This window comes from Colobus angolensis, unplaced genomic scaffold (assembly GCF_000951035.1).
Source record: "Colobus angolensis palliatus isolate OR3802 unplaced genomic scaffold, Cang.pa_1.0 Scaffold465, whole genome shotgun sequence".
In the NCBI taxonomy this organism is placed as follows: Eukaryota; Metazoa; Chordata; class Mammalia; order Primates; family Cercopithecidae; genus Colobus; species Colobus angolensis.
The window spans coordinates 415,641-481,353 of NW_012118099.1; the positions used below are offsets into that span (position 1 = coordinate 415,641).

Below are 65,713 nucleotides of genomic sequence, written 5' to 3' on the forward strand. Positions count from 1 at the left end.
CTTTTACCCATTCATTCAGTCAAGATAATTTCAGAGAATTTTAGAAACATTTTGTTAACTGTGGAACATTAGTTAGGTGATATAGCTTTATGAAAAATATCAAAAATACTTTTCATTTTTTCAGTAGGGTTTCTTTGCCTTGTGAGCAAAATAGAAATGTCTAAAGTTTATAAAACTTTTTTAAAAAGTTTATGCTTAAGGAATTAGACATATTCATGTATCTCATTAAAATATTCAATATAATTTTTATTTCAGATAGTTTAGGTTTAAAATCTAATTTCTCTGAAGTTTTAATGTTGAAGGCTCACAATTGGGTTATGTTTGAATCTCTCCTGGCAGGATTTCTGGATAAGCCTCTTGATCCTCTTGTTTTATTGTAACTCCATGTTACCTTTGCTGTGTCCTTGAAGAAATTTCCAGCTCCTTGAAAACTAGCATTATTTTACAGTGAAAGAGAAAGGGGTTTAAAGCCAATGAATTTTTGCTAAATTTTATTTTGAATTAATTTTAGGTTTGCAGAATTGCAACAGCAGTTCTCATATATAATTCACTCAATTTCTACATTACATAGCCATGGTGTATTTATCAAAGCTAATAAATCAATGTTAATACAGGACTATAAACTAAACTTCAGACTGTATTCTGATTTTGCCACCTTTCCCCACTAATGTCTCTTGTCTATCCCAGGATCCAATTCAGGACCTCCCACTGCATTTAGGTGCCACATCTTCTTAGTCTTCTCACCAAATAGAGTTTCTTGGTTTTCCCTTGTCTTTCATACAATTTTGAGGAGTCCTGACCAGGTATTTTGTAGACTGTCCCTCACTCTGTGTTTGATGTTTTCCCATGATTAAACTGAGGTTGTGCACTGAGGGAAGAAGACCATAGTGCTCTTCTCGTTGTATCATTTCAGAAAGTATGTGATATGGACATGACTCATTACATGTGATATTAACTTTAATCACTTGATTAAGGTGGTGTGTGCCCAGTTTTCTCCATTCTATAGCTACTATCTTTCTTTTTCCATATTCTATTTATTAAAGGAAAGTCACTCAATCCAATACACTCTCAAAAGAAGGAAAATTAACTCCACCTCCTGGAGAAAGCAGTATCAAAGAATTAGTGGACATTATTAAAATTTCTCAGGAGATACTTTAAGGCCGTGCAAATATCCTGTTTCTCCTTAAAACTGTGCTTTCTAACATTAGCTTCACCTGTGGATTTTGCCTACTGCAATTATTCCGATGGTGTTCTAATGGTGATTTTCTATTCCCCTCTACATTTACTAAGTAGAATTTTTCCGTAAGGAAAAATCTGTTCCTTCTTACCCATTTATGTATTATTTATTTATATAGTCAATCACTAATTTATATAAATAAGGACTCTGTGAGGTTTATTTTATCCTCTGGGTTATAATTCTGTGCCATTTTTATAGATTACATTGCTCAAGTTTTTCCAGCTTTGGCCATTCCAGCCATTTCATAATGGTTCCTGTGTCCTCTTGACATGCTCTTACCTTTCCTTTTTCGTTTTCTTTCAGCACTGCTTTACTTTCTGGCACTATAAGATGCTCCAGGATCATCTTATATTTTCCCTCTCCCAGATTAAAGTCAGCCATTTTTCTAGGGGGTCCTGGCTTCTTTTATTGGAGAATGACATAGAATCTCAGCATTTGGCGTTTTTATTGTTACCAGAGCGTGTCACTATTTTTGTTTGTTTGTTTGTTTGTTTTTGAGACGGAGTCTCGCTCTGTCGCCCAGGCTGGAGTGCAGTGGCGTGATCTCGGCTCACTGCAAGCTCCACAGAGTGCAGTGGCGCGATCTTGGCTCACTTAGAGGGTGTCACTTTTTAAGGCCCTCTTAATAAAGAGACCTAGGAAATTTATGCATGTATACTAACCCATATATACACACATATCTATGCTTATCTAGTTATATGTTAATATGCATATAACTGTATATCTGTTAAAATAAGTGAGTTCATTCCAACATCTCCAACTCTAATGCAGCACCAGAAGGTTCATTCTAGCCTTCCCCTCCACCTCTCCAGCTTGTAACTTCTGTCCCTGGCAGTGAGAAACCTGGCTCTCATTATCTACAACACAACACATTTGTTTGTTTGCTTATTCCTAGTATACAAATTAAGTAGTTTCCGAATTTCCAACACATACTACTGTAAAAAACAAATATACCAACTAGAGTACTGTGTCTGTAAGGAATTCTTTTTCTATCTTTAGCTATATAGTATCTAGTCCAAACACTATTTTCCAAAGACTTTTAGGTTGGCCCCCTTTTTCCTCTGCCCTTGCAGTGAAATTATGTCACATGTTAAAAATGCAGTTAAATTCATTTGTCACAGACTGGGTTCTCCCAAAGTATTGGTTGATTTTTTAAAAAAATCTGTAAAGTTCTCTCTTTAAGGTATACACTTCTATAGATTTTGAAAAGTGCATAGACTAATGTATCCACCACAGCAGTGCCATATGGATTAGTTCCTTCGTGCTGAAAATCCTGTGTGTGTGTGTAGCCAGACAATTCCAAATATCCTCTGATAGTACCAGCCTTGCTCTTGGACAGAGTTCTAATAGTAGCTTGAAGCTCACAAAGCTGTACAGTAGCAGACATGCTTCACAAGAGCAAGATAAACAGAAAAATGAAGAAACAAACATATTTCACAAAAATAATGGCTGGGTTTACCTGAAAATGAACTAAGATTCCACTGATAAGATTGTATTGACATGTTTCTTGTTGGCCTGTACAGTGGAGAATGCTCTAAATAGGACCTCAGGTGGTATATACACATTCAAGGAACTTCCAGAGATAACAATTTTGATCCTCAGCTTTCCAAATTAATGTATACTTGATTGAAGTCTGGGAAGCTAATTCATAAAACCTAACTTCTTAATTCTCTTTTGTTCCGCATTCTTACTGTCTAGATTCAGCTGCTTATCATGACTGGTTTCCCTCAGGCAACTGTCTCCTAACTGTAAACCCCTTCCCATATACTCTCCAAATCTATGTTTTGAAAATGCTAATCAGATTACGTTTTCCCCTAGATTAAAAACTCATGCTAGCTTACTATCAGGATGATCTGAAAGCTCCTTTACATGGCCCACATATCATCCCACGTGACCCTTCTAGTCAAATCCGTGCACCTTGCAAAGTCACTCTGACCACACATAACTCTTCCCCACTCCCCACACAATCTGCTTCTTCCTCTATGTCTTCCCCTTTTTCTTCTGTCTTTGAAAGCACTAACCCATCCTTCAAAACCCAATCAAATTCCACTTCCTTTGGAATCTTTCACCACTTCTCAAGTGAATTCATTTTTTTCCTTCTTTCTGTACATCCAGATTTTTTTAATACCATGTCACGTTGTTTGTATTTGTTTATGTTTGTCTTTTTGCAAAGTTTGAGCTCCTTGAAGGAAGGATACTGCCCTGCACCTTTAGTACTATCCCTAAGACTTAGAAAGTGCCTGGCTTATTAGCTGGTACTTGGTAGATATTTGTGGTGGAAGTGAATGGCTGTTAGGCTAGAATGTGAATTTAGACAATCATACCAATGACAAAAATAAATCGGCAGAACTGGCTGGAAGACTTTCATGGGCCTGCTAGTTCATTTTCTTCCCTTAGGTATCTTGTTAAATCAGATAAATGAGAACTGGATGATCATGGGATAGAATATTAAGGCATAAAAGTCAGCTCCATTGCAAAAGTATATCTAACAAGAAGTCCAAAAACACAGTAATACATCAGAGATGCTTTCTGTTGCATAATTCTGCAGTTTATGGTATATTACATTGAACTAGCTTACAATTACTTTTAGCATTATTTTCTTTTAATCTGAGATTAAAGGCAGAAGATATCTTAGTCTAATCAGTCACATATTAAAATCATCTATTAGAATGTGTTATTTTAGAGAAGATTTTAGCAATGGATTACCTTGTACATTTCAAGTCAGGCTAATTTAAACAAAAGATCAAATTTTCTTACCTTGTCTCAGTTAATTTAGATCTTCTAGAAAGCTGTAGTCTCTTCCTTATACATGTTTTCTTCTATTTGTGAGTTAAAGAAATGAACATTTATTAATATTAAATAAATTCAACATTAATTGAAGGTTTAAATTCTTCCTGCTAAATTTGACTTTATTTCAGTCAAGTGTTTCAGCCTACATAGATCCCTTTGGATTCCAATACTTTCATGACTCCTATTAAGGTTCCTTTCACAGCTTTGTATCACTGCATATTTGATTCCAAATATCCAATTTCTATATCTTCTTCTAAATTATTGATAAAAATTTTGAGAAGCATAGAGAAAAAACAATAAAGCCTTATGGAATATACCTAAAGATGTTTCTCAAATCATTTTGGGGCATTATTTAAACTGGTATAACTGCATAACCAGTAATGAACTCATCTGAATCAGCAATCCCCAAAGAGTAGAGAAATTGTTTTGTTTCAAGTATTGCCCATGGGTGCACACATAAGTCTCAGTGAGAAGTGGGAGCAGGTGTGAATTTTAGAACTCTGAAAGTGATTCTGATACATAACCTCTACCTTCCAATCTCCCACCAATTCAATAAGACCTTCAAGTCCATAGTAATTGTACAGAAAAATGTAAGCCCTCACACTTCAATCAGTTAAACTATGTAAATGAACAATTTTTTTAAGTTAAAAAACTTCATATTATTTCTGGGTCAATACTGCCTGAGATATACATTCCTATGGACATGGCATGCCATACTCTATAGATTTTAAATTTTAAATATATGTTCAGTCACATGTACATGCCCAACACTAACAGGTTTCTATGTTCTCTTGTGCACTGGACACATATCTTTAGAGTGCCTAGGTTTGGAGAGCAACTCAGGGACTCCAGAGAGAGGCTTCAGCTTTAAAAAAGAGGCCTATTGGGCGGCAGACTTTGCAGAGGGAGGAGTCTACTAGCACAAAAGGAAAATGAAGAATACCGTGATTCATCCTGTGATTTCAGCACAGAGAGATGATGTATTTTCCTGGCTCTAGGTCTTCTGAAATGATTTGGGACTTAGTGCAATATCACCACTGCTTCCGACAGAAACTGTTACTCAGTAAAGAAAAAAAGTTTTACATGAGAAAATGACACTATCTGAGGCTAAATTAAAACATAAATTACATGATACATTTAAAAATCAGTAAATTTTTTTTGGAAAATAAAGTTTATTTCAAAGACCTATGAATTAATACGTTATATAACAAATAACAAAAACCATACGATCATCTGAACAGACACATATGTTTTCACAAAATTAATCATCCTTCATAATGAAAACACTCAATACTGGGTGTTGAGTATTAATTAAGACAGGAAGGAAACTTTGTTAACCTGGTAAAAGGCATCCACAAAACCTCAAAGCTAGCATATTTATAGATAAATAACTGAAAGGGTTTCCCCTAGTATCAATTACAAGGCAAAGACATTCCTTCTCACTAATCCTATTCAACATCATACTCCTTCTTAAGAAAATTAGACAAGAAAAAGAAAAAAATCCAGATGAGAAAGGAAGAAGTTAAATTATCTGTTTGCAGATATCATAATCTTATTTATACAAAACATAAAGGATTTAAGAAAAAACTATTATATCTGAAAAACAAGTTCAGCAAGGATATGTAATACAGAATAAATATACAAATATCAGTTGTATTTGTATATACTAATAATGAACAATCTAAAAATTAAGAAAACAACTCCAGGTACAATAACATCATAAAGAAAAAAATGCAATAAAAACTACAAAGCATCACTCAAAAAAGCAAAAGAACACCTAAAGTATTGGAGAGGTATCTGTGTTCATGGACTAGAAAATTAAAATTATTAAGATGGAAATACTCTCCTATTGAGCTACAGATTCAATATAATCCTCATCCAAATTACCACAGCCTTTTTGCAAAAATTTACAAGCTGATCCCAGAATTTGTATGCAGATGCAAGGAACCCAGCATGACTAAAACAGTTTTAACAATAAAAGTATAAAGTTGAAGGACTAACACTGTCCAGTTTCAAAACTTACAACAGAGCTACAGTAATCAGATCAGAGTGGTAATGGAATAGGATGAACATGCTGATAAATAAAATATAATTGACAGTTCAGAAGTAAACCTTTTTTTTTTTTTTGTGGTCAGTTGATTTCAACAAGGTTGTCGAGACAATCAGTAAATATTTTTAATGCACCACCTAGAGTCTGTTTTTCAAGGTTTGGGGACATTCAGTGTGAAGCAGGACATTCACCCTGGAGCTTCTCCATCCTACTTCTGATCCTCAACACACACACTAATGGGAGAACCACATTATTTTCTCGTCCAATTCAATTTCATCAAAAACCCCTAGAATTCAGGACAAAAAGCAAATACTGCTCTTTGCTGTGGGTATCCATTATCAAAAAAGAAGATCCCCTGTGCTGGTGGGTCTTCCTGGGTGACTGTGGCCAATACCTTGGCAGTGATGTAACTTTGAGCCCCTTTCACTCAGCCTTAGCAAGAGCACAGAGTAACCCCTGTTTGTCCTGCTTCCTGTGCTATTTTTTCCTAGGAGTTATTTTTAGCCAGTTATTACTTTTGAATACTGCTATGTCAAAAAAAAGTTACTGCCTTCTGAATAGGGCCCCCCAAATTCTAAGCATCCATAAACCCATCAAACCCTCCACCACCTAATGAAAAAAATCACCAACATAACTGGTTTCTGATATCTTTTGCATTATTGCTTGTGTAATATTTAAATGTTCATGTATATTAACTTTGTCTCCAGACAAAATTGGACTAACTCTTTGGATTAGAGACCATATATTATACTCATAGCCACAACCACAATGGCACCTAGCACAGCAATATAATACTATTTCATAACTATTCTTTAGGCATGAGCCAATTAATTAATATTCCCCATTGGTTTTATTTAGTAGTTGTCTCCATATCTCCCACATCCTGAATATTCACTTTTTCCCCTGTGTATGACCTGAGACAGATAAGAGGATAAAGAGGTGGGATCTACAGAAGACTCTGGGTCTTATACATGTGACTGCAAAAATACTCACAGTACTACCTTTTATATCCTCATCCCCTCTCTAAAACATGGGCCTCTATGGGGGGTCATTGTACTCTGGTTGAGTAGCCAGTTAAACATTTACTTAAGGAAGCTATGAATAAGCCTCAAGATTAGAGAGATAGATAGTACACTCTGCCCAAATGGATCTTCGGGTCAATTTACATATTAGATAAATATTTCACTTTTTTAAAGAAAAATTTTAAAAGTTTATTGCGCATACAAAATAACAATTCATGAACCAGGAGAATTCAACCCAAGGTGGTAAGAAGCTCCACTCACAGCAATTACGACATAGTTTATAAAACATAAAGGAGGAAGTATTTGACCTTTTCTGTGGCTGGCTGTTTTTATTATTTTGTTAAGGCAACCAGAACTCTTGAAGCTGATTGTCCATAGCTGACGGTTTAATTTCACTGATCCATGCTGAAAAGGACATAAAGCTTGTGTTTATGACTTTGTGTTTTGTTTATGCTTAGAGCTAGTGTTTCCAGGAAATCAGGATGATGTAAGTTTTGGCTATGTGGTTACAGGTGTTTGGTTTTGGGGTATAGCTACACTGTGGTCTCCATTTTTGTTTTTTATGAACAATATATAGAGTGTTAAAAATTAAAACTTGGAAAATTTTAAAAGATTAATTTGTTTTACAATAATAACAAACATATTCGATTAACATAAATAGCATATTTTAAGAAAAATAACTATATTTTTCCAAACAAAAAATATCTGAGAAGAGCAGCATTGTTTTATGTTTCATAACTGTCTTTAGAGTCTAGCTTAATAGATAGTGGCCGGATTCTCATATCTGTTTCTGCATTCAATCTAGTTTTTTTTTATTTCTAACTTTTAAGTTCAGGGGTACATGTACGTGCAGGATATGCAGGTTTGTTACATAGGTAAACTTGTGCCATGGTGGTTTGCTGCACAGATCATCCCATCACCTAGGTATTAAGTCCAGAATTTATTAGCTATTCTTCCAATGCTCTTCCTTCTGTTGCCCACATACTGTCTGACAGGCCCCAGTGTGTGTTGTTCCCCTCCACGTGTCCATGTATTCTCATCATTTAGCTCCCACTTATCAGCGAGAACATTTGGTGTTTGGTTTTCTGTTCCTGTGATAGTTTTCTGAGGATAATGACCTCCAGCTCCATCCATGTCCCTGCAAAGGCCATGATCTCATTTCTTTTTTATGGCTACATTGTATTCCATGGTGTATATCCACATTCACTTTGTTCAGTCTATCAGTGATAAGTATTTAGGTTGATTCCATGTCTTTGTTATTGTGAATAGTGTTGCAATGAACATACGCATGCATGTATCTTTATAATAGAACAATTTATATTCCTTTGATTATCTACCCAGTAATAGGATTGCTGGGTAGAATAGTATTTCTGCCTCTAGGTCTCAGAGCAATCTCCACACTGTCTTCCACAATGGTTGAACTAATTTACACTACCACCAACAGTATAAAAGCATTCCCTTTTCTCCACAACCTGGCCAGCATCTATTGTTTTTTGTCTTTTTAATAACAGCCATTCTGACTGCTATGAGATGGTATCTCACTGGGGTTTTCATTTACATTTTTCTAATGATCAGTGATGTTGAGCTTTCTTTCATGTAATTGTTGGCCGCATGTATGTCTTCTTTTAAGAAGTGTCTGTTCATGTCCTTTGCCAACTTTTTAATGGGGTTGGTTTTTCCATGTGATAAATTTAAATTCCTTATAAATGCTGAATATTAGACCTTTGTCAGATGGATAGACTACGAAAATTTTCTTCCATTCTGTAGGTTGTCTGTTTACTCTGATGATAGTTTCTTTTGCTGTGTGGAAGCTCTTTTGCTTAATTGAATCCCATTTTTCAATTTTTGCTTTTGTCGCAATTACTTTTGGCATTTTTGTCATAAAATCTTTGCCATGTCTACTCTTTGAGTGGCATTGCCTAGGTTTTCTTCTAGGATTTTCATAGGTTTGCATTTTACATTTAAATCTTTAGCATATCTTGAGTTGATTTTTGTATAAGGTGTAAGGAAGTGGTCGGCTTCAATTTTCTGCATATGGATAGTCAGTTCTTTCAGCACTATTTATTAAATAGGGAATCTTTTCCCATTGCTTGTTTTTGTCAGATTTGTTGAAGATCAAATGGTTGCACATGTGTGGTCTTATTTCTGAGTTCTCTATTCTGTTCTGTTGGTCTATGTGTCTGTTCTTATACCAGTACCATGCTGTTTTGGTTACTGTAGCCCTGTAGTATAGTCTGAGGTCAGGTAGCATGATGCCTCCAGCTGAGTTAACCAAACCACAGAGATGGCAGCCTGCCCCTCCCTGCAGAGGCTTCATCCCAGAGAGAGATCAGAGCTCTGCTGAAAATGTGTAGGGCTGACTGGAGGTCCCCAGCTGGGAGGTCTCACCCAGTGAGAAGAAATGGATCGGGATCCCACTTAAAGAAGCAGTCTCACCATATCTTGCAAAGCAGCTGTGCTGTGCTGAAGGGATCTTTCCTTGTCCAGACAGTTTGGACTTTCCAAAGTCCACAGGCTGGAAAGACCGAGTTGACCAAACAGCAGAGATGTGGCCCGCCCCTTCTCCCAGGGGCTTCATCCTGTCTCAGGCAGACTCCACTCTCTTGATGGTGGCTGGCTGGAATTCCAAGCCAGTAAGTCTTATCTTGAGAGGTGCCAGTGGAAGTGGGCTGCAGAATGATGCTGCTTGACTCCCTGATTCAGCCCCCTTCCAAAGGGTATGTGCAGATTTCCTACCTTGCCTCAGTTGCAGACATGTTGGAGATCCCAGGGCCAGAATATGTAAAGCTCCTGGGTCTCTGTGCATGCCTGAGCAGCTGTTCTGCCACGACTCCACACAGCTCTGTGTGTTGGACCCAAGGCCCTGGCGGCATGGGCTTATGAGGGGATCTCCTGATCCATGGATTACAAAGATCCATGGGAGAAGTGTGGTTTCCCAGGGTCGCACCATTAGTCACCGCTTCCCTTGGCTGGGGATGGGGGTTTCCTTGGCTCCATATCACTCCTGGGTGGGTCATTGCCCCACTCTGCTTTGCTTCGTTTTCCATGGGTTGTCTTGTTTCCCTGAGCAGTTCCAATGTAAGTACTTGGATATTTCAGTTGAAGGTGCTGTATTCACTTGCCCCATTCATTCCTCTCTGTGAGTGCCTCAGACTGCAGCTGCTTTCTAATCGGCCATCTTGGCCCCATTCTCAACATTTCACTTTTAAATCTCCAACTCCTGCCCAAGAACCATTGTTTTCAAACTATTCAAAGAAGAAATCTCATATCTGATTTTCCCCTTGCTTTTCTACTCCCCTGATCACCCACCCCACTTACAGCTACTTAAAATTACCATCTAAACTGTCCATAATTAGTGTACAGGACTCCACTGAAAACCTCTAAACTTCAGAATAGTTATCCATACAATTTCTGAAAAAATGCCTTCCTTTAGGGAGATTAGTCATCTATTATTATTTTAAAATAAATTGTCATATAAGAGAAAAAATATTTTTAAACTGTAAGACATAAAAGGTCAAGCTTCTGACAAATGACACATTGTCCAACAGAAACACATAGTTTTGACACTTGGGTAATGTGTGCATCTGATTCAGGAATATTTAATACAGGAAGTACAAACACAGGAAAGTTATCGTATTCACATTGCCTCAAGAGGCTGACCTTAAAAGTGTTTCATGATAATGAAATCTTAATGAAATGAAATGCCTCTGAAATTTTGCCTTTTTATTCTCTACTGAAACTGAAGGGCACTAATCTGTTCTCTCAAACAAATTAAGGTAAGTGAACACTGCCACTTCCCCATTGTTAAGTCTACCCATCTTCATCCTATGCCATTATTAGCTGCAGTGTCCTTGGTCCTGTGGAACAACATCTAAAGAATTTGGACTTTTGCTTACGTTCTTAGTTATTTCAGTTTGAGCAAAGTCAGAAGTGACTTGAAAACCTGAGCCATGTGTGAATTATAAGGTAAAGCAACCTGCTTATAATGGGTCAGAGGAGGAACCTAGACCTCCTCAGGTCTGTGTGCTGCTGTGTGGGCTTGCTTTTCCCTTGCAGCTCCAAGAGGTGTTGCACAAATTCCTTGAAAAAATCATGTTACACTACACTTGCCATTAAGAAACTGATGACAAGTTTAGAATTTTGAGCTTCTCAGGAAAAATGCTTTGTAAGTAAATGTAAATATTCCAGACTCTGGAGAGGAATATGCATTACAAAGTATAATTTAAAAAAAAAAAGTATTCTGAAATATGCATCAGTCTTCCATGAGCTGGTTTAGCCTGATCTTCACGGGGTGCTCACATAAAGTTCATTGTACTTAAAAGGCCAAGGAGCCTGGAAGAGGAAAATTCTCCAAAGTAAGGCCACACCACTTTGGCACTGCTCTTGGTCACCTGCTGGCAGGCTTCCACAGAAGTGATGGCACTCCTGCTCTGCCTGCTTCTCCCCATTTGAAATTTCCACAAAGACTAAATGGAACAACAAGCTCCCACAGGATCTAATTCCAACATTGTGTCTTGTGAGGGCTCTCTTCCTTGCTCGTGGACAACTGTCTTCTCATTGTGTCTTCACATGATAGAATAGGTGAGGAACCTCTCTCTCATCTAGAATAGGTGAGGCGTCTTTTACAAGGGCACTAATTCCATTCATGAGAACTCCACTCTTGTGACCTAAACACCCATCAAAGGCCCCACCACCTACTGCTATCATACTGGAGGTCAGGATTGCAACATACAAATTCTGAGGGGACACTCACATTCAGTATAGCAACAAACAAGTGCTAAGTAGGCGAAGAAGTATGGAGAAAAGCATATCGGACAGAGGAACAACAAATGCAACAGCCTTATGATGGGCATTCTGCTTGACCATGCAAAGCAGAGTTAGAGAGTGAGGTAGGATAAACAAAGATTAGGTATGTAGGGGTTTTGTGGATCCTAGGGAAGATGTAGGACTGTGTCTAAGAGCAAGAAGCAGCTTCCAAAAGGTTTTAAACAGAATCTATTTATGTATTTATTTATTTAGCATTTTTTAAAGTTTTGTCTTCCAACAGTAGAGAGAATGAAATGGAAGAATGGCTGGAGAGATTGGGGAAAACAATTAGTAGATAGTTGTCCAGGAAAGAGATGATGGAGGTTTGAACTAGAGCAGTAGCAGAAGAGATAGACAAAACTGGACAATAAAAATAAGAGTCCAATTACAAAATTTCTTCCAAACAGAGAAACGGGTCACTAGTCTCAGAGAAGGATCCCTGGCAGACAAATATTTTGCCTTGCTCAAGCACAATAAAGAGAAAAAACTTACCAAAGAAATATGTTCTTGTTTAGAGGCCACTTGTCTTTCTCGGAAAGTCTAGCTAGAACTGTCCTAAGCTTCAGCCACTCCTCTTTGTAAAACATTCTTCTCAATACTGAAGTAGCCTTAAAGAACTGGTATTCTTGGTTTTGAAGAAAATAGAAATTGTAACCATGAACCAATTTCAGAATAAAAATTTTAAGTAATTATTTGTTATTGCTGTTTAATTTTTAGTAAACCTGTTTCTAGTTGGTGATTTTTCATTTCAGTTTCTTCATTTTTGCAGTTTTCTTCCTTTCTTTCAGGTCATATGAGGTAGCTTCTGAAAACTTTGATTTTCCTGGAATTAAAAAAGTCATCTTTCTATTTCTGTGGTCTTTCTAATTTTCCTGGTATTTCCAGAGGTGTTCTGGAAATATTCTGTGGAATATTTTTACATGTCTGAGTGATTCCGCCTAAAATAACAACCCAAGGGTTCTAAAAGTCTTTGTACCAGTGGTTGTCATAGAACTTGTCTAATTATCATTCTAATTTCCAGCAGGTAGTGGTGGAAACACAGACACTCACATGATAGAATAGGTGAGGAACCTCTCTCTCATCTAGAATAGGTGAGGCGTCTTTTACAAGGGCACTAATTCCGTTCATGAGAACTCCACTCTTGTGACCTAAACACCCATGAAAGGCCCCACCACCTACTGCTATCATACTGGAGGTCAGGATTATGGAAAGTATAAATATTGGTTTGTAATAAAACAGCTTAATTTCAACTCATAAGGAAGAGAAGAAATGTTCTTACCAGCGACAGGCTTTGCAAGGCTAGCAATCTCACAATGACATACTTAATATTGTCATTCTGTAGATCAGTGTTAATTCCTTTCCTTTATCAACAAATTATACTTTCAATTTTATCCTATTGTATCTCCTGGGAATGGAAAACAAACTCATTGTCAAACACATGTCTCTTAAGGGCTGTTCATTTCACTATACAAAGTTCCAGTAGAAGCTCTGAAATTTATTATTTTAAGGTCTAAAATAAATTTTTGGCTAGGAGATATCCTGCTCAGATTGTCTTTTCCTTCTTCTTTTTCTGTGAGGGAAGGGGAACATAATATCTTTCTTTCAATTACAAAATTACATTTAGGAATTAGTCAGTGGTCATGTTTTCTGTCATGCAGAGCAAGCCCATCTATAGAAGTAAAGAGTGAATGGACAGAGGAAAAGAGCCATGAGGGCATTGTAGAGCCTGGGACTAGCAGTTCTCAAGACCCATCTGTACTTCTGCCCTTTTTAAGACTGTATTATTCTCTTCCTTTTATTTCACCAAGATATCATAGTATCTCTCCAATCACTTTCCTTACTAATTAAGGTTAATTCAAATTTTCTATATGTTACTTGTAAGCAAAGGAAACCTCAGTAGAAGACAAAACTAATCAAACAAATGCATTCTGGTCTCATCCACTTGGTCGTATTTAAGAAAAGGTAAACATAATGATTTAGATAGGTGTTGTAGCATGCTAGCTCAGAATGTTAGCATGGTTGCCTCCTGTGCATTTTGCTCCCTCTTAACATTCAGTGCTATCCAAGAGCTGGTTTTCCTCCTCTTGACTATAACAAAGCAGATGGAAAGTCAAATCCAAAAGGAAGATTCTGATTTCTAGGCTTGTAGGACCAACTTTCCCATCTCGTAGACTAGAGGAGTTGGGGGAGGGTAGCACAAAAGTAGAGTATCTCCTAGAGCAAAGAGATATGGAAGAATAAAACCTGCGGTCTTTGAGGAGGGAAGAAGGAATACCAACATACAACCACAAATACCAATAAGCAGAGGGGAAGGAAAAGCAATTACCAAATGGATTGAAGAACTGGCACAACCTATGTCATCAACCTAAAGAAAACCTAGGGTTCAATAGTCTTGGGAACTTCCTAGCCCCTAAACAGGAGGAGGGGCATCTGGACACCTTGTATGAGGATGGAGGCATGCAGGAGAGCATCTTGCCCCTGACCAGTAGGGAAGAGAATAGAACCAACTGGACATATCTCTATATTGGGACATCAACTGACACACAGCTCCTGTTACAGAGGACAGTCAGTGCCCAATGCAAAAAGAACCCAAGATTTCAACCACTTATTTGTGAAACTAAAATCTTGCACAAGAGAGAACTTAGAGTTTACCCTTGAAAAACTACAACTTCCCAGAAAGAGAGATAGAAACAATTAAGAGCTGTTTTCAAAACAGAAACCTATCAATTAATAGTTGGTTTCTGCTTTTTACGTTTCTGTTTTCCTGATTATCTTCACTACCCACTGCCCTGGAAGAGTTAACTATAATATCAATTATTCAGGCATTGACAGTCTAATTTCCTTCCTTCATCCTACCTTTCTTGGGATTTCCCAAGGCCTCTTACCTACTTGTCATGTTAAATTAACACAAACAGAGTTTTGTGAGATCATTCAAAGCATGGCTTCCTCTTCATACCACCAAGGGCAATGAAACTACATGGAATGTCCCCATGTGACAAATTTGTACTTTGCTGTGACTTATATAATTTGTATACACAGTAAACAGGAGCTATCACAGCAAAGGTCAACCTTGCTGATACTACTGAAAGGTCTGTGTCTCAGCATCTTAATTTATTAGTGGCAAGTTCCTTGGAGCTGTAGATTTTATGCTGGACAACTCCTCCTTCTTTTCCAAAAAAAGACATCTGAACTCTTTTGTTTACCTCTCTTTTCTTGCCAAATATTTTTCTCTACCACCTTTCTTTTTAACTTAGATCCCTGGAGCCTATCACCCAAGATCAGCAGCCTAAAGACCATTAGTCTCTGTCCTGAGGTATTTGGGTGGTGGCCAGAAGAGTGTCAAGAATGGTTTAGGTGAGCTGATTCTATGTATGGGAAAGTAATAGGAAAGACGGTAGCATGTTGTTAGAGCAGGTAGTCAGACAGACATGAACAGGGCAGGAGAGGGACCACCACAACCAGGAATGTCAGACAACCATCAGGGGATGGTCAAGAGGTTGTTAAACTGTCTCTCTAAAATAATAATTGGTTGCAGCCAGTGTCAGGGAAAGGAAGTCTTCCAAAAAAATAAAATAGAAAACCGAAGCTTGTAATCAGTAGCTTCCAGTTAAGATCTCAGGAGTTTGGTGAGCAGGCTCAATAATGAGCACTAAGAGGCAAAATTGCAGAGTTTAACTGGTCTATAACCCTCTAGGAACACGTGACTGGTAAGGGAAAAACACCTCAAATGAGCAAAAGCACAACTTCAGTAAACACACTCTGCATGTGGCCCCACCCCAGTGCTGCCAGGCCACTGTGCATATGGACAGCCTGCCCAAAGGAAAAGTCAAGGGAGGAGAGACACAAATCCAAGAACCATGCCAGTGTATAAAACCCCAAGTCACGTGTCAAACAGGGAACTTGGATTTCTTTTCTTTTTTCTTTTTTCTTTTTTATTATACTTTAAGTTCTAGGGTACATGTGCACAACATGCAGGTTTATTACATATGTATACATGTGCCATGTTGGTGTGCTGCACCCATTAACTCGTCATTTACATTAGGTATATCTCCTAATGCTATTCCTCCCTCCTCCCTCATCCCCACAATAGGCCCCGGTGTGTGATGTTCCCCTTCCTGTGTCAAAGTGACCTCATTGTTCAATTCCTACCTATGAGTGAGAATATGTGGTGTCTGGTTTTCTGTTCTTGCAATAGTTTGCTGAGAATGATGGTTTCCAGCTACATCCATGTCCCTACAAAGGACATGAACTCATCCTTTTTTATGGCTGCCTAGTATTCCATGGTGTATATGTGCCACATTTTCTTAATCCAGTCTGTCACTGATGGACATTTGGGTTGATTCCAAGTCTTTGCTATTGTGAATAGTGCTGCAATAAACATACATGTGCATGTGTCTTTATAGCAGCGTGATTTATAATCCTTTGGGTATATACCCAGTAATGGGACGGCTGGGTCAAATGGTATTTCTAGTTCTAGATCCTTGAGGAATCACCACACTGTCTTCCACAATGGTTGAACTAGGAACTTGGATTTCTAAAGTTGCCTGCTTGGCCCTTTTCCAAGTGTACTTTACTTCCTTTCATTTCTGCTCTAAAAATTTTTTTTGATGTCTAACCAAGTAACTGTTATGTATTTATTTGTATGCAATAAAAGGGTCATGAAAATTCTGTGTTGGGGATCACATCCAGGTTGCTTTCACACATAAAGAAGTATTATTTTGAACAGGAGAATATTATGTCCTGATTAATGCAATACATACTTTCTTTGGCAGGTATTTCCTCTGCTTTAATAGACAATTTCAGAAAGACATGCATGTGAAGGAGGGAAAAATCACACAATACTAAGGATCTGAGGGTCATAAACATCACATATGTTGAGTTTGCTTTTAGTTTTGTTTCCAACAGCTCTTAAACCAATGTCCCTGGCTGTAATCTAGGTGCTAGATGCATTGCAAATCCTCGAAAGTGTTTAGGTTGAAAGAGCAATACACTTAAGATCTTCAAAAGTTCACATTAACAGAATAAGCATTAGCTCCTTTTAACACACATAACTAAATTAAAAAATAAATGTGTCTACTTTTATATATGCCCATAAAGCAGACAGAGTTAACATTGAAATTTACTATTTTAGATTTTCACTACTTTAAGAGCTATCAATATAGACACAAAAGATAGTTCACATTTGAAAAATTATCTACCTGAAGAATAGAATCCTTAAGAGGAAAAAGAACAAGTCATTTTACAAACTGCATCTGAAATAGGGGAGAGAAAAAAAAAAAAACAAAACTTAGATCAATGCGGCAACAAGCTTCCTGCCAAAACTTTTATTGGTGACATTTGAAAAACAATTTTCTTAAAATACTATTAATGCACAGTATGTTGTGTTTCTCTATTTTTACTAATAGTTACACTACAAACTAATGTTCAGCTCAAATAAATATGTAAGATATGAAACTTATTCTGCAGGATAAACCTCCTCTATACCAGTCCCAGGATTACAGTTTTTCTTCTGTTTAAAACTAGGATGTTCAGTAGAAATGCGGTTTCTATTTGCAGTATTATTACAAACCAGTTTCCTCTCACAAATAGCTAATATCTAAGACCATGACTCAAACTATCAAATAGGAATAGAAAGAGAACACTCAGTTTTGAATGCAAATAGAAAAAGCTCCTAAGAATCTTCTTTATAGGCCACTGCTTGCTTTCAGTAAAAATAACATTTTCTTAAAACTTTTCAATCTAATTTTTAATAGCGTGTACTTTTTAGCTATTGACAAAGCTTTTTTATTCCTCCTTAATCATTTGCTCAAGTGTTAAACTAGCTTAGTTTACCAAAGTAACAACTTTTTGTCTGTGGTATACTTCAAAAATTAGTCGGCCTACAATGTAGTGTCTTCAAATTAAACAGATGTATACAGTTAAAATAATTAGTGTAGTCTCTATAAACAATTTCTGTTCTGGGATTTATATGTAGAGCTAATGTTTACTTCAGAATAAAACATTGACAAACAGGGAAGGCAGAGAATCAGAACTTTCACAGAGCTGTGCTTGACCATATCTTATAGACAAAGCAGAATTATAATGCATGTAACAAAAATGTTAAAAGTTTTTTTTTAAGTTGATAGTTACAAATATGGTACGTAACAATTTTCTACTTTATTTCAGTACAATTTTCAACATACAGTCTACTATTTCTCAAGATATTTGAAGACTTAAAACAAAATTTCTATAGACTACTTGCAAACAGTAAAATTTAAGTAAAATGCTTACATTCTTATTCAAAAACAAAAATCAGGTAAAAAAAAAATGGTTGGTGCAAGTACTGCTCTGTTGTAATCTTACTTCATATCTGTTATTCCTTTTCTTCCTTGCACCTGTCCTTCTTTTCTTCATTATTTTCCACAGTCTCTTCTTTATCGCCAACAATCCCATCCCTTTGGTATCTGTCATGAGTCCATTTAGGACGGCTACCTGATTTTTTGAAGTTAAAGCGCCCTCTGCCACATTGAAAAGTACCACGACCTTTTCTTCTTTTGGCCCAATAATCTACACCATCATCTCTGTCATCATGCAAGAAGTACTTTTTGCTCTTTGGGGTATATTCTGGATCCCATTCCTCTTCCTTCAGTCTCTTTTGAATGGTAGTATTTGAGTTGTTTGGACCAGTATTTGTGCCAGCAAAAACTCCTCTGGCTCTTCCTCTGCCTCTAATTCGAAAAAAAGGTTCTTCATGGTCAGCTAATTCCGCCAAAACCTGAGAATTCTTCCATTTCATGGTGAGTTTTACATTTTTCTTCTCCTTCCTTCTTACTCTCCTTTTCTTCTCTAGAACTGGGAGAAGAAGGCGATGCTGAAGAGGATGAAGATCGAGAATGATCTTGCTCTCTACTTTTATGTTTACTCTCATCTTTGTAAGATTTGTATTCCTTGTAATCTTTTGGAGTTTTTTCCTGCTTTCTTGATCCACTGGATTCCCTGGAGCCCTTGGAATCTCCCTGTTCTTTACTTCTTTCTTTTCTATGGTGATCAATGTCATGCCAAAAGTCAACAGAGTCACACCTTAATTTTTTATCTCCCTTTTGATTTTTTTCTTTAAAAACTCTCTCTTCCCCTGCTAAATGGGTATGCTTCTTCAGGGTACTTGGTGAGATGTCAATTCTTCTGTGTATTTCAGGGCTCTTTTGCCGAGTACTAAGTTCTTCAGTGGCTTCTGATGCGAAGTGAACCGCTCATTTAGAGTCATTGCAGCTATCTTGAAGTATTGCTCTTCAACATGATGAACCAAGGACACAATGTGTTGAATAAATGACTCTGAAGTGCTGTTGCTGGCCTGTGGCAACTTAATGGGGTCAAAGATGGATCAGAATTCTTGCTCCTTCTTGACAGAATGGACAAGTGTACTAGCAAGCAGCCTGTCTTTAGTCAAGGAAGCAGGTCTGTTAGAATCATCAAGAGGAACGCATGCCATTTTGAGTCTGAATTCAGGATGATGACAAGCACTCGCTATCATTTTGATCCTAAGTGGGTTTTCCTCTCTGAAAGCAGACTTTTCTCATGCATCCAGATTCTTGTGTAGAGGGGTCTGTAATCAAAGTGGTCTTGGAGCTTTTCAGACTTTACCTGCTCAGGTGACTGAGTTTCTTTCTTTACTGTTATTCTTTCAGAATTTTTGTCTTCTTTGTGCTTATCTTTTGTAGTGGTAGGTCTTTCTGCTACATATCCAGTCTGTTTAAGTTTACAATTTTTTTCTTCTCTAAATGCATCACTTTCTCTATTGCCTTTCAGCGAAACTTTGGACTTGTACTTGAGTCCTTCCTCCTCAGTATTCCAGTGAGATGCAGTAGCAAAACTTTTACCCTAATCTGTGAGTACTGACTTCCTGAACTGTCTGTAATCCTCTGTCTGTTCTATGTCATCCCCTTCTGAATCATTAAACTTTTGTTTTCCAGACTCTTCATCAGTGAAGTAATCTAGAGCTTCCTGATCTTCCCATTCTCCCTCTGCCCTCCTTTTCTCTGATCCTGTCTCTTTTGAAGCCTCTTTATCGCTGGTATTACCCCTATTAAGCAGGAATACTATAGACTCTTCATCTGTGAACCTTTTTAAGAACTTCCCAGTCTTTGAGTTTCCTGATCTCCACCATCAGGATAAAATGAGGAATGGCCCCAGACTCATCTCTTGGAACATTCTGTGGTGCAATTATCTTTGCAGGACTTCTTCGTGAAGGGATGTGATATATTGGACTATTCTGAGAAGGACTATATCGACTATAACCATTTCCAACAGAACCAGAACCAGACCTTTCAGGACTATGCTGAATGGAATGTGAATGCTGAGAAGGAATATTTTTTGCAGAGTGAACTGTACTGAGCATGGGAGGATCAGAGCAAGATGAACTCTGACTAGGTGGTGTAGCAATAGGTGAAGGACTATGGGGTGATCTGGGACTATTATCATAAGCTGAAAGGCCAGGCCAAATATCATCAGATGTGACTGATGACTTATTAAATTCATCGATAAATTCAGGTGGGTCATGTTCAAATGTATCTTTCGGTTCCTCCTGTGATTTACTTTTCAACGGACTCTCTTCTTGGGGTTCCCCTTCAGCTTTTTTGGTTTGTTTTTCCTGAGACTCTTGTCTTGTCTTTTAGAAACAGGAGATTTGCTATATGGAGATGAAGAATGAGAAGAGGATGATCTTGGAGACCTAGAAGATCTATATGACCAGCGAGATCTGCTTCTGGATCTTTGAGAAGAAACAGATCTTCTTTCTGGACTCCTGGAACGTGAACGACCTCATGTAGGACTCCTAGAGTGCCTTCTATTCCAGACAGGTCTATAACCACCTCGATGATATCTACCTCCTCCTCCTTGATAATACCCTATACCCCTTCCTCTGTACCCATAAGATCATCTCATTCCTCTATTATTTCTGTAATTGTGACGATAATCTCTAGAATACATATGATCTCTACTACGAGACCTTGAATATGTTCTGGAACGAGACCTAGAACTGTATCACTTCTTTTTAGAATGAGATCTTGATCTTGGTCAAGAACTAGACTGTGATCCAGACTCTGACCTTGAAGAATGTGATCTAGAATTGGAGCAAACCATTTCTTTTTTCCTTGGGTTTATGCAGGATCAAGAAGTCAAGTGAAGTCTTTGAGATACTGTAAAAATACTTCCTGGAGAGAATGCTCTGAGAATTTAAACTCTAAATTCAAATTCCTGACACGCCAAATCATGCTTCCTGGGATTTATCTCCATTGCAACTTAACAGTGGCCATTTCCTAACTCAAGAACGTGAGGAAAACCATAGAGGTACCTTTGACACACTAGCTCGGCTCCGTCACTTCCTCCTGCTATAAAACTTTTTAATAAACTTTCAATCCTGCTCTAAAACTTGCCTCAATCTCTTCCTCTGCCTATGCCCTTCAGTCAAATTCTTTCCTCCTAGGAGGCAAGAACTAAATTGCTGCAGACCTGTACATATTCACCACTGGTAACAGTGTGACATTATTTTCCTGTGGTTAACAGGAGCATATGGGAAAATACAATGCTCTCCGAGCTAGAAGATATGGGTTCTCTTCCTCAATCTACTACAAACCAGCTGTGGCCTCTAGAAAAATGTGAAATTTCCCTAAGCTTCACAGAATCATATATATATTGAGCTAGAATAATCATCACATTTTGTAATTGAGACCCAGAGGCCTAAAGTGATTTGCTTGAACTCTTACCACTAGACAAAGGGAGAATAAATTCATTCCAAAGCACTTCAAGACTTGGAGGTGAGACAGAGTATGATTCATTTAAAAAACAAATCTCTTGTTATTCTGCCAACAGCCCACTGCCTGAAGTCAGATTGGGTATGAAGGCCAATTCCCTTAGTTATGAAACTTGGATGAATGTTTTGCTGCATGTGATAACAAATAAATAACTTAATTCTCTAAAATACGTTTAAATTTACCTAGGTTAACATTCAAGTAAAATATCCTGAAGACTGTGAGAAGGTTTCAAGTGCCCATGAAAAAACTGAACCACCAATGCACACATCACAGATTTCAAAATGGGAAAATGAATCATCAAAGGGAAGGAGTTCAAGAACAAAGTCTAAGATGATACTGAATTTTGATAGGCAGAAGCAGAAACTCTCAAGAAAACTGGAAATCATTATCATAAAAGTAATAAAAAGAAAGTAACCCCAAAAAAAGCAATCAAAAAGAAAGACAGAATCTACATTTGCTGGGCATTTACCATGTGTCAAGTATCATGTTTTATACTTTCTCATGTTTTCTCATACAATATTCAAAGCAACTTAAGAGGTTCAGATGGTCAACCTCACTTTGTAAATGAAAAACATATATTTAAGAGAGGTGAAGTGACTTGTCTAAGGTCACAGCTAGTATATGGTAGAGCCATTATTCAAATTCAGATTTGTCTGTTTGATGCAAAATACTATGGTTTTGCACTATAACTCTCTTGCATTTAGAGCCAAAAGGGGTAGAACTGGTAGAAACAAAGAAAACACTGGTTTGACTTTTAAAATTTCTTGTTGATATTTCTATTATAGCATACAGCTCCTTTCTTCTTCAAAATATGTTTATATATCTATTCAATCTTTTTTCTTTTTCCCTCTGTCCATCTTCCTAAACATACCTGCATTTCTATATTACTCCTTTATATTTATCCAGAAACTACTCTTTCTTCTTCCTCCTTCTTTACTCATTCAAGATTTAGTAGCTTGAACTTCTTTTTAAGAAAAGAAGATACTATAATCATATTGACAGTTTAGTAACATTATTCTGAATACAATAATCTCAACAGTGACTACAAGTAGAACATTAGATATGGGGATATTTCTTTTGAGGCTCTTCCTGAATGCTATTAAACTCTAAATGTTTGAGTTTCATGCTCACCAAGATAACATCAGTTCTTTTCCTGGCTACCTGAGAGTCAGATATGTCCACAGATCCTTAGCCTGTTTTCCTTGGTTTCTGCCAAGTAAGCTCTTAGACTGCTGTATTCTCCCTACTTTCCTCTTTATGCAATTTCTCTTTCTTAATCCAAATTCCCACTATTGCTCTCACTACTCAATCTTTTAGGAATTCCCATTCCAAGATTAATAAACTCATATCTTCATAATCTTTACTTTGTAATTTCCATAGTGCTTATAATTTACTACAGTTTAGATTTTCCCAGGGAAAATGGCTTCCATGAATTGAATCATTTTCCAATATTCCAAGCACATGAAGACCCTAAGATGGCATCAGGATCCTCATTTTTCTCCACCACCACTTCTCGTCTCTTGTTAAACCTCACCTCCAACCCTTTCTCACTCATTCTCACTTATTATTTATTAAAGCCTTTGGCTTTTCCTTCATCTTCAAATCCTGTCATCACCCTGAGGAAACACATAATTGATTTATCTTAAATCTTTTCTCTTTAGATTTCATCACCTCCTTATACCTAGGGATCTCTTCTTAGCTCTATGTTAGGCACTCACTTCCATGAACATATTCTGGGCCTGGTTGTCAAATGCAGCTACTTCACTACCAAAATAATAAACATAGTACCTTTAGGCTGGGTGTGGTGGCTCATGCCTGTAATCCCAGCACTTTGGGAGGTAGAGGCAGGTGGATCATGAGGTCAGGTGATTGAGACCATCTTGGCTAACATGGTGAAACCCTGTCTCTACTAAAAATACAAAAAGTTAGCCAGGCGAGGTGGCGGGCGCCTGTAGTCCTAACTACTCAGGAGGCTGAGGCAGGAGAATGGTGTGAACCCGGGAGGCAGAGCTTGCAGTGAGCCGAAATCGTGCCACTGTACTCCAGCCTGGGCAACAGAGTGAAACTCCGTCTCAAAAAAAAAAAAGGAAAAATTTTAAATAAATAAACGTAGTACCTTTAAAACAACACTTACCTATCCTTCCAACTTGCTTTGTCTTTTACACCCAACACATCATCAAGATCTTTGTTCAAGTCTATCAATTCCTCTCATTTTGTCTATCAATCATTCTTCTCTTCTCTCACTACTGTCCTTAAATTAGGAAAATTATGTTGACCAGACCTAAGGAAAAAATAAAAATATGTAAATCTGAAATGGAATTTTCTTCCCTGGGAGAAAGTATCATGTTTTATACTTTCTCATGTTTTCTCATACAATATTCAAAGCAACTTAAGAGGTTCAGATGGTCAACCTCACTTTGTAAATGAAAAACATATATTTTTTTCATTTACAAACAAGTTAACGACAACTCCTTCGATTTCTCTGGCACCAAAGCCACGGGTCCTGAAATCTATTTCATGCCTTCCCTCCTGCACAAAAAGAGAATTGTGTGATAAATTCTATGCTTTCTTATCTTTCCAAGGAACCACCACCTATAATTACCAATTTTTACTTTTGTATCATCAATGTCTAGATTAAGCTCTTCACTGGATTAATCCCAACTACAAGCACATGTGACCTTCCACCTTTCACCTTTAAACATCTTGGGTGGGGCACGGTGGCTCACTCCTGTAATCCCAGTACTTTGGCAGGCCAAGGTGGGCAGATCATGAGGTCAGAAAATTGAGATCATCGTGGCTAACACGGTGAAACCCCATTTTTACTAAAAATACAAAAAATCAGCTGGGCATGGTGGTGGGCACCTGTAGTCCCAGCTACTCGGGAGGCTGAGGCAGGAGAATGGTAGGAGGCAGAGCCTGCAGTGAGCGGAGATCATGCCCATGCACTCCAGCTTGGGCGACAGAGTGAGACTCTGTCTCAAAAAAAAAAAAAAAAAATCTCGTTAACATTCAATACAGTTGACTTCGCCCATCTTAAAACACTTTTTTGTCTTAGCTCTGTGACTATGTAATCTCATAGTTTTCCTTCTTTCTCCTTTGCTCTCATATTCTCCTCCTCTAGGTTCCAAAATATTGGAAAGCCTTGTATCTTCATCCTGGGTCCTTTTCTCTTTTTAACCTAGATACTCTCCTGGGGTAATCTTACCTACTCTCATGATTTTAAATACCTTTTGTAAACTAAAAAGTTTATTACTAACCCCTGACATTTCCTTTTGGATTTCAAAGAAGCATCTCAAACTTAAAATTGCCAAACCACAACTCTTGATTTTCCCCTTGTGTATTAAAGGGTTAACTCAGCTGACTTGGACTGCTTAAACCCTGCACATTTCAAAGATCTTCAGGTCTGGTTCCTGGGAGGTACCTCTGAGTCCTTGGAATATTCTGCCTAATAAGAGTGTCTCTGTATACCTGGAGCCCTGGGACATGCTACATCAGCCTAAACTTGGTGGGGCAAGGGTGGAGGCTGGACACTGAATAACCAAGGTCAGCCATGTGGGTGCCCCATGACTATGTGAATGAACTTGTCCAACCCTGGACACAAGGCTTAGATGAGCCTCCCTGGTTGACCATACTTTATATATATTGTCACACATCATTTATGGGAGAACTAAATACTGTTCATGTAACTCCACTGGGAGAGGAAAAGTAGAAGCCTATGCCTGGTTTCTCCTAGGCCATACCCTATGCTCCTTTTTTGTTTGCTGATTTTAATCTGTATCCTTTCACTGTAATAGATCACCGCTATGAGTGATGATAATAACTCATCTGATTTTGGGGAGTCTTTATGGCAAATCATGGAACATAAGAGTGGTCTTAGGAACCCCCCAACACATTTCTGAAACTTATTTCTCCTTCATTTTTCTCATACTAGTAATTACCATCACATTCATCCACTTGCTCAAGCCAAGAATCCTCAGATACCATCTTTGAAATCTCCTTTTTTCTTATCCTACATGTCTAATCCATCACCAAGTCCTTATGGCTCCAGATTCAAAATACATCCTGAATCTATGTGCTCCTTTCCATCTCAGTTATTACCATTCCAGCCCAAGCCACAAGCCATATTTTGCCTAAACTATTGCAGTGGTCTCCTAGATGATCTCCTTAGTTCCACACCTGGAACCCTACAATTCATTCCCCAAAGAACACAAAGAGTGACCATCCATTTACATTCCCCAATGGTTTCTCCTTGCACTTAGAGTAAAATCCAAACAGCTTTACTTGATATACAAATCTATATGATGTATCTTATCTATATCATCTTCTACCACTCTTCTCATTCACACTGCTCAAGTCTTTGGCCTTCTTTCTATTCATCCAACATTCTAAACTCATTCCTGCCTCAGGTTAGTTATACCTATTTTTCATTGGCCTGAAATATTCTTCCTTAATATTACAACTTGGTTTACTATTCAGAACTCAATTTTGAATGTCACCTCCTGAAAGTCCTTTCCAGGCATATCTAACACTCCCTGTGAGAGCACCATCACTCTTGGTCACATATTATTGTGTTTTCTTAATCATTTTTATCATGATCTGTAAGTCCCTTTTTTTTGTGACTTCTTGTATGTTATTGTCTCTCTTCAACTATAATATATACACCATGAGAGCAGGGGTCTTATAGTCTCATTCTTGAATAGAGCCTGAAATTCTCCAATATGTATTTGTTGAATGGTAGCGCTTAGCCTACCATGAAGTTAGAAAAGAGAGTCACAAGGGCAAATATTGACAATACCTGTTGAAACCCTGACCGGGTGGAAGAAATTTAATTACAAACTGTGATATATCTCTCATTTGCAAGATCATCCCTACTAAGAAACATATGTGTCAGGCTACATTTGTCTGATTCAAATAGATGTATCTAAATCTCGTCCTTCTAAGTCCATGCTTTTTAACTAGGTCTTCACAGACAAAACAGATGATGGCCTTAAGCTACTGATGGCAGCAGCGGCCCATCTGGAGTTGCTGCTGCCACGATGCCAGCTGCAGTGAGGTGTGAGGCGCAGCCAGGGCTGTGTACTCCCAGTAGCAGGCAGGAGCTGGGAACAGGCGGAAGCCCCGCCCCCTTCCAAGTTGGAGGGGCAGGAGTACTGCCCTCTCAAGTGCAGCTGCAGCCAGCCACCCCGCGGAGGCTTGGGACTCAGGCATCTTTGCATTCTCAGTGGCCCAGGAAGCCCCCATGTCTGCACTGGGAAGTGCCTGCTCCCACTGGCTGGCCTCTCCCTGCTCTCAACGCCCACTCCGATTTCAGTTCAAAGTTGTGGCCAAGCCCAGGTGCTGTCAAGGCCAGGCCAGGTGTGTGTGCACTCGGGGCAGCGCAGACAAGCCAGCCCCCTGTTGTCTTGGGCACTGACAAGCATGAGAGGGAGGCCAAGGGGGTGCTGAGTGTGGTTCTGCAAGGGCCTGCAGGTAGTGCCCGTCAGCACAAACAGCCTGGGGGCTGGGGATGGCAGGTTGGTGGCCCCAGAGGCAGACAGGCTACTGGGCAGAAAATATCAGACGGCCTGAAGCCTGGGAGCAGGGCTGCCAGTTCCGCTGACTGAAGTGAGAACTTATGGTGCTTTTTTTGGTCCCACCCATGGACCAATCAGCATGTACTTCCTCCCCTCTGAAGATCACAGAAACCCCAGACTCAGATCGACTCAGACAAACTCCAAACTCCGGGACGACCTGCCTGCAGAGAGGAGCTACCCAGTATGGGTCTCCTCTCTGCTGAGAGCTGAACAAACGTTGGGATATCCTGCCTGTGGAGAGGAGTTACCCACCGTGGGTTTCCTCTTTGCTGCGAGCTGAACAAATGTTGGGATGATCTGCCTGCAGAGAGGAGCTACCCCTATGGGTCTCCTCTCTGCTGAGAGCTGAACAAACTTCAGGACACCCTGCCTATGAAAAGGAGCTACCCACTGCGGTCTCCTCTTGGCTGTTCTGTCGCACAATAAAGCACCTCTTTGCCTTGCTCACTTCACCCTCCACTTGTCCATGTACCTCATTCTTCCTAGATGTGAGGGAAGAACTTGGGACCTGCCAAATGGTGGGAATGAAAGAGCTATAACACAAACAGGGCTGAAACACACCCCTTGCTCACCACATTGCAAGTGACAAGAAGGAGAGAAGAGAGAAGGAGAGAAAAGCTGTGGCCCTTCAAGAAGCCCAGACCTAGGAGCTCCCCGAGCCAGGGCTATGACACCCACTTTTGAGCTCTGCGGTTCCTGGCATCTCCAAGCTTCCAGGCACCACTGCATTTCCCGGTGCCAACCACAGAAGCTGCTTGCAGTACACGTGGTCCAGCCACAGCCTTGCAGGGAGCTGACACCCATGTCAGCGCCTGAAGCTGCCCACCCTGCCACAACAGGCATACCTGGCTGTGCATAGTGGCCAGACCCCATGCTTACTTGCTAACACACCCCTTGCCACTCCACTCACTTTTGCCAGGTTTGGGATCCAGGCTTGTACCGTGAGCCAAGAGCAGTCTGCCAGGCCAAGTGGGCAGAACAAGCCCAGCAGGCCCAAGCACAACTTGGGTGAGGTTTCTGGCCAGAAGAGATACTCCAAGGATCCTGTGACACTATGTCACATAATTCATATTATAAATTAATCTATATTCTGATTTTGTAAGAATGTAAATAGTATTTTTCTCATGGGATATAGCTGATATTGTCTATAATATTTGAATTTTTATTTCATCCTTCTTGACACTTTCCATGCTCTACTTATTGAGTTCCCTCTTCTCCTTCTCTGGCCTCTTGCCTATCTCCACTTTATCATTTCAAGTCCTAAATTAGAAAATAGGATTTCAGTTCCTGGCCTTCCGAATTTCGCAATCTATACTCCCTGCTACACACTACTCATCAATCCTAACTCAAAGATCTCAGTTATACTCAAACTTCAATGAATCACTTTGGGAACTTAATTAATTGATGATGAAATCAACTTTTATTCTAATATGTCTAGTTTTCATGACAAACAAACATTTCACTTAGATATTTTGCCATTTTGTTCAACTTCCGCTGTTTCAAAACTAATTTTCATCGTTTCTCAAAATTGACATTTTTCTTTCTGAATTTTCCTATTTTTCTTAAAGGTGACTTTTTTTTTTTCAATTTCTTAGGTTTGAAAGTATGCAGTCAATCTTAACTTCTTCCCCTCTCCATCAGTCATACTCCTAGAAGTAAATAGTTGAAGCCTTACATGGTTCAACTTAAGAATCTTTTTTTTTTTTTTGAGATGGAATTTAGCTCTTGTTGCCCAGGCTAGAACGCAATGGCACAATCGTGGCTCACTGCAACCTCTGCCTCCCGGGTTCAAGCAATTCTCCTGTCTCAGCCTCCCGAGTAGCTGGGATTACAGGCATGCACCACCAGGCCCAGCTATTGTTATATTTTTAGTAGAGATGGGGTTTCTTCATGCTGGTCAGGCTGGTCTCAAACTCCTGACAGGTGATCCACCCACCTCGGCCTCCCAAACTGCTAGGATTACAGGCGTGAGCCACTGCACCCAGCCCAAGTTAAGAATCTTTAATGAAAAAACTACTTTTAGAGGTATGGGCAAGTTGCAGAAACAAACTAAAGATAGTGATGGATTTGGAGACTGTCAATAGCAGGAAGCTTTTAATAGCTCTAGAGATAAAAGGTCAGGGATCAGAAGCTTGATGAGACCTTAAACTGTGTAGAAAGGACCACCCAATAGCACTATCCTTATAAAAGGATATAGTCATTGCCAGAGCATAGGTCCAAAGTAGGAAGAATGGGGGAAGAAAGACTCCCATCTTTATCTCCTTCCACCCTCCACTCTATTGTTGCTTCTCCCACTCAATGAACCCAACTGGAAGCCAGGTGACATGGAAGCCCAGGTGAGGCAGTTCCCATGGGTCAGCCTTCCATGCCACAGAGCAGGGCAGAGAAGGAAAATAATGGAGAATAAGGGGAAGAAAAGTCAGAACCTTCTATTTTCCCACTTCATTCTTATACCCTCAATTTTAATGTTGCATCTGTTGCTAAATATGAATAGTCTTCCTTTTAAAATACCTTTTTTTAAAATAAAGGCTTTTCTTTATTTGCAATTCTATTGCCATACTCTTTTACAAGCTCAGATCACTTCACTTCCAGAGCACTTATATAGTTTCTCTCCTGAAAAAATCCAAACTACATACCACTACCAGATTGGTTTCCTTAAAGCATACCTTATTCATGTTACTCTCTGGGTCAAACACTTTTGCTGAGTTTCTCTGCCTGTGTCTTCCTGGCAGAGAAACATCTCCATGCAGTTTTCTAGTCTTAAATCTCACGCATGAACAACACTTACTAATTAATCACTTACTATGTTCCAGACACTTTCCTTGGTATAGGAATTCAGAAATATACATTTTAAAATGTCCTAATCTCCTGAAGCTTTATCTAGTGGGAAGAGAGAGACAATAACCAACCACAGAAAAATGCATAAATTATACTAGATCTTAAAAGATAATAAATCCTGCAGAAGAGAAGTGAGGAGTGTCAAGGAAGCCTGTAATTACAAGGTTGATCAAGACAGGCCTCATCAAGTAGAAGGCATCTGAACAAAGCCTTGAAAGGCATATTGGAGTAAGTCACATGAATATCTAGAAGAAAAGCATTTGGGACATAGGGAACAGCAAGTGCCAAGGCCCTGAAGCTGATGAATGTCTGTCTGGTTCTAGGACTAGCAAAAAGACAAGCCTGGCTGGCATGGGAATGAGTGAGACAAAAACTGGAAGGAGATGAAGTCAGAGAGGTGATGATGATCAGCCCATGTAGAGCTTCATAGGCCATTATAAAGAATGCTCTACCTTAACCACACTGGTCAACACCTACATTTTCCACATGTACATAGCCATTTCTGCCTCCACAGATTCCCTTGGCACTGGAAAGATTTTCTTATTTCAGTCTGTTCATCTAAAGCCTACAAGATCCAAGTCATAGCTCCCTTCCTTTGTAATAACTTCCATGACTACTGCAGTCTACGATGACTTCCTATTTTATCTCACAGTTGAAACTCGACGTATTAGTCTTTTACATGGACACAGGGAGGGGGACATCACACACCAGGGCCTGTCAGGGGCTGGGAGGCTAGGGGAGGGATAGCATTAGGAGAAATACCTAATGTAGATGACAGATTGATGGGTGCAGCAAACCACCATGGCATGTGTATACCTATGTAACAAACCTGCATGTTCTGCATGTGTATCCCAGAACTTAAAGTATAATAAAAATAAAATATTTCCCTAACTTGTCTATGTCTTGGTGATAACATCACAGCTTGAGGATGATGATAATGATTACGTGAACTAATAATGATGGTGATGGTTGTACCTAGAGCAACAAGGAATTGTTGCTTCCTTGACATTTTAGTTTTTGTTTCCCTATCCTTCCAATGAGAGGTAAAATTATTCCTATAATTGGAGTTCATATGAACAGTACCTGGCATCTAATATGCATGTAATAAATAGCAACTTTTGTTATTCATATCCCATAATTATTTATGATCATCAATGTTATATCTAATTTGGAATTGATGAAGACCAACTTTTTTTTTTCATTGTTAAAAATAGCTTCTAAATATTTGACTAATTCATGGTGATTTCTCCCTATGTATTCATTAAATAGCTGAACTACCCAAGCCCCACTAAATCATATGCAAGCTTTGTATATCTCTGTTATTAGTCCATTCTCACACTGATATGAAGAAATATCTGAGACTGGGTAACTTATAAAGGAAAGACTTTTAATTGACTCACAGTGCTGCATGGCTGGGGAGGCCTCAGAAAACTTACAAGCATGGTAGAATGGGAAGCAAACACTTCTTTCTTCACATGGCAGCAGGAGAGAGAACACAGAGCAAAGAGTGGGAAAGCCCCTTATAAAACTATCAGATCTCATGAGTACTCACCATCATGAGAATATCATGAGGGAACCACCCCCATGATCTAATCATCTCCCACGAGGTCCCTTCCCCAACATGTGGGGATTACAATTCAGATTACAACTCAAAATGAGATTTGGGTAGGGACACAGAGCCAGACCATGTCACTTGTATTCTTATTTTACTCTTATTATATTTATTTTCACAAATTTGTCTCTTGCCTCCTCAACTAAACAGCAAGATCATGGGCAAAATTTTATGTCCTGTGTATCTGTGCACCTACCCCAGCATTTCACGCTGCAAGTATTGTAGAATGGATGTAGTAAAATGGAAGATACTCTTGGTCCAAGTTATGTGTATGTTTTCCACAACATCCTCACTTCTCTGTTGAGGGAACCCCGAAGGAAAATAATTTAGGTAGTGTATTAATATTGTTGTTATCAACTTCAGATGACGTTGACTCCTATTATATAAGCCAAAACTGGCTTTTTGCCATGCTGGTCCTTGCAAGAACTGGCAGGTGATGGCTTTTACCTGCAGCAGAGGTTTGTCCTGCCTTGAGCTAGTTGGTAGAAGGAAGACGATATCTTATTTCTATTCTTTATCTTAGATGTGTTGGAAAACGGGAAAAAATAAGTATCAAGATATTTAGTAGAAAACAAAAACAAGAATATTAGACTTCTCCAGGAACCAGAAAGGGTAATTTTTCTCATCTCAGACCCTAAGCATGACGTTGCTAAATAAAAGACTACAGAAAAGGTTGGCTTACAGTTGAGTAAACTTAAGGCTGAGAGAAGTAAGAGCTCATGAAGTATCACCAGTTAGAAAGAGGTAAAACCAGGTGACATAGAGCTCAGCTACTGTGACTCCTATTCAGTGTTCTTCCTGTGCCCTCTCAGTGTCTCTATGTGGATGGAGCAATAGCATATAAGCAACACACTAGTTGAATTTATAGTATTACTACCTGAAATTATAGAAGCTTGCAGTTCATGATAAGAATGATATTCAGATTATTTTAAACCAATTTCCTTAACTATAGCTTATTAGAAATGAATCATAGTGCAGGTTCTTTTTTTAATTAAAAAAAGGGCTGTAGGTGGACAGACATGCTGAGATACTCTGTGAATTACTATTATCAGATATGGCATTTTGAGCCCAGAGTTCAAACACACCTTAAAATCTCTTCCACATGAATATAGAATTTAATTATTAATGAAAATTAGCCGGGGAGGCAAGCTGATCTTCAGATAACTTGCCCTTCGATGTTATTGCAAGTTAGTAAATTAGCTAAGGGCTAATTCATATTGTTCCACCATTATCTCCATTGGCCTCATTTTCTTATGCTGCAAACACCATACAAAAGGCAATAGTTTATGGAGATTTAAAAGGGTGGTGGACATGTATTGTGTTACCCATCCCCAGATGATAACATTACTCATCTTGTTTTGGGAAACTGCTTCTCTTCCACTCCAACCCAGTGATTTTAATAAGGCCTGTGTTCCCTCACATCCAGTAACTACATGAGCTAAGCCAGATCCCCTAGAGTCCTGTGATTTCTATAAAGTTTTAGCTAAAGAAAGCTTCTTATTTTTTTGGCAACAAATGTGTATGTAGCTGATGGTCCTAGTTCTAGACATAAGGAGGACGCTTTCCAAGAGTGGCTTCAACTAAGAAGAAAGCAAATAGAGACAGTAAACTGCCCTTTTTGTCTAAGCTTGAGTTTGTATTGGGTTTATTTACTTGCAACCAAATTAATACAAACAACTACTAAGAAAATGCCTTAAATCATAAAGACAACTTTTTTCAAGGCATGAGTTGAAAGTTTTGTATACTGTTGTCATTATTTCCACCCAATGCAGCATCAAGCACATAGTAGTTGCTTTTAAAAATTCTTGTTGGTGTTCACTAAAGAGAATAACTCTTTAACTATTTGAGGCCACAAGACAGATTGCTGCAGCCTTGGACAGAGAGAAGGTATTTTGATCAGGAGGAAAAAAGTGTGTCCCTCAATTCATTCTACACAAGCAAATCTTTAGGCACAATCCTGGCCCTAGTTGTTTACGGTCAGACCTTACCAAATACAACCTACTGTTTCAAATCATAGTCTTGTAAATAAAAAAAGACTCCTTTAAATAGAAAAGCTCCTTTTAGGTTATTAAATTGGTATAAACTTTTTTTCTCCTTGGCTAAAACTGGTTGATGTCATGATGTCTATATTGAATAGAGATATTTAAATTTTATTTAAAAATTTGGGATACGTGGTAAACAAACATGGCTGCTGTATGATTTCTCTAACTGGGAATACACAGTCTGATGAGCTAATGACTGGAAAATAGCCTCACAAGATCAAATCCTGAAGAGGTCCGTGACCACTAACTAAAACATGTTTACAGAGACCATTTATGAAGAGGATCATCTCCAGATCAACATCCTCAGCATCTGACCTTTATTCTTGCCCCCATTAAAGGCCTGGCTTGGCCTTGGCTTTTTGGCCTCCAGCACTTGGCTTCTTGCCTCATCACCAAACGCATACTGATTTTTCCAAAAGATAAATACTTATAGCCTAAGAAACACATGTGCTTTGCAGAATGCAGAAAGCTAAGGGCTAGACATTACTAGTGTTTTAATTTGCTGAGGGCTTCTGGAACTACTTTAACAGACATCGTCCCAACCTCATAACATTTAAGAAGCAACAGGAGACAAAACAATGTCACTAATGGAAAATAGAAGTACAAAAGTGTAGCGATGGGAAAAAAAGAAGTGAGAGATTGTGTTGATAGGTGAGAAAATACACTGCACAATAATAGCAGCTACTGAGAAATCATTGCATGGCAAATACTGTGTCTCAAAAACTTCACAATCTATGTAGAATTGCCCCCATTGAAGGAAGGAGAGAACTGCAGGTTAAGGTTAAGTGATTAGTCACAGCACATATAATTAGGAAGTGGCAGAGCTGGGATTCAATCCAGGTATGTATCAACTTTTAATCAACTGTTTAATTGCTCTTATTCCCTGACTCTGCAGCAGACTACTAGCACCTTCTATTCCTTGCCGCTTAGTACCAATTTTCCATTTCAGATCCTTCTAACTCATAGCCTAGGTACTTTTGTACTTATAACACTCCGTTTGAATCCCAAATGTTTCCTAAATGGGCATAGGTGTCTTCTACTCTATCTACATTCCTCTTCAAAGTAGACAGGAAATGGATTAAAGAATTTTAGGTATTAGTTTAATCTTTGCTGTTACCTCCTCATCTAACCATATACATCCACAAACATTTACAAACACATGGACACATCCATCGGATCTCAATTGACAGGACACATTTTTGGCAAGTGAGACACACAGCTGGAATAGCTCCCTCAGCAGTAGTTACAGCTCTGTCAGAGCACGATAAATGATGGGGACCTCAGACAAAGGGTCTTGCAAGGTCAGGTGTGGCTCCGGCAGAACGTAAAGGACTACTCTGCCGTTATACTAGTTGTGCTCCTTGACAAATATCTCTCCAAACTGTCCATCATTCCAACATCTAAGAAGTACAACTAGAGGTGCTTAATAAATAGGTGAGGAGCGAATTAAAGAATCTGAGATGAATTTGACCTTTTCTTAAGCCTGTGCTTCAACTGGAGTCCCAACAAGAAACAGATGGCTCACTCCAAGAGGTTAACTGACTGAGGAGACCTTATTACTAGACACAGAGGTACCCAGGCACTTTCAAAAGCAAGAAACTTCCATTCCTAGACCTGAGAGCAAGAGGAGAAATGATCTTACAGGAGCCTAAGGAGAGTTGAAGCCAGGAAGGGACCCACATGACAGAACCTGGCATGGTGGAGGAATGTAGAGGAATGCAGCTTTCACAGCAGCAGGGCAGAGAATGAGCAGGAAAATACACATAAGATTAACCTCTTAACCTGCATTTCCCATTGTTCAAACCTGAGCAGAAGCCAGAGAGCGAGAGAGTTCAAATGATATGATCCATCGAGGTCAGACTTTCAGAGCACAGAGCGAAGACGGAGACTGGATCTTAGGAAGGCCACACTGGGAAGGCAGGGGCAAATATAGAGTGACTATGCTTGTGGGGGGTAAATAAGTTTTATTTTATTATCTAATGTATAAGAAGAAGAACAAAAGACATTTTTCATGAAATAACAAAATGTCAGACTTCGTCTTCTAAGGTTGGCAACTCTTACGTTTTTTTCTACTATCCCCAGATAACTCTCTCGAATAAACTGCATATTTAAAGATAGGCCAGGGACAGCCTAGGGCTGATGGTGAAGGACACAATTTTCACCACTTTTATCACTCTGTCCTCTGTAAAAGGAAGTTGTCTGACTAAGGAACTAAGGAAAACAAGGAAAATTAGACAACAGTAAGGACAGGGATTTGCAGGAAGAAGGAAGTTTCTTGTCAGGATGTTTCAGGGTTTGTAAGCAAAATCGGTAGCTGAAAACATGATATGAATCCAGTGGCCCTAAAAGTCTTTACTATTGACCTGCTACATACCTGACATCCCTCCCAACTATACCTTCCTTAAGGTCCTTTATATACACATGCTTTTTAAAACAAGTTTTTAACCACAAATCAGTAAGATTGAAAATAAGTCATCAGACAACAATTAATGAAGACATGATTAGTTATCCATATGATTACTAACATGCAGTGGCTTAGCAGAAAAACATTTATTCAGAGTGAGATTTTGATCAAATTCGTTTTGATGAGATAGGAGGCTCAGATGAATATTTCCAAGAGAAGATATCTGGAATAAATACCAGGCAGAAAAATGAAAAATTGAAGTAGGCCTTTCACTCATATGATAATTTTTATCATCTTGTTTTACTCAGACAGTATTTCTCAAATCAAGTCAAAACAGCTTCTCTCACCAGTAACAACATGTAAAAATCTCTTCTGCTGATGTGAAGTCTTTTTTTAAAGGCTAGTACAGTCATGTACTTAAATCTGTCTGCCTGAACCACTGCCAGTGATACTCCTTTATCCATGGTGATAAAATTGATTATCAGTGCTTTAGGGGAAATTCACTCCAAATTTAACTAAGGCACAGAGTTGGGGGAGCTGCTATCCCAGTGCCAAATTGGGACTGAGAGCAGAGGCAGCTCTGAAGCCTCAGAACTACATCCAGACAAAGCATGGCTGTGGGAGCATCTGAAGATGTACCCCAGGGCATGTCTTCCCCACCTCCTGTCCCCAAACAGACCTGCCAAGACACTGCACCCCGGGCCCCACACACCTTCCCTGCCCCAACATCTCACCTGAGCGCTTGCCAAGAACAACATATTGTCTTCCTCATCCCAGTGGAAAATTCTTGTTTATCAAATCTGAAAAATTTTGTCTTTGGAAGGTACATACATTCTTTCCTATGTAAAGACTATATACTGATAATAATTTCTGAGGGATAGAACAAGACAATCCCAAAATTCCTATAGCAAGCAGGAAGTGTGATGGCAAGAACAGAGAACAGGCCCAGGACAAGTGGTTCAGAGGAGGACCACAGCAGTTGTCCTATTTCACCGTATTCTCGGGATGCTTTCCCTGAGAAGCAGGTATGGAGAATGGGAAGAGGCTGCCAGACTTCCCCTGAGGCAGACTTTTATCTATGAGGTGACCTCCCATGGTGGTGACGAGAAAGGCCGGAACACAGATGAGCTGCCTCCCATCCATGCTGTTTGCCCAACACAAGGAGCCTCAACCCACACTGATCACAATACTTCAGATGTGTCTGATCGGCAGCTAGGAAGACCCAGTCACTTCTATATTTCAAGTTACTCTGCCTCTGTTCACACAAGTTAAGTCTTCATTACCTTTTTGATAAATTGTAAATTCATAGTGATTTCCCTTCCATCCAATCAAATCTTCAACATGTAACTGTTTTTATTGAGTCAACTGATAAATTGATAAATTGAAGTTGGTAACTGTTCCATGGTTAAGAAAACATTGTTAAACATCTCTGAAGTCTGGAGAAATTTAGTTTGTATGATAATAAAAATAAAATGCTAAAACTCTTGGATGTTTCTGATTTTTAAAATATTACTTGTGATACATATTTCTAATTGACACTAAATATTCCTTCTATGATTCCTTAGTAATCAAAGTATAGGTCACAGTTGAACACTTAATAGAAGATTCTATTCCTCATCTTCCCTTGCAGCTAGATTTAGTCATGTAATCTGGCCAATAAAATGAAAGTGATATGTTGTGTGAGACTTCTAGAAAGTCTCCTTTAAAAAAAAAAAAAAAAAACAACTATGGATATAATGGCTAGTGCTCCAGCCACCATCTTGGTCCATGATGCAATATGCAAAAGAAGGCCAGAGCAGGATGGCCATGGCACTGTTCTACCAGTCCTGTGCTCCCTACCTCCAGACTTGCAGATAAATAAAACTATTAATTACTAACGATTTTCTGCTGTATGCAACTAAATCTAACTCTAACTAATACAGAATCCTTTACCACCACCATCACCAAATACAGAGCACCTTTACTTCTGTAAGCAAAGGTTTTCACTCTGCTTGTTCCTATATGAGAAGCCACAGTAAATTTGACATTCTGCCTGGGGTAACATTTTGCAGGGAGATAGATCATGCTGGGCAAGGCACTTGCCCAGAGGTGTTCCTGGGTCAACCAACTCACCATAGCCGTACTTCAAATTAGTTCATACCAATCATTACCCCATATTTCAATCCATTGATTTGTCTTCAATTTCTAAAGTAGAATTGTTTAATCCTTTCCTTACATAAGTGTAACATGCAAATCCTGGCCTCTACCCACAAATATTTGCAAGGACATGGCTGGACATTAATACTGATCAGAGTCCGTGGCTATTGTCCATGTTGGCATGAGTAGTCAATGGCAAGAAAGGAGTTAACAGACACTGTAAACTGTGCTGCTTTCCACCAGAGTAAATAGTCTCTGATTTCTGGACCTATTCATGTAGATGCTTGGAACTGTAGTGCCAGACTACAGAAGCAGCAGCCATCACTAGGAGAAATAGAATTAGGAGAAAAAAACTGGAAATGGGAATATCAACCACAGGTTTGCAGCTAGCTTTCTCTGGTTGCCTCAGATTCTACTTTTCCCAGAAAGGTTATGTCTGGGTGAGCACCTGAATTTGTTTTCTATTTAATAATCTATCTTTTTTTAGTCATAAAATAAATATGGAAAGTCAGAGCCTACACCATTCCTTCTGAATCACCCCGATTCAAATGTCATTGGTGATGATGTTAATTCAATATTTGAGTTAGGCTAAAAGACATTGTTTAAATCATACTCATCAGAGTATGACTTGGTGTAGAGGAATTTAAATATCCCTGCAGCAGCATAACAGAAAATAAACTCCTAAGCCTGCCAAGTGAAGGCAAACTGCTCTTGAGAATTAAAATGTATTGTTTGTGAAAAGAATATTTTCACTTATCAACTAAAGGTGATTTTAGATATTTTCCTGAATAAAAACAACATCAAGCACACACAGCCTTATGTTTGAAACAATTTTCTTTAGTTTCCTTAATTTCTTAGTTAATGCTTTACACAGGAATACTGATGGCCAAATGGGAGGATGAATAGAGTGCTGTTGGGAGAGATCAGCACCCACTCAGCCTCTCGATCCTCCTATTTCCCCAATTTCCCTACCAGAGTGCCCACTTTGCCAGGAATCTAAAACTGCTTCACATTTGCATTTTGGTGAGTTGCTCCAGACCTTCCTGTTTGGTGTAGCTACTTGCCAGTGCTCTGCACTGTATGAGTTCTACTCATTTCAGAGGGCCACCTTCTCTAAAAACATAAAAATTAATTATAGTAATATACTCAGGAGGAGGTGAATTATTCTAAGAAATTTCTTTGGTCCTCTGTACAGCACAACCTTGTAATTGAAGTATTTTTTCTCCATATCATTCTATGATCACTTTAGTCCTCATCAGAACCAAATTTCCTGAAATTAAAATTAACCTTGTAATTCCTGAAATTCTCAAATTGTATTGTTTTTATTAAATGTCTACACTAAGTTTTAGAACCTAAGACCTCCCTAAAGACTTGCAATCTTGTAACACTTCTGAAGGAAAAGGATATTGGAATTATTAGGCCAACTCTCTTAAAATTCAGATAGATAAGAGTACATGTTAAATTTTTAAATAAAAGTTTTATAATGAGATTAAAACCTTAAGCAGTGATTTTTTAAATGAAGTTTTAAGCATCTCTGCTTAATAGTTTGGTAAAGAAAGAACATCTCCTTTAAGATTTTTGACCTCTTTTTCCTGGTGTTCTTTCTCAGTCTCAGAAATTTGGACTGTTCAAGTAAACAGTCTACCACGATGTTGGTTCTGGTTTCAGCACTTCGGTAGTTGCTATTGTTGCCAAGAGTATCATTTTCCCAGTGCTGCCTCAATCTCCTTTGTAATCTTATTAATTCAAAACTAGGTTTACTGAGGATTTGAAGTGCTAGTATTACACAACCCATTAGCCATATTCAGCCACATTATCTCCATTCATACTAGATGACTGCTATGTAAACAGCAAAACATTGACTACTTAAAGTCTTTCTCATCATTCTTTACACTAGCCTTGTATCAATTAAAGCTATACAGAGAAGATAATTTAAATATTTGGTAACAGTAAAGAAGCCAATTTATTTGCATGTCAATGAGAATCAGATTATATGGGTGATTGAGGAAACCTATTCTGGCTGACGTGAATAGTAGATATAAATGCAGAGATTCTCTTTACTGGCTTCCCTGACTCCTTATTTTATAGTTTGTTTTTGTTTTTTATTTTTGTCTATGGTTTCCCTACATCACTAAATTTCAACCATCATAAACTCATTTACAAACTTTACATATATACAAAGTACTAGTTTTCTAAAATACACCCAACTGTTACAGGGCTGCATTCATGGGGGTTTTCTTACCAAGATACCCTATCATCCTAGTAAAAGACTCTCCAGGGATTTTGCTATCTGTTAAAACCTGTCCCTGGATAGTTAATTTCAGAGAGCCCCTAGTTTAGGAGAGGCAGACAAATCTTCATGGATATAACCTGGTTTCTGCTTCCCTCATTTAATGTAATTTGCTTATCTCATCTATACTTAAGTTGATTGACAGAGATTGTATCTGATAACATTTCCTTTCTCATTAAGGAACAAAGATGTATATTTCCATTATTTTCTAACAGAGATATGATAAAATAAGCATATAAAAATGATCATGATAAAGCATAGAATGTTAAGGCAAAAGAACATTGCATATACTTGTCCTGTATCTTAGTTATATCCTACAGAAATCATCCTTATCTTGTGGAAATAGAATGGCTTTATCCACACCTTCTTAACTATTTCTTAATATTTTACTAGGTCCATAGGCTCAGCGTATAAGGAAAAATTGTAACTTGCCATGATGGCCACAAAATCCCCTTGGTTTGCTGAGGCATGTTTTAAGGTGCCATAAGTTGCTGAGTGCCTAATTTCTTTTCTTTTCTTTTTTTTTTTGAGACGGAGCCTCGCTCTGTTGCCCAGGTTGGAGTGCAGTGGTGCGATCTCGGCTCACTGCAAGCTCTGCCTCCTGGGCTCACGCCATTCTCCTGCCTCAGCCTCCGCAGTAGCTGGGACTACAGGTGACCGCCACCACATCTGGAGAATTTTTGGTATTTATAGTGGAGACGGGGTTTCACTGTGTTAGCCAGGATGGTATTGATCTCCTGACCTCGTGATCCGCCCACCTCGGCCTCCCAAAGTGCTGGGATTACAGGCGAGAGCCACTGCGCCCAGCCTGAGTGCCTAATTTCTTAGCTTTCCTCCACTGCAAATCTGAACCCAGTAATAAATAGAACAGAAGCCAAATGTGAGTTAAAATCTGTTACCCATTTTATTCCTTTGCAAAGTTGAATTGGAGGGTATATCTTGGATTGGTAGCCAACATAGAGACCTCTTACCACTTTTTATAACTTCAAGCCTAGATCTTGAAGTTCACATATGGGAAGAAGTGAAACTACAGAGCATCTTGAACATATGAGGCATCAAAGGCCTAAGGGAAACAAGGATTCTATCCTGTCTAAATCTAGGAATGAAGACAGAAATCCATCAGGCTGGAACATAATTTTCCAGGTGCTAATGCTACTCAATCGGAATGAGGCCCTTGTCAAATTGTGTGTGCCTCTTGATAAAGATAAAGCAATGAAGACAGTAGGGAGAGGTACCAGAAGCATTTCACTAATACTGACTCCACCTGGGCAATAAAGTGAACATTTTCTCTCATCTGTGGAAATGTGAGACGCATTGCACTAAACCATTTTCCCTAACAAAAGAAGAACAAAACAGAGTGTTGGAAGCCAATGAGTTAAGAAAATGAAATATCAAGTAGGCTGAGGTGCAACTTGCAAAGAACAAAGGGATACCAGAGGTCAATTCTATTAGATATTGGCAGCATGCCTGCTGGCTTTGAAAAAAAAAAAAAAGAAAAGCTGTAAATAGGTGGCCACTTGTCAAATCTGGGCAGAAAAAGTTTTGTTGGTGGTTTTTGTTTGTTTCTTGTTTGCCCACACACAGTATAGTTTGTTTTGTATGGTTGTCGCTTGAATTTGAATAACTTAACCAAGGTATGTTTCTCTACTGCCTCAGTCACCATCACTTCCTGTTATCTATTCCAGGTTCAATCCACCAATATATGTACTTATCAAACTTCTATAGGCATTGGAATCGGTGACTCCTTGCCTTTATTAAGACATACTACTACGACAGAAACTTTTATTTATTATGCAATGCAACTGGTTTACCCTGTTGACTGAATTATTTTACTCAATATATTAGATTTCATCTTAATATTATTTATAAATTATTCATAACCCAATGTGTTGTTCTAGTTTATGCAGTGGATACATACTGTTTTTAAGGAAGGCCTAAACTTACTTTTCCTCCAAGGAAAATGATAATCTACACTACTGCCCATTATCAATGCCATAAAATAATGCTCACAAATTACAAAGAATGATTATTAACTCCTTCCTGTTCCTGGAAAGAAAAGTCAGTTATTTGGGACTCAAATGTGACCTTCCCTTGCCATGAAATGCCATTAGTCACACAGAATGTGGTAGTCAAATCCTTTTTTAGCAAACATTTAATACATGGTTATTACATGGTTATTAGTGCTACAATAGTAAATAATTCCAACAGATTTCCTTCTTTTGACTGCAGACATTTGCCAGTGTCGATCAATATTTAAAATGAAAGAGCGAATATCCAGAATCTATAAGGGATTCAATTCAACAAGATAAAAACAAAAATAACCTCATTAAAAAGCTGGCAAAAGACATGAACATTTTTCAAAAGAAGACGTACAAGTGGCCAAAAAAATATTAAAAAATGCTCAACATCACTAATCATCAGAGAAATTCAAATTAAAATGGCAATGAAATACTATCTTACACCAGTCAAAATGGCTACTATTAACAAGTCAAAAAACAATAGATGTTGGCATAGATGTAGAGAAAAGGGAACTCATATACTGTTGGTGGGAATGTAAATTAGTACAACCTTCATAAAAAACAGTATGCACATTTCTCAAAGAACTAAAAATAGAACTACCCTGATCCAGTAATCCCACTAATGGGTATCTATCCAAAGAAAAAAAAAAATCATTTTGTCAAAAAGACACATGCATTTGCGTGTTTATCACAGTACTACTCAAAATAGCAAAGTCATGGAATCAACCCTGTGTTCACTGATGAATGACTGGATTTTAAAATGTGGTATGTATACCATGGAATACTACTCAGCCATAAAAAAAGAATAAAATCATATCTTTTGAGCAACATGGATGGAACTGGAGGCCATTATCCTTAGTGAAATGACTCAAACAGAAAGTCAAATACCACATATTCTCACCTGTAAGTGGGAGATAAACAATGGGTACATACAGACACACAGAGTATGAGAGATAAAGAAGATAGAAGCAGAAACAAGAGATAGAGGGGAACATGGCATAGGTGGCTGACAGCTTTCCACTTTTTCATTGCAATGGAGCATTCTATTCTACCAGTTCCCCAGATATTTGTCTAATAATTTCTACTTTTTTAGTTTAAACCAGCTTGTTTTATTGATTATTTGTGATCAAAAGGATCTTGAGTAGGACACCACCATTTTCCTGCTCACAATATACTTTATTTTCAGGTCCAGTACCCAGAAGGAAGTAAAACTCTTTAAATGGTAACTCAATACACCAAAATGACTTTTTATGCTATGGAACTTGACAATCAGAAAGAGAAGAATATGTCGTATTCAGTTTTAATCTGAAGAGCTTGACACAGTTCTTGGCACATAGTAGGCCCTTAAAACTAGTTTCTGAATGAAAAGAATTGGATATGTGCTCATCAAATTTACAGATAACCCGATGGTGAGAATTCCACTTTGGATTTTGCAGAGTAGGATCTGAAGCTAATCTCACGATTCACTGAAAAAAAAAGGAAGCTGTTAGACAACAGCTTTATCATGTTACTAACACCAGTCTATAAACCAATCTGAATCTGTGCCTGTCTTCTCTGACCTTCCCCCAGTTTCAACAGAAGATAAGTCCTTCCTATCATTAAAACGCATAATTTCCCCTAGGGGTCCCTCCGCAGATTTATCTTCTCTCTGAAAAGTTGGCCACTCTTTAATGAATGTTTAATTGCACTGTCTCTACTGGGTCATTATCATCAGTTGGCACACATGCCCTTTTGTCTTAACAAGCACACAACTACACTCACACACTAACTTGACTTCATATCTTTTGGAGTCACCTACTCATTTCTCAATTCGCTTCATGGAAAAACATTATAAACTTTTCTATACTCTCTGTCTACTTTTCTACGTAACTTTCACTCTTAAGCCATTGCAATCGGGCTTCCATCCCCAATGCTCTTTGAGACTTCTCATCAAAATTATCAACAACCTTCACGTTACCAATCCAAATGATGATATTTTTTAATTTATTCAATAGCAATTCACTTAGTTGACCAATCCCTCCATCTATTCTGTGATAGTATAGCATTTGTGTTTTCCCACTATCCGTAGCAACCCCAAGCAAGCTCCTTTATTGGTACATCTTATTTACCTGACATCTAAATTTTGGACTGCTTTAGTACCAAGTCCAGGGGTTCTTTTTTTATCAATCTATAAAAAAAGTGTTCTAGTTTGTGTTATTCAATGCCCACTGACAATACCTATCAAGAAGCATTACTAAATGGATGAAATTGTTATATTCCCTGTATATCTCCCTCTTTTAAAGAAAAAAAAAGTTTATATTTTGTCTACCATAATTAATGAAAAGTTATCATACAGCAAACATTTACCAATAGCACTTATGATGAAATTCATTGCCCAAGTAATTTTTATGCAGAAAGAACACATCCAAATTCAGGAAACAAACAAGATAAATTCAAAAAAATCTACACCAAGACACATTAAAATTTGGATACCTATACCAAAACATTAAAATTGGCAACAATCAAGACAAAGCTTTGAAAGTAGCAAAAGAAAAGCAACTTGTCATGTATTACAGCAGCATCATAAACCTCCCATGGATTTCTCAGCAGAACATTGCTGGCCAGAAGAAAGTGGGACTTAAATGTTGAAATAAAGAAAAAAAAAATAACCTGACAACCAAGAATATTATAGCTGGAAAAACTGTCTTTCAAAAATGAAGCAGAAATAAAGATTTTCCCAGATAAAGAAAAGCTGAGGAAGTTCATCATCACTAGATCCACCTTAAAAGAAATGCTAAAGGGAGCTCTTTCAGTTAACGTGAAAGGATGTCAAAGAGAAATATGAAAGTATGTAAAAGTATAAAACTTAGTGAAAGAAGGAGATATAAAGAAAAATACAGAATACTGTAATTTCATAATGGTGGGGGATAAATCACTTTTAATTCTAGTATAAAAGTTAAAAGACAAAAGTATTAAAAATCACAATAAATAAAAATATGTTAAAAGAAACAATATGAATAAAGGTAACTTCTGACAATAATAACAAAGTATACATATGAAGGAGAGAAGTTAAAGTATAGAGTTTTGTATGTGATTGAAGTTGAGTTGTTTACAGTTTAAAACAAATTGTTGTAACAATAAGTTGTTTTATGTAAGCCCGGTGGTGACCACAAAAAAAAATATCTATATAAAGGAGAAAGAAATCAAAGCGTGTAAATACCAAAAACTCAATGTAACATAAAGGAAGACAGCAAGAGAAGAAAAGGTACAAAAGAATCACAAAACAGAAAACTATTAACAGAATGGCAACAGTTAGTTATTCTCTCATACTCACTTGAAATGTTAATGGAATGAACTCTTGAATCAAAAGACACAAAGTAACTGAATGGGCAGACAAAAAGATTCAACAGTATGCTGTGCTCAACTGATTCACTTGAGATTTTAGGAGACACATAGGCTAAAATTGAAAAGATAAAAATATGTGCATGCACATATATATACATACACATGTATATATATACACACACACATATACACACACATACACATCCTATGCAAATAATAACCAAAAGAAAGCATGGTGGCTATACTTCTATCAAACAAAATAGACTTTAAGTCAAAAACTGTCTCAAGATAGAGGAAAATATAAAATGATAAAAGGGTCAACTCACCAGGAAGATATCACAATTATGTGTGTGCATATATATATATGCACATACATATATGTGCATATATATGTATGCACTAAACATCAGAGCACCTAAATATATAAAGCAAACATGGACATAAATAAAAGGGAAAATACAGTAACACAATAATAATAGGAGACTTCAGTACTCCACTTTCGATAATGGGTAGAAGAGTTAGACAATCAATAAGGACACAGGTGGACTTGAACAACATGTTAGACTAAATGGGCCTGATATACATATACAGAACATTCCACACAATAGCAATTGAATATACATTCTTCCCAAGTACACATGCAATTTTCTCCAGGATAGATCATGTTAGGTAACAAAACCAATCTTAACAGATTTACAAAGAGGCAAATCATGCTGAGTTTCTTTACTGATCATGATAGAGTGAGACTAGAAATTAATAGCAGATGGGAAACTGGAAAAATCCATGAATATGTGGAAATTTAAAACATACTCTTGAATAACCAATGGTTCAAAGAATACATCAAAAGTCAAAGTAAAAAATATATTGAGGCAAATGAAAACAAAAACATAACACACCAAAACTTATAGGATGCAGCAAAAGCAGTACTAACAGGACACTTATAGCAATAAACATCTATATTAAAAAGAAGAAAGATTTCAAATAAACTACTTAACTTTATACCTCAAAGAACTAGAAAAACAAACTAAGCCCAAAGGTAGGAGGAGAGAAATAATAAAGATTAAAGCAGAAATAAATAAAACAGAGAACAGTAAAATAATAGAAAATAGCAACAAAATAAGATTTGCCTTTCTTAAAAGGATAAGCAAAATTGACAAATAATTAGCTAGATTAAGAAAGAGAGGGATTCCAACAAATAAAATCAGAAATGAAAGTAGAGATATTATAACAGATGTCTCAGAAATAAAAATGACCATAAGTGACTATTATGAACAATTATATGCCAACAAATTGGATAACCTAGAAGAAATGCATAAATTATGAGAAACATATAACCTATCAAGACTGAATAATACATAAATAGAAAATCTGAACAGACCTATAAATTGAATTAGTAGCCAAAAACTTTTTAATAAAAACAAAACGCAGGACCAGATGTCTTCAAGTGTTGAATTCTATCAAACATCTAAAAACTTAACATTAATCCTTCCCAATTCTTCCTAAAAATTAAAGAACATAGAACACTTTCAAACTTATTTTATGAGATCAACACTACCCTGATACTAAAGCCAGGCAAAAAAAAAAAAATAGATATGAAAAAAAGAAAACCACAGGTTAGTATGTCTGGTTAACAAAGATGAAAAAAAAATCCTCCACAAAATACTGGCAAACCAAATTCAACCACATATTAAAGACATACCCCATGGCCAAGTAAGATTTATTTCTTGGGGCCGGGCGCTGTGGCTCACGCCTGTAATCCCAGCACTTTGGGAGGCTGAGGCGGGCGGATCACGAGGTCAAGAGACCGAGACCATTCTGGCCAACGTTGCGAAATCCCGCCTCTACTAAAAAGTACAAAAGTTAGCTGGGTGTGGTGGCGCCTGTAGTCCCAGCTACTCGGGAGGCTGAGACAGGGGAATTGCTTGAACCTGAGAGGCAGAGGTTGTAGTGAGCCGAGATCACGCCACTGCACTCCAGCCTGGGTGACAGAGCGAGACTCCGTCTCAAAAAAAAAAAAAAAAAATTTATTTCTTGAATGCAACAATAGTTTTACCATATGCACATCAATAAATGTGATATACCACATTAACAAAATGAAGGGCAAAAACATGTGATCATTTCAACGAATGCAGAAAAAGCATTTGACAAATTTCTCTTTTTTTAATGGCCCAAGATATAATTCTGATTGTGGTCTGGATCATAAATCGGCGTCACATTTTACATGTCTATTGTCTTACAGATAATAAGGTATTTTATGGGGGAATGAGTGGGTGGAAAAACGGGAACAGGGCTTCTGAAGCTAATACCTGAAGAATATGGCAACATGAGAAAGCATTGACCCAGTTGCTTTGGTAAATGGAGGAAAGTCATCTCAGGGTTGCTAGGAACTTGGGTAAGACCAGACTGTAGATTGTGCTGAAAGAGCCCTCAAAACAAAACAATTTGCTGTTCCTTTAACAATCACTAATATCAAGAACTTGGAATTGTGCCATGAAAGACAGAGCTTAAGATGGGGTGGAGCCCTTACCTCCACTGCTCCCCTGGGCCTGAAGCCCGGCTTCCTTATGGGTATTGGGGCCACACAAACAAGTCACTGTTTCCTACACAGTGCAAGTGGGGAGCAGGACATGTCCCAGATGATTTGGAAGAAGGCCAGGGTCCTATGACCTTGCTGGTGTGAAGGGTGAGGTCCACAAGAAAATGGGCAGAGGGTCAACTTGTCTCTTCTTTCATCAAAAAGACCGTGAGGTGTATAGCTTGTGGTCACCCTAGGGCTGCTGCCATCTTTCATGCCCAGTGTCAAATCCTGCACTTCTGTAATGCATATTCCCCATCTGGCCAATATCACAGATACCTTGACGAGGTAGGGTAGGGGTTCAGAAGAATCCTTCATCAGCTATGAGGCAAGTACAGCTAGGTGGGATCCTGGAGGCTTGAGGGAACACACTGTGATGGTTGGTCTGATGGTAGAGAGTTTGGTGAAGCAGGGCATGAGCCACAGGGAAGTTGTCAGGATCCACACCTAGCTCCTGCAGCAGGCTGTGGTACTCGGGCCTGGTCTCCAGTTGTTCAGAAGACTGGTAGACTCTATCCACTCCAACTGCACCTCCCAGTACACATAAATCTTCTGGTTGAAAGTGACATATACGAGACAGGAGCTGTTGCATCCCCCTGCAGGTGTACAGACCTGCACAAAAGGCACAGATATTTTCATCCACTTAGAAGCGGACGACGGTGCAGTTGTGATCAATAACATATGTCTGTCCATCCCAGGCACATGTGACTACCTCCTCATGCCCATTGCCAGTGACATCCAATTTCTCCAGGGCGAAAAGCTGGTGATCCACTCACACTGACCACAGCAGTCTGCTTCCTCCATGACCTTCAGCATCCCATGCAGTGTGCTCATGGCAAAGACGCCAGAGCCAACACTCTCAGTGCCATGGCCTTGAGAGTTGTTGCCAATTACATGAGTGGAGACATTCTTGTTGTGGATACGGCCAGATGTCTGGTGCAGCACCACATCTCGGGCAGCTGGGGCCTCCCTACTGCCATCCATGACCCCTTCAAAGGCAGGAGGGGACCCTGTGTCCTTTTTCCATGTACACAGTAGAATTGCATAAGCACAGCCTGGCTAAGACACCATCAGTTCAGGAACACCCAGTGGCCCCAGAGTCACTGACAGGCTGTCCACTTTACCCTCCAGCATTCATTTCTTGAGGGACGCCAGCTGCCCGGTCAGATGTTCAGGACCCTCACCTAGCTCCTCCCAGCAGAAAACTCACACCACACAGTCTGTGTAGCCCACCACCACTCACAACACCCATCTCCATCTGTGGGCATGAAAGACACAAATTTCAACACTTTTTCATAATAAAAACTCTCAACAAAACAGAAGAAAATAACCTCAACATGATACAGGTCACATACGAAAAAAAACACAGTTAATATTTTTCACAATGGTGAAAAGTTGAAAGCTATCCCTCTAGGATCAGGAATAAGACTAGGATGCCTACTGTTGCAACATAGTACTGAAAGTCCTAGCCAGAGCAATCAGGGATGACAAAGAAACAAAAAGTCTAGAAATCAGAAAGGAAGCAATAAAATTAACTCTGTTTGCATATGGCATGATCTTATCTGTATAAAACCCTAAAGATTTCACATACACACTCAAAATATAAAAAGCATAAAATTAGAAATCAAAGTAAAAAATGTTGGATCATACAAAATCAACATATAAAAATCAGGCAATTAAAAAAACAAGCCCATTTACAATGATATAAAAATAAAATACTAAGAAATAAACTGAACTAAGGAGATGAAATACATTAAAGACAATTAAATATGGATAAAATTAAAATACACACAAATAAACAAGAATATATCCTGTGTTTATTGACTGCAAAATTCAACATTGTTAAAATATCCATATTACCCAATATGATTTACAGATTCAGTGCAATCCTTATTGAAATCCCAATGGCAGTTTTTTTCAGAAACAGAAAAAACAATTCAAAAATTAATATGAAACCACAAAAGACCCAAATTGCCAAAATGGTCTTGAGAAAAGAAAGCTAGAGTTATAACATTTTCTGATTTCAAAATGTATTATAAAACTAAAGTAAATAAAACAGTATGATACTGGTATAAGACAGATATACAGACCAATGGAACAGAATAGAGAGCTGAGAAGCAAATCTGAGCATACACCACATGTATCCACATATAAACAGTCAACTGATCTTTGACAAGGGTGCCAAGAATACATAATATGGAAATGATAATCTCTTTAATCAGCGGAATTTGGAAAAAGAATAAAATTGGACTCTTACTTTATATCATACACAAAAATCAAGTCAAAATGGGTTCAAGGTAAGACCTGAAACTATAAAATTCCGAGGGGAAAACAGCGGGAAATCCTCATGACATTGCTCTTAGTGATGATTTCTTGGCTATGTCACAAAAACCACAGCCAAAAAAAAAAAAAAGAAAGCAAAAATACACAAGTGGGACTACACCAAACTAAAAGTTTTTAATCAGAGTAAAAGGCAACCTATGGAATGGAGAAAATACTTGTGAACCATACATCTGATAAGGAGTTAATATCCCAAATATGTAAGGAACTCCTTCAACTCAAATAGCAAAAAGGAAAAATAATGCAATACAACAGCAGAAACCCTGATTACAAAATAACAAAATACTTGAACAAACATTTCCCTAAAGAAGACATACAAATGGCCCACAGGTATATGATGAGATGCTCAGCATCAATAATCATAAGGGAAATGCAAATCAAAACCATAATGAGGCATTATCTGACACCTCTTCAGACAGCTACTATAAAACATAAAAAAAGGAGAGAACAATAGTTAGTGAGGGTCCAGGTTCCCCTTGCATGTTTTACAGGGAAATGTGTGGGCTACAGGTGTATACTTCCTGTTGGACCCATAGACCTCCACCCCTGTTGGTTTGGATATGGTTGGAAATGAGCTACAGCTGGGCTCTCTGAAGAAGGCAGGTCTAGAGGATTGTGTCACCTGGAAGACACCCCAAATTTCAGACAATGCTTAAGTAGAAGATAAGGGGAAACTAGCAGTGAAGCAGTAAAATTTTAAGGATTGCAGTGCCTACAATTTAAGCACTATAAAGGGAAGCAGAAAAGAGGAGCACTTGTAATAGCATACTCTGGAATTAAGTAACATATAGACATCAGTTTGGAGTACCATAAAAAAGAAGTAGAAAGAAGATTCAATAGACAATGGAAAAGAGATTAAATTCTTGTAATAACTAGAAATATCATGGAATCTGTGCCCATTAATACAACCTCCACTAGCAGATTTAAGCAAAGAATCACAACTCTCATTAAAATGAAAAAGTCTGGGTCTATTTTATGTATTCAAAACTGCAAAAAGGTAAACAAAAACTGAAAATGAGATATGGGGAAAAATTAACGTAAAGCAAAATAAACTGCCTTCTGTAGGATCAAAGAAGGGTTTTAGAAAACGTATTACAGAAGTATCTAAAAGAAAATTTTTGGAACTTATTGACATTCTAGAAAGAGTAAAAGAAGACTTGGCCTTTATAAAATTGGAAAAAGAATATATAAAGAGAAAATATTGAAATGAAAAGTAACAAAATAAGATGAAGAGGAAGATGGGTGTGTTAAAGAAGATTTTCAGAATTCTAAAGCCACAACATAACAACAAATCTACATTGGAGGCAGCTGTAAAATTAAAACTTAGGACATAATGGTATTGCCTAGGTTGTCTTTCAGGGTTTTTATAGTTTTGGGGGGTTTACATTTAAGTATTTAATCCATCCTGAGTTAATTTTTGTATACGGCATAAGGAAGGGGTCCAGTTTCAATTTTCTGCACATGGCTAGCCAGATATCCCAGCACCATTTATTGAATAGGGAGTCCTTTCCCCCTTGCTTATTTTTGTCAGGTTTGTTGAAGGTCCAATAACTAAAGATGTATGGCCTTATTTCTGGGTTCTCTATCTGTTCCATTGGTCCATGTGTCTGTTTTTGTACCAGTATCATGCTGTTTTATTTATTGTATTCCTGTAATATATTTTGAATTTGGGTATCGTGATGCCTCCAGCTTTGTTCTTTTTGCTTATAATTGCCTTGACTATTCGGGCTCTTTTTTAGTTCCATATGAATTTTAAAATAGTTTTTTTCTAGTTCTGTGGTAAACGTCATTGGTAGTTTAATAAGAACAGCATTGAATCTATGAATTACTTTGGGCAATATGACCATTTTAATATTGATTCTTCTTATCCATGAGCATGGAATGTTTTTCCATTTGTTTGTGTCATCTCTGATTTCTTTGATAGGCAATATCATTCTGGACATAAGAATGGAAAAGATTTCATGACAAAGACGCCAAAAGCAATTGCAACAAAAGCAAAAATTGACAAATGAGATCTAGTTAACTAAAGAGCTTCTGCACAGCAAATAAAATGATCAACAGAGTGAAGAGATAATCTACAGAATGGAAGAAAATTTTTGCAAACCATGCATCTGACAAAAGTCTATTATCCAGCATCTATAAGAAACTTAAACAAATTTACAAGAAAAAACAACCCCATTAAAAATGGGCAAAGGACATAAAGAGACACTTTTCAAAAGAAGATATACATGCAGCCAACAAGCATATGAAAAAAATCTCAACATCACTGGTCATTAGAGAAGTCCAACTCAAAACCACAATTAGATACCATCTCACACAAGTCAGAATGGCTATCATTAAAAAGTAAAAAAGTAAAAGATGCTGGGGAGGTTTTGGAGAAAAAAGAATGCTTATATATTGTTAGTGGGAGAGTAAATTAGTTCAACCATTGTGGAAGAGTGTGTAGATTCCTCAAAGACCTAAAAAAACATAAATACCATTCAATCCAGCAATCCTATTACTGCGTATATATCTAAAAAATACAAATTTTTCTATCATAAATTTGCACACATATGTTCATTGTAACACTATTCACAATAGCAAAGATATGGAATCAGCCTAAATGTCCACCAGTGGTAGACTGGAGAAAGAAAAAGTGGTACAACTGATCTTCGATAAACCTGACAAAAACAAGCAATGGGAAAAGGATTCCCTATTTAATAAGTGGTTCTGGGAGAACTGGCTATCCATATACAGAAAATTGAAACTGGACCGCTTCCTTACACCTTACACAAAAATCAACTCAAGATGGATAGCAGACTTAAATGTAAAATCCAAAACTGCAAAAACCCTGGAAGAAAATCTAGATAATACCATTCAGGAAATAGGCACAGCAAAGATTTCATAATGAAAACCCCAGAAGCAATTGCAACAAAAGCAAATATTGATATATGAGATATAATTAAACCAAAGAGCTTCTGCACAGCAAAAGAAACTATCATGAGAGTGAACAACCTACAGGAGATGGGGGAAAGTTTTTGCAATCTAGTCATCTGACAAAGATCTAATATCCAGAGTCTACAAGGAACTTAAACAAATTTACTAGAAAAAAACAAACAACCCCATTAAAAACTGGACAAAGGACATGAACGGACACTTCTCAAAAGAAGGTATGTATGTGGCCAACAAACATATGAAAAATGTTCAACATTACTGATCACTAGAGAAATGCAATTCAAAACCACAATGAGATACAATCTCATGACAGTCAGAATGGTGAATATGAAAAAGTCCAGAAATAACAGATGCTGGTAAGGTTGTGGAGAAAAAGAAATGCTTTTACACTGTTGGGAGTGTAAATTAGTTCAACCATTGTTGAATGTTGTTGTTCAACCATTACATGGTGTGGTGATTCCTCAAAGACCTAGAGGCAGAAATACCATTTTCTGCCTTTGGTATTTGATACCCAGTAATCCCATTAGTGGAAATATACCCAAAAGAATAGAAATTAATGTATTATAAAGATACATGCACACGTATGTTCATTGCAGCAGTATTCATAATGGCAAAGACATGGAATCAACCCAAATGCTCATCAATGATAGACTGGATAAAGAAAATGTGGTACACATACACCACGGAATACTATGCAGCCATAAAAAGGAACAAGATTATGTCCTTTGCAGGGACATGGATGGAGCTGGAAGCCCTTATCCTCAGCAAACTAATGCCAGAACAGAAAACCAAACACCACATGCTCTCACTTATAAGTTGGAGCTAAACAATGAGAACACATGAAGCGGAACAACACACACCAGGGGCCTTTTGGGAGCATGGAGTGGGGAGGAAGAGCATCAGAAAGAATAGCTAATGGATGCTGGGCTTAATACCTAGGTGATGGGTTGATCTGTACGGCAAACCACCATGGCACATGTTTACCTATGTAACAAACCTGCACAGCCTTCACATGTGCCCCAGAACATAAAAGCTAAAGGGGAAAAAAAAAAAGAAAAGAAAATGTAGTACATCTATACCATGGAATACTATGCAGCCATTAAAAAAGAGAGATTATATTCTTTGCAGGAATGTTTGCAGGAACATAGCTGGATCTGGAGGCCATTATGCTCAGCAAACTAATTCAGGAACAGAAAACCAAATACTGCATGTTCTCACTTATAAGTGGGAGCTAAATGATGAGAACACATGGACATAAAGAGGGGGAACAACAAACACTGGAGCCCATTTGAGGGTGGAGGCTGGGAGGAGGGAGAGGATCAGGAATAATAACTAATGGGTACTAGGCTCAATACTTGGGTGATGAAATAATCTTTACAACAAACCCCCATGACACAAGTTCACCTGTATAACAAATCTGCATATGTACCCCTGAACTTAAAAGTTGAAAAAAAAAAAACAACAAAACTTAGGACAATTGAGTCACTGAACATGAGAAGCTTGCTAAGAAGACAAAAGAAAAATGAAAATGAATTGAAACAATAAAATAAAGTATTAGGTTATTCTATTCAATAACTCCTGTAGCAAAACTGAAATTAGAGAATAAATGTTAAAAACAATGAAAATGCTAAAACTGTATTCAGAGCAAAATTCAGAGTATTAAAAATTTTTCTTAAACAAAGAGTACAGAAAATAAGAAGTAAAATTTGAGAATAGAAGCTAAAGAGTAACAGAATAAAATACTGTATGCTAATTTTAGAAATCAAAAAGTAAAAGATGCATTACAAAAATCATTTGTGGGAAATTTTATTATACCAAGATAATGTAAATTTTTTAATTTTAATTTATACCAACTGTGATGAACTCTCATAAAATAAAATATTAATGTAAAATATTTTTAAAGAATAAAAAATGTACCTACAAAATGTACCCACTCATTAATTAAAGGAACAAGAGAATAACAGGGATATACTCTAGATAGGATGGGCCTGCTGCAGTATGCCTCAAGCTCTAATACATGCAGCCTGCCTAATTCTCTTTAATTTTTACGGGTATATAAATAGTTGTACATATGTATCGGGTACATGTGATATTTTGATAAAAGCATCTAATGTGTAATCATCAAATCAGGGTAATTGAGATATCCATCATCTCAAACATGTATCATTTCTTTGTGTTGGGAATATTCCAAACCAACTTCGCTAGTCATTTTGAACTATGCAATAAATTATTGTTAACTCGAGTGAGTCATCCTATTGCACTACCAAACACCAGATCTTATTCCTACTGCCTAGCTGTATTTTTGTACTCATTAACCAACTCCATCTTATCCTCCTCTCCCCACTACTTCTGACACTGTGATAACCATCATTCCACTCTCTACCTTCAGAAAATCAAATATTTTAGCTCCCAAATATGAGTGAGAACATGCAACATTTGCCTTTCAGTGCCTGGCTTTTTTCACTCACCACAATGTCCTCCAATTTTCACTAAACACAAAACTGTTTAGTGACTATCTGAGCAGTAGGTCCAGAGTTCTGTTTCTTTGAGCATCTACTCAGTCTTTAGTACCATAAAATATGCCAGTTCTTATTCAATTAATTATTTGGACAAAAATATGTATTCAATCCTCACAAGGAATAGAGTGGTATCCTAAAGACTGAAGAACACTTTGAATAGTTTTCCTTAATATATACTTCAACAGAAGTAGACAAAAGAAATAAAAGAGACAGAAGTAAGGAATAAAAAAAAGTAGGAGAACATTAAAGAAGAGTAACTTGAGGTATCCTTAATAATTAACTATATTCTCTGGTCTAATGTATTTAAATTTTACCTTTCTAAGGCTACCAACAATTCTGATGGAGAGAAAAGGACAAAGCGCTATAAATGCTTAGGCAAACTTCCAGCAAACATTACACAAAGTGAATTTTCCAGTGTCAAAGAAACACGCTTTTTCCCTAGGGTTTGTTCCAAAAGATGGCCCTATTCAGAACTGTAGAAAACAAAAAGTTCCTCTTCAAAGTTTCCCTTCTTGTTAAAGAATAAATCATAAGTGTTAGAAATAATAGTTTCTTTTAAAGACTAATTTTATGCTAGACATGCTCACAGGCATGTAGTACATTCTATGTCCTTGTACTTTAACCAAGACATCTATGCCAGACATGCTCGCAGGCATGTCCCAGATTGCAGCCTACGCCCCTTTCTTATTTAGGAATATTATTACTCTTTTAAGTCCTTTAGTAAGCAACTTCCTCTTTTCCTTTGTCTGTCTATTGCCTTTACCTATTTAGAAAAGTTTTAAATTATTAGCCAGTTGGGTTTTAGTTTAGATTCTGTGGTCTAGCTCCAGCCAGTGGAGACAGGATACAGTAGCAAGGACAAACTGTGTAAGAAATAAAAATTATTTCCCTCCTTTGTTCAGATATGCTCTCGCCATTGTTCCATCTGTGATGAGCACCCTTTCTGCAGAAAGTAAAGATTGCCTTGCTGAGAGAATTAAATTTATGTTTGAGTGCTACTTATTTGCAGCACTGGGGAACAAGTATTCTGTTTCTAAATAAACATTTTACATATAACAAGAACCAACTTGCAAGTTTCAGGTCTGTTTCATGCAGATCTGAGTAGTTGGGAAAGTGTTTCAGGTTCCCTCCTCAAATTTCTTTTATTGTACTCTCTCACCGTGGTCCATTTTTTCTGACCTCACAGCCCAGTAACTAAATGTATATTTAGAAACCAGGATCTTCCTTTGCACTGCATCTTCTTAAACTGTCTGCTCAGGAAGATTCTCCAAGTTGGGATCTGCCTGGTCCAATTCTTACTTCCTATCACTTCCAACAAGCATTAGCTGTCATATGAGTCAGTTCCCTCTGGGTCTTCTTCTTTACTCAGTGACATCCAGAGGTAAAAATGAACTCACATCTGTGATGATGGAAGGGAATTCTTGAACTCTTCACTTTGTCTTCATATGGTCAACCAGTGGGTAAGATTAAGAGTTTGTTTTGAACCATATGGAATTTGAGACGCTTATGAGACATTCATGTTAAGATACTGACAATGTTAAGACAGCTGAAAATGCTGGTCTCAGGAGAAAAGCAAAAAGTAAGGTATCCTTTTGGGAGTTGATAACTAGGCAGTAGCTAGAATCATAAAACTGGACAAAATCAACAAAAGGAAACCAACTGGGAAGTCCAAGGAAGAATTACTGGGAACACAAACGTGAAACCAAAGTGAGAGGGGATGGGCAAATTACTGAAACCTATCGAGGATAGACCAGACAGACTGAAGTGAGCTACAAGAGTGTGTGTCAGGGAGAAGAGAACGTCAAGAAAAAGGGAAATGGCCAGCAGAATATAATGCCCATAGATGGATCAAGAATGCTAAGAAGCAATGACTTTACATTTGGCAATGTAAAATTTAAAACTTCGGTAAGAACTGTTTTTCAAAAGGTATTGGCCGGGTGCGGTGGCTCACGCCTGTAATCCCAAAACTTTGGGAGGCCAAGGTGAGTGGATCACAAGGTCAGGAGTTCAAGACCAGCCTGGCCAACATGGTAAAACCACATCTCTACTGAAAATACAAGAATTAGCCAGGCATGGTGGTAGGTGCCTGTAGTCCCAGCTACTCAGGAGGCTGAGGCAGAATTGCTTGAACCCAGAAGGCAGAGGTTGCAATGAGCTGAGATCATGTCACTGCACCACTTCAGCCTAGGCGACAGAGTGAGACTCCATCTCAAAAAAAAAAAAGGTATTAACAGAAGCCAGAGAATGATGCTTGACACGTGAATTAGAGTTGAAGTTGAAAAGAAAAATGTGGATTAGAAGTTCAAGTGATTCATTTAGTAGAAGTGGAATTAAGAGGAAATTTTTTACAATATCAGAACTTTTTTCTGGTTTGGAAAAAAGGCAGTAGAAAAGAAAGGATTGATATAAAAGAAAGAAGATATAATTGACAGACAGAGATCTTGGAGCAACCAGAAGACACACTGAAGAATTTGAGGAGAAAAGACAAAGAGTGAGGGGATACAGCCAAGAAAATAATAAATTAGGAACTGAAAAGCAGGAAGGGCAAGGTTACCCAATGGCTGTGGCCTCTATTTTTTCAGCAAAGGAAAGGAAAAGTTTAGCTACTGAGGATGAGATGTACAAAATAATGGGACTTCTGAGGTATTTTGGAATATCCATTAAGGAAAATGACCAGGAGTAGGCACAGAATTTCCACAATGTAATAGAGTTGAAATTCATAAACATGACATATCATTCATACACAGATTGTGGGATTTTCCTTTTACTCGAGGAGTCTTAAAGCTTTGGAGCAAGAACAGAAAAGTAAGCAGCTCCTAAGAGCCAACGTGTGGTGTGGCAGAATACTGGGGAGGAAAGAAGCTGAGAGTACTGATGAGTTTTGCTAAAGTTATTCATTATGAAACAGGCATCTTGGTCTGTCTGGGCTACTGCAACAAAAATATCATAAACTGGGTGGCTTACAAACAACACACTGATTTCTCACAGTTTTAGAGACTGAGAAATCCAAGATCAAGGCAACACAACAGCAGACTTGGTGTCTGGTAAGGGCTATTTCCTGGTTCATAGATGGCACTTTTTTTTGCAGTGTCCTCATATGGAAAAGAGACTAGCTAGTTCTCTGTGGTCTCTTTTTACAAGAGTACTAATCCCAGACATAAAGGCTTTATGCCCATGATCTAATCACCTACCAAAGGTCCCGCCTCTTAATACCATTACCTTAGAGATTAGGATTTAAATCTATGAATTTTTTGAAAATACAAAGCTGCCACAGGGTTGAAGCCACCGCAGAGAGCACCTACTAGGGGAATGCTCCTTGGAGCTGTGGGGCAAGGCCACCCCCATTACCTCAGACTGGTAGGACTATCTGCATATACAAGTCCAGCCTGGGAGAGCCACAGGCACATGATTCCAACCCCTGAGAGCTTGGATGAGGGCTGCACTTGGAAAGCCATGAGAGTAAAGGCTGTCCAGAACCTCGAGGGCCCAACGTCCACCCCATCATGTCCAGAAGGTGGAATATGCAGTCAAACAAGCTTATTCTTGAGACTTAAGATTTAATGTTGTTTGCCCTGTTGGGATTTATAACTCACTTGGGACCTGATATGCTCTTATTTCCTATTTCTCCATTATGAAATGGGAATCTCCTATGCCTGTCTCACCATTGTATTTTGGGAGCATGTAACATGTTTGATTTCATAGTTCACGGATGGAGAGAAATCAGCCAAAGAGATGAATCATATCTTAAGTCTCACCCATATCTGATTTAAATGATACTTACACCACACCCTGAACCTTAGACTTTTGAGTTGACTGAATTAAAACTTTGGGGCCTATTAGAATGGAATAAATGTATTTTGCATGTGAGAAGGATATGAATTTGGTGGGGCAGGTGGTGGCAGTGGTACAGAATGTGAATGTTTTTGTTTCCCCTCCAAATTCATGTTTAAATCCTAACCCTCAAGGTGATGGTATTAAGAGGCAGGGCCTTTGGGGTGATTAGATCACCAGGACATAACCCTTGTGATTGGATTAGTGTCCTTATAAAAGAGATCACAGAGCTACCTAGTCCCTCCCACCATGTGAGGACACAGTGAGAAGACATTATCTATGAGAAAACAAGCCCTCACCAGACACCAAATCTGCTGGTGCCTTGATCTTAAACTTCTCAGCCTCCAGAACTGTGAGAAATGTTTGTTGTTTATAAGCCACCTGGTTTATAAACAGTTTGTTATAGCAGCCCAAACAGACTAATTCAGTGGGTCTTCACTTGAGTTGACAATGACATCAAATCATAAAGGGAGAATGGGTTGGAAGGCTTGCAGATTCTAAGAACACAAGAGTTCAATAAATTTCATTCAAGACTTATTCACTATTCATCTATCACATGCCACACTCTGGCTAAACACTAGAGAAATTACTAGAGATTTACAGTACAGTAGGAGAAATGGACATAAAATGTAGTGCCAAAATGAAAATATGTTTGCAGTATAATTTGGAACCAAAGTTAAGAGTTCTTATTTTGCTTTTGGAAGTGAGCAGGAAAGTGCGTTTAATAGAGAGAAAAAAGGGAAAAACTTGAAGGACAGCAGTTCATAATTGTAAAATTCCTGTCTCTACAAGGCCCTTAAGGAGCATACTCAGAGACAGAACTCTAGCAGCCTAGTGGGAGGATTACCTGAGATCAGAATCTTTGATACTATATGACCAAGATCTAGCTTAAATATTGTTTCACTAGCTGCCTCTGACACAGGCCATTCACTAATACGTCAAATTTCACAAATACATCAAATCTCACTAACATATCAAAAGAAAAGAATGACAGCTAATATCTAGTGAGTATTTACTATGTGATAGGCAAGATTCAGAGTGGCACACATATATTTACTCATTGAATATTTACAGTAACCCTTCAGTACTATAATTATTACTCCTATTTTATAAATCAGAAAATTGAGTAACAGAGAGGTTAAATAACTTGTCCAAAGTTCACACAGCTGGTATGAGGCAGAGCCAGTATTCCAACCAAGGTACTTTGGTCCTCAGCCTATGAATTAGCAACTCTGCCTCTCAACTTACCATATTGAAAACTGAGACCAACAATAAAATATTTCCAGAACCAAAGAGGAATTTCCAGACACTGCAATTTTGATGAGACTAAACTGAAATTGCTCACTCATCACTCACTTACGAAATCTCTAAAATTCTTTACCACAATACTCACTCAGGAGTTGAATTGAGAAACAGTAGCTAATTACTAATTGCTTTCCAAAAAAGATGATTTCTGTTAACATTGTTTTGTTGAGTAAGGTTTGCAAATTTAGGTTACATTATAGGAGACAGCGGAATTCTAGGAGAAGCAAAAGTCTACCACCCATCTTTCTTTTTCCTCCTTTCCCTAGTCAGTCCTCAGCCTTTCCTCTAAGTAAGTATCTGAAGAATAACTTAACATTATCAATTTGATGAGGTGGTAGCCTCCCTGGACAGCCTGTATATGTAAGCTTGACCTACCTACATCAGTGACCACAGTTTATTGCTGGACACTTGGTCAGCATGGAAACCGAGTGCTTGTTTGACAAAATGACTTATTGAAAATGTACTTACTGCACTGGTCTATCCATATATCAAAGTTCTGAAGCTGGCTCCTAGGAAGGAATGAGCACCACCTGCCTGAAGCAGACTCACTTCAAGGCTCAGAACCAGAGAAACAAGAAAAGGAAAATGCTGTGGACATGCCCGTCCCAGGCTTTTTACCTTTTCCATCCCACCGCCTCTTAGGAGGAACAGCTGGCCCCTATCTTCAGCTCACTGTAAGCCTGATGAAAATACTTGCTGCCTGAAAGAAACAAAACCTATAATTGGTAGCAGTACACTTATCCCCACTCACCTGAGTCTTCAACCCATGTGCACCCAAGAAATAGCCTGCAGGGATAAATGTCTGCCTGATTGGGTTATTTCTGGCTGTGGAGTGAAAAGAAGCAATCATCAGAGCCTTAAAGTTTCTTGGGGTCTTACCCCTGCTCTCCTCCCTCGTTACTATAGGAGAAGGGACACAATAGGCACATACCTGCTCACAACACCACTTCTCCAGCCTAAGGGAGTAAGGATTTGCCTCTCCTCTCCCATGTTCTCTCTACCAATGATACCTCACATGGGAACAGTACTCGAGTAATAGTTTACTTTTCTAAGGAAGTGCTAGAATTCATAGATGTTCTTCATCAGGCATGCTTTCTAAAGTTTTCCAGTCAATGATAAAGTGAAAGTAGGAAAAGGAAGTTGGAACTCAATTCTAAATAACAAGGGTTTTTCCAATAGACATATGTAGAAACAAACTTATATTTAAAAGTAAAACCATTGACAGAGCTATTATTGCCTGTTCTCAGGAAATTTAATTTTTTAATTATTTTCCCACTTACCATGGTAATCTCTTTGACAATCTTTCATATACCCTCACTTTCAAGCCAAGGTTTTTGAACCACACTATTGAAATATAACTATGAGAGAAATAGTAAACCTGTCATTTTTTTTTTTTTCCAGGATAGAGTCTCACTCTGCTGCCTAGGCTGGAATGCAATGGTGCAATCTTGGCTCACTGCAACCTTTGCCTCCCAGGTTCAAGCAATTCTCCTGCCTCAGCCTCCCGAGTAGCTGGGATTACAGGCGCCCGCCACCACACCCAGCTAAGTGTTGTATTTTTAGCAGAGACAGCAGTTTCACCACGTTGGTCAGGCTGGCCTCGAACTCCTGACCTCAGGTGACCCACCTGCCTTGGCCTCCCAAAGTGCTAAGATTACAGGTATTAGCACTGTGCCTGGACAAAACTGTCAATATTTTTATTTGGCTTTCTTAGTTGGAAAATTAAAGGAAAATATTCGTTTTCTAATTTTCTTAATTTTTTCCCCTAAGAGTCTTGCTGAGTGTAAGGTTATTATTGTAATAACAGATATTCTTTTCCCTGCTGTGGCCTTATTCCAATAATTAAGATCCCTTCCCTTTTTTTTTCCTGAATTGAAAAGAATTTTCTAATTGGCAAAGTGTACTACTGCCTGTAGCACTATTGAATATGTCATGGCAATAGGCCACGTATCCTAGCAGTGTAATCTGAATAATAATATAGTGACTGGCTGAAAAGACATTTTGGCTGGGGCACACCGTGGACTCACCCAAATAGCTAAGGAGCATAATTTTGATAAATTATATAGTTTTATTGTTATTGACCTCTGTGAAAAACCATTTGATTTTCTTTATGCAAAATAGATCTACTCAGATCTTGGAGGGGAAAAAATTCTTCCTTCAATTATATATCAGTGGAAATTATGAAAACTTTGGGAAGAAACCAGAGGAAAAATCATTCCATTAAATCCAGCTTCTTTCTGTTATTTTTAAAATGAGTAATGTCATTTTGAATTCCCAAATCAAAGGGCATATACTTTGGAGAAAAGAAAGGATGAAGATAATGATATTAGGAATTTCCTCTGAGTCAGAAAACTTTAAAAATTTTAGATAATTAAAGAGCACCTCAATAGAGAATAAAGAATAAAGGATGTCCTGTGTTTGGAAAAAATTTATTTTAATCTTAGATGAAAAAACTACATGCAAATGTAGTTCTAAGCCATAAAAATAAAGGAGTTTCTAAAGCAGTGTCCATCATTTCTTTTCTTCAAAGTTTGTATAAGAACCTAATGAAATTGGCTTATCCCTTCTCCAAATACCTGTTGTACACTTTACTCACCTGTTCACTTTGTACCCTATACTAGTCTGTTATTCTCAAATTGATTTGAATGTTTAAACCTAACTTCTGCAAATTACAAATTCTTTTAAGTCAGGGGATGTCACTTCCATTATTCTCACAATATCTAATGTTAGCTATATAATGAGCATTGATGAGCATTGTGTTACGCATATTTATGACTCATTAACCCATTCTTACCTCATATAAAATTCCTTTTTAATAACTTCCACATCAAAGTGCTATGTGTGAAGATAAATACATGGAAAGAAATTGCATTTTCACCCTGAAGCCCCTAAGAATCAACCAGTTCTTGATCATCACTGTAATAAATTTAGCAAGTGTAAACAACTGTGTGTCTTCTCATTCATTCAAGCTTTTAACATCTGGTTCAATGTCCTCCTTTCACCCCAACACTTCCCAGCAACTTGGCTGATATTAGTGTGTACATGAATGACCCAGATGAACCTTAGCATCTGTTTTTTAGCATAATTCTCATGGTATCTAATGTTAGCTATATAATGAGCACTATGTTAAGCATATTTATGACTCATTAACCCATTCTTACCTCATATAAAATTCTTTTCTAATAACTTCCACATCCAAAGTGTTATGATGTGAAGATAAATACACGGAAAGAAATCACATTTTCAGCCTGAAGCCCCTAAGGATAAAATAGTTCCTAATCATCACTGTAACACATTTAGCAAGTGTAAACAACTGTGTGTCTTCTCATTCACTCAAGCCTTTAGCATCTGGTTCAATGTCCTCCTTTCACCCCAAGACTTGCAGGCAATATCAGTGTGTACGTGAATGACCCATATGAACTTTGAATTGGCTGATATCAGCGTGTACGTGAATGACCCAGATGAACCTTAGCATCTGTTTTCTAATCTCTCACTTCCATCATCATAATTCCACATTAGTAAACTACTTCCATGATCTCAGACCAATTCAGTTTCTTCAGGCTGATTTTCCCCACAAACCTTTCCAAACCTCTCTTTTCTCCCATTCCTCCCTCCTCTTGTCACCACCTTTCATATATACCCTTGATCATATCATCTACCTACCTCTTCATCCACTATATTGCCAAAATTATCATCTTTCTCCTGTTACATTTCTCTGAAAAATTCAAATCTGGACCAGTGTGAAAAATTCATCTGCATCAGATTTGCAGAGTATTGTTGCTAAAAATAACACAATATTATATTACAGATTGCTGCAACTACAAATTCATGCTCCTTGACCTCAACTAGAACTTCTACACTGGCCAGAAGTGTTTCTCTATTTAGTTTTACTTCCTAATCCTCATATCATCAACAACTACAATACTATGGTGAGTTCCTATTATTTTTCCTGCCCAAAATAGTACCCTTCCTTCTTCTAGGAAATTCTTTTTGAATGGGAGATGGCACCTTCTTACAGATGTCATCCCACTATCTGCTGTGGACGGTCCTGAGTGGGCACCTGGGCCAAGCTTGAACAGTTTTAGTTTCCTGTTTACCCAGAAATATTTGATTGACACAGAAATGAAAATATGGCCAAAGTCAGATAAAATGCAGTTCCTCCACAGATATTTTTCTAACTAGAAGTGAAGAAGAAAAATGGTAAGGAAGAAACCAAAAAAAAAAAAAAAAAAAAAAGTGGGGGGCAAGAGAAAAAAGAAGGAAGACAACCACAGTCAGG

At 38.0% G+C, this 65,713-nt stretch overlaps 2 pseudogenes across 1 annotated transcript; both read right to left on the bottom strand.

Moving 5' to 3' along the window:
• Window positions 1-17,691: 17,691 nt before the first annotated feature.
• On the bottom strand, window positions 17,692-21,043 carry LOC105523459 (annotated as a pseudogene). The gene has a single exon (XR_001003610.1). The product of XR_001003610.1 is annotated as a bcl-2-associated transcription factor 1 pseudogene (transcript).
• A 27,800-nt stretch (window positions 21,044-48,843) lies between these two features.
• Window positions 48,844-49,758, bottom strand: LOC105523460 (annotated as a pseudogene).
• Window positions 49,759-65,713: the final 15,955 nt, after the last annotated feature.